The sequence below is a fragment of the Spermophilus citellus genome (genome assembly GCF_964194105.1).
Source record: "Spermophilus citellus genome assembly, chromosome: 18".
In the NCBI taxonomy this organism is placed as follows: domain Eukaryota; kingdom Metazoa; phylum Chordata; class Mammalia; order Rodentia; family Sciuridae; genus Spermophilus; species Spermophilus citellus.
Genome location: NC_138200.1, coordinates 51488217 through 51542793, shown reverse-complemented (window position 1 = coordinate 51542793; position 54577 = coordinate 51488217). Strand labels below are relative to the sequence as shown.

Genomic DNA, 54577 nt, shown 5'->3' with positions numbered 1-54577 from the left:
TTCGTGTGAGGTGGCTTGATATCCTTGAAGAAATTGAACTAAAGCTGGAACTCAAAGAAGTAGAGTATGGGAACTGGGGGGTTGACAGGATATGTGTGGGTGGCTCCTCATCTCATGTGGTGGCCCTCTCCTGCCGTACCCTTGGCAATAAGATACGTAGGTCCAAAGTTGGCTTGAATCTGGACAGTGGAATGGGGAGTCCCAGGCTGGAGCAGAGACAGCAGGAAGGACTCGGTTAAATCAGGTCTTGGACTTCTAGCTGTGTGGTCTTGGGAAAGTCACTAAGTGTTAATAACTCAGTTTTATCACCTGTAAAGTAAAGGAAATGGTTGCTTCTTACACTAGCCATGAGGATTTATTGAGATGAGGATCATCAGGTGCTTGGGACCAGGAACCTGATAAAGACTTGGATCAGGACCTGGATACCAGAACTCTTATGAGACTCACAGCTCTGAACTGCCCCCTAGGCAGCCAGGATTCAGGTACAGATATACTCACAATGATAATGTACTATTTGGTGTTCAGAGATCATGAACAAGAAGTCCATTATCTTCTGTAATTGGACTTGGAGGGTGTGGAAGTCTTCATTGTCTCCCATGTACTACTCCATCAACAGGTCATTGCATTTGGCAGGCGACATCTAGTCCAGGAGATCAGGGAGTATTAGGTTAGGCAGGCTCAAGGACAGTGAGTCAGCAGCCTCAGGGTCCAGAGATGGGGCTTGCCATGGGACTGAGAATGGAGGAGAGGGCCAAACTCTGGGAAGACTTTATCCAAAAATATGTACATAGTTTAGCCTTTGTTCCTGGAGTTCCTACATAAGCAGGAATGTAGAGGTGTTCCCTCCATTGGGGCAGGACCCCAGGAACCTCACCATCAGTGTTGAAGTACTCTGAGAAAGAGCCTACCTAGTCCCTCTGATTCAATCTGGGTATCATCAGTGCCTATGAGCTGGGAGGTGGAAGGAAAGTCTTAAATTTGGGGTAGGCTGGACGTGAGCCTTGAAATCCTGAGCTATACTTACACACACACATACACACACACACACACACACACACACACACACAATGAGATCTTCAGGATTTTAAGGACTTGGGACTGGGCCTTGCCATGTGGAAGATCCAGCCATACTCATCATTGTTGACACCAGTGATGCTAGGAATATGTAGAAAATCAGTGGAGGTCAACAGCTCCTGGGATTGCCTGGACAGGAAGATCTCATCCACCACATAACACATAACCTTGAAGGCCTAAGGGGACATTCAAGGTAAGGGAACAAATTTAGAGCTCAGACATTTTCTGATGCCCACTGAGTTACTTTTTCCCCTTCCTTATTAATCCCAGTATGCTCACATATATCCCAAACCTGACTTTGCATAACTTTGTCTACATTTCACATTCAGCTATGGAAATAAAGTAGTAAACAGGAAAGTTTCCCTGATTATTCTGTCTGAATATTACTTAAATTGTCTTTTAATCTCTTTGTCCCAAAAGATAACCCATGGCTGGGGGCCTGGGTGACCTCAAAGTGTAGTCCTTGAGTGGGTCTCCCAGGAATGAGTTGATCGAATACCCTGAACTTATGAAAGGGCTACAGTTTCTGACCCCTGAAAGCAACCAGAGCTATGTGAACCCATACACAGGGGTTAGCTGCCCACCCTGTGTAAGAGGCCTTCTTGGACTTGATAGTGAGAGACTTCTCATCAGGATCCACACTGCAATGGGCCATGGTCTGACACTTACAGGCAGGTTAGAGCCCTCATGGGTGTGGGCGGCTGTGTAGACCCTGAGATGTAGGAAGTCCTCTTATACAGCATGGGAAGCAGAGTCAGAGTTAATAGGTTCAGAGTCTCTATGACTTAAGCATTGTGCAGACATCTGGTGTTCTGATTTAGATATGAGGTGTCCCCCAAAAGCTCATGTGTAAAATAATGCAAGGAAGTTCAGAGGTGAAATGATTGGGTTATGAGAGCTTTGACCTAATTGGTTCATTAATCCACTGATATGGATTAACTGGGAGGTAACTGTAGACAGGCACAGAGTGTCTGGAAGAGGTGGGTCACTGGGGACCTGTCTTTGGGACTTACACTTTATCTTTCTCCTTCCTGATTGCCATGTCCTGAGCTGCTTTTCTTCACCATACTCTTCTGTTATGATGTTCTGCTTTAGTTCATGCCCAGGGGTATGTAGTCAGATGTCTATGGGCTGAGACCTCTGAAACTGTGAGCCAAATAAACTTTTCCTCCTGTTTTTTCCAGGTCTTTTGGTCCCAGTGACAAAACACTGACTAAAATACTTAGTAACAATGGATTAAGTTATTCCAGAAGCTGTGCAATGGTCAACACTGGACCTCTGGTCCTGATTTGCTCCCAGACACTCTCAGTCCCTGCTCCATCTGATGCTCTGCCTTTCTTTAAAGTCGTTTCCTAACAAGGTAGAGGTCAGAGGCACTGTGGAAGCTGGGATGGAGCCCAGACTTCCGGGGAGGACTAATGATTGTTGAGGGCCTAAGATCTCACTCTTCCTGAAGCTGGGAAATCGTGTCTCTAAGGGCCTGTTTTGGAACCTTTTTGGGCCTGTGTTGACATTCATCATTTATCCCTGTACCCATTCAGGCCTGAAATAGCATAGGTTGCGGTGCTTGAGTGGATAGAAGTTAGCTTCCCATAGAAGAGTAATGGGGCATCCCACAGCCCAAGTCGAGACTCTCAGGGAACATCATCCCTCCCACAGAGTCTCCAGCTATAAGCACACACACCTGTTCCTTGGCTACTGGTACCTGGCCCTGTGGATTGCCTCAGTGACTGTGGAGGGCTGAGTCCCCAAGAAGCCATCACTACTCCCCTCCTCAGGAACCTGCAGTATCTGTTGCTGGAGTCAGGGTCTTTTATAGGTTGATTGAGCCAACCTGAAGAGGATCCATCAGTGAGGCTGGGTAGATTTTCCTGTCTGTAAGGTCCTGGTGTCCTCCAAGAGCCTGATCAAGTGCAGGTAAGGAAGAAAGCCTGGCAGGGGCGGGCCATGGGGGTGAGGTGAGCATGGATTCCTCTGGGAAGATTACACTGGGAAAGTGTTGAGGATCTGGTCAGGTTCCACACTAGAAACCTTTGAGGTGAGAGAGATCAAGGGCTGCAGACACCCTGGGCATGGTACCCTCCTGGCAACTATTCCTGATAAGGGCCTGGAGCCTTCTGACATGTGCAGATCACTATCACCTTTGTCCTGAAACCCAAGCCATGTCTGTGGCCCAGCTCAAGTCCATGGGTGAGGGGAACCTACAGCCTCCCTGTTTTGCTTTGGGATGTGGTATGATGGGGGGGTCGTGTGGTGAGAAGGGCTGTTGTGTCCCACAAAGCCAGTAACCTTGCCTGGGGACATTTTAGAGGATTCCAGGTGCTTCTCTGGCCAGAGGGGACAAAATACTTAGAGCCAAACATAACTGGAAAGGTATTAGTAGTACTAGTGGTAGTAATAGTAGTAGTAGTTACCTGAAGGTCAGTAGCAGATACAGCCACAGCCACATATATTGGAGAGAAATGTCCCAATCCCTGCTTCTCTTCTGACCTGCCCCTCCAGGGCTTTCAGAGGTCTAATAGTGGACTCAATCCTTTATGTTAGGTGTCCTTAGGCAGGCCTAATCCTCTCTCTCTGATTTCAGGGGAGTCACCCTGGGATTTGGGGGTTTATGGGATGGTCACATTTCTCCTTTGTCATCTCCACCACCTCCCTACTTCCTGGCACCTTCTCTTCTGCTGCTGTGGGCACCATGCTCACCCACAGGCCACTGTGGAGCAGGACCTGTCCAGGCTCAGATAGAGTTTGGAACCAGCAGGGAAAAGTTGAGGCAATGGGTACCACTGGGAGAGGTGGGTGCTGTTGGAGAGCCACCCTGACTGGGAAGAGGTCATGGAACTAGTGGGCAGTGGGGGGAGCTGGGCCATCTCCCCTTTGCCTACCCGCTTTGTCCACCTTCCAAGGCACTGTGCCAGCCCCTCTGAGAACCCTAGGAACCCTCTCCTCACACCTGGATTCACTGATTCACTATCTTTGCAGTAGTGGCCCAAAGAAAGAAATGTGTTGAGAAAGTAGGAAGTAGGAAGTGTTGAGAAAGAAGGAAGCAGAAAGTTTGTCATTTTCACAGGCCAGTTGTGCCAGGGCAATAGGGTAAGCTGCAGTAAGGACAAAGAAAGTGCTCAGAGACAGCAAATGAGACATATGATTTCCAGGGGAAAGCTTACAGCAGATCAGTGACTGCACCAACAAGAGTTCAGTGTGGACAAGCCAAACAGATAGCACCTTTGTCCCTCTGTCCCTCAAGGTGCTTTGCCAAACAGTGCCTCCTTGACTCTCAGAGCATTTTGTCCAGTGGCAGCAGGCTGGACAAGGACATGCATCCCCTCCACAGTGCCCTCAGTTCCATGCCTATCCCCATTGAGAAAGAGGTCTTATATGTTCGACTGAAGAAGCAGTGACATCATCAGCATTAGCTTGCTTGTATGGCCAGTATCCCAAGGAGCAACAGTCCTGGTGTGCCTGCAAGAAAGTAGCTTTTTACAGGTAAAGTAACATGCTTCCAGAGTGCATAAGAGAAAACCAGTGTCCTTCAATATGTACGTGGGCTTTCCAGCCCAGGCTTGCTCTCATTGTTCCCCTAATTTGGTTAGATTTTTGGGAACAGAAAAGAGGCATTCAGGGATATGGTGTTTAATGATTCAGAACTGTAACTGGAGAAGCCAAGGAATCCTCACCTGAACAGAAATGGACCTTCCATTTGGTGAAGGGATCAGTTTAAACAAAGGCAGGGAGGTGTGGCTGAGCCATTAACCCTGAAAGCTCAACATCTTCTGGAGCAGAGTTTATTGGTTCCGCTTTCGCTGTCTGAGGGGTCTGCACGGCCCCTCCCTATTCAATCATGGCTCATCTTTTGAAATGCACACGTGAATGTGCACTTCTCATTGACCTCCCCTTCAGCGGGGCTTTCACTCTCCCTACTCCATGGAGGATCGATTTCAGTGCCCCTTATCCACCTGAGAAACTTAACATTAACGAGTGCCTGCTGGTCCCAGCTCTTGGGACCCGGCAGGTCAATCCCAAGTCTGATTCTGCGGGGGGAGGCAGGTTCATCACTGGAAGATTCTGAAACACCGAGAACACTGCCGGGATAGCGAGAGCTAGCCTGGGCACCGGAGCGCCCGCCCAGCCGGACATCCCGGAGGAAAACTGGTGCGGGGCTCAACCTCAGCTGTCAGTGCCCTCCGACAACTGGGCCGTGGCCTCCGCGTTCCAGCTCCCAACCCGCTCGCAGTGTCCAGCGTCGCCGGGTCCCTTCTCAGCCCGTTTGCGATAATTGTCAGTTATTTCCTGGTCCGAGTAACCAGTACGTCAAAGCCTAGTTCTTAGCTAGGCAGCGGCTCCTGCAATCCCGAGGCTGAGGCAGAGGATAGCAAACTTGAGGCCAGCCTGGGCAACCTAGCGATACCCTGTTTAAAAATAAAATATAAAAAGGGATGTAGCTCAGTGGTGGAGCACCCCTGGGATCAACTCCCAGAATCGAGGATAAGAGACGGCGGAGCAGCCAACAGTTCTCTGAAACCCGGGGCTGAGAACTCGCAGCGCCGCTTGTCCCTCGCGTGACCCCGTAAAGACGCCCCGCCCTCTTCCCGTTCCCAGGAAGTGCGCCAGTAGGAGCGGAAGAGCTTACTGACTCGGGTCGACAGCGGTTCCGGCATGGTGGGCGGCGGTAGCGGAGTGGGCGGTGGCCTCCTGGAGAACGCTAACCCCCTCATCTATGAGCGCTCTGGGGAGCGGCCGGTGACGGCGGGCGAGGAAGACGAGCAGGTTCCCGACAGCATCGATGCGCGGGAGATCTTTGATATCCGCCGCTGCTGGGCGCGGGGGGGTTTGGGGGTCTTGGGGCAGACGGAGAAGTGATGTCCAGCAGCTGATGGAGGAGTATTCTGGCCAGGTATTCCTGGCGGAGGGTTCTGAGTGGCCAAAAACACACAAGTCCGTTTTCCTTCACTTGACACATCTTATTCGCTCCATCAATGACCCGGAGCATCCACTGACACTAGAGGAATTGAACGTAGTAGAGCAAGTTCGGGTTCAGGTGAGTCACTTCCAGTGTCAGAGGGGAGCAACCTGTTCGGGAGAGTCAGAAAGGCTCCTCTGTATATCAGGGAATGGCTTTCAGCATAGGGACATTTAGGGGTATATTTGGGAGGAGGATTGTCTGAAGGATTGATGGAGGAGGAGGATTGATGAAACTGAAGCCCATAAAGTATAGGTGACTTGTCCAAAGCAACAAACCAAGAAGAGGGCCTCTGGACTGGGTATGGCCATGATCCTTGACATCTCCCCCCCACTGCCAGGTTAGCGACCCCGAAAGCACAGTGGCAGTGGCCTTCACGCCCACCATTCCACACTGCAGCATGGCCACCCTGATTGGCTTGTCCATCAAAGTCAAGCTTCTGCGCTCACTTCCCCAGCGTTTCAAGGTCAGTTCATTTTGAGACTTGAGGGTGAAATGTCTTGGTCTGCTACTGGGGAAAAAGAAAAGGGAGAGAATGAACTTGAAGAGAACATCAGAGTGGAGTCTGGAAGGATCCCAACTAGTTGAGAACTGAAAGGAAACTTTCTAACTTGATATGACAAAAATTAAAAATTGTGATCTGGTGCCGGGCATGGTGAAGCATGCCTATTATCCCAGTGACTTAGGAGACTGAGGCAGGGGGATTGCAAGTTCAAGGCCAGCCTCAGCAACTTAATGAGACCCTGCTCAAAAGAAAAATAACAAGGGCTGGGGATGTGCCTCATGGTTTTTCAAAAATTGTGATCTAGAAAGTGCAGAAAGTAGTGAGGAGTGTGGCAGAAGGGATATAAGGAGCTGCACATGAATTTGGATTAAGGATGGGGCACAGACATTTATTTATGTATGTATGTATGTATGTATGTAGGTATGTCCTGGGGATTGAACCTAGGAGTGCATTACCACTGAGCCACATCCCCAGTTCTTTTTAGTTTTATTTTGAGACAGGATCTCACTAAGCTGGGGAGGCTGACCTCAAACTTGGAATCATCCTGCCTCAGGCTCCCAAGTCTTTGGGATTACAGGCATATGCCATCATGCCCAGCTTAGGCAGGCCTTTAAATCAACAGTTGTTGACCAGTTCTTTGGGTAGAGTTGGAGTGGTTGTGGATTGGTTAGAGGGGTAATGGAAGGGCCAGAATCCAGGGGTGGATTGGGAGGAAGGCTCAGTTGGAGATGGTGCCTGAGGGTTTTGTTGAAGGGGCAGAAGGGGGACTGATGGGTGGTACCCACTCAGGCTCAGGTTATCTCCTTTCCAGATGGATGTGCACATCACACCAGGGACCCATGCCTCGGAGCATGCAGGTAAGTGTGGGCTGGGGGTGAGGATGGTGTGCCAGGGCTCTAAGCTGTCTGAAGCTTCTCTCACCACAAAGGTTTATAGGCCAACATTGGGGGCGGGGGACTGAGTGAGGGAAATTGCCAGATTCTTTTCAGTGAAGGTGGTGACCCAGACCAAAGCTAGCCTGACTCAAGTCTCCTGCTTACCATATACTTCCCTCCTGCACTCCTCAAGTATGTAAGATCAGTATTGGAGGTAGACATGAGCAGCCGGGTGAGAAGCGTCCTAAAGAAGGCAGGATAGGTGTCAACTCAGGTTATTGGGGTACCCTAATCAAGGGTCCTGGGAAGGATGGGACAGAAGAGCCTTATTGGTGGGGACATACTATTCTAAAGCTCAGAGGTGGACTGGCTGGTAGCCTGGTCAGAGCTTGGCTTTGTGTGTGTGAGAGAGAAACTGGGGATTGAACTCAGGACTTTGCGTATGCTAGGCAAGTGCTCTACCACTGAGTTATATCCCCAGCTCAGAGAGCATGGCTTTGATTCTGCCTTTCTCACTCCTCCCCGACCCAGTGAACAAACAGCTTGCAGATAAGGAGCGAGTTGCAGCTGCCCTAGAGAACACTCACCTGCTGGAGGTTGTGAATCAGTGCCTGTCAGCCCGCTCCTGAGCCTGACTTTGGCCCTCAGCCTGCACACCAGTGTCCTGGCCTCAGCTTCACCCAAGGCTTATGGCTTGTTTTCTTGAATCATAGATGATGAGAAACTAACATTTTGCATTTTGTAATAAACCCTTAATTTATATTCATTTCCCATCATGCCTTAGCATCTTTCATCTTGGCGGAGTCACTTGGGATTTGGGAGAGGGTAGTTATAATGGGTGCCTATGTAGGGCAGATCAAAGATTTGTGGTTCTTTACTTGTTTTAAAAATCTCTCCCAGTGTTTTGATTAGGGACTAAAGTTAAAATTATACAAAAAAAACCCTGAAAGAGTAATATGTGAATATACCTTTATATCAAACACCATCAGAAAAATCAATAAAAATAAGATAAAATAGAATAAACTGCCTTACCATAACCACATCCAGTTTTTGAAGAATGTTAGACAATGTGAAGACTGAGAGTTCTAATCTGTGTGTTAATTTCTCAATAAGTCATAGTTAATCACAAAAAAAACCCCACCATCAGTAGATCCAACAATTGTTGCCCTGTTATAACACTGGCCTTATTTATATGTGTGCATATAAATGTAAGGATATTTGAGAGTAATTTACAGAGACATGACCTTTCATTTTGACATCTATATAAGATAAACCTGTATAGTCACAGCACTTTTTTTTTTTCTTTGCAGTACTGGGAATTGAACCCAGGGGCACTTTACCAGAGCTACATCCCCAGCCCTTTTATTTTGAGACAGAGTCTCACTAAGTTGCTTATGGCCTTGCTAAGTTGCTTAGGTCCTCACTAAGCTGTTGAGGATGGCCTCAAACTTGCAATTCTCCTACCTCAGCTTCCTGAGTTGCTGAGGTGACAGGTGTGCACAACCATGCCCAGCAGTTATAGTACTTTTGTTTGGTCAAGAACTGAGCAATTGGTGCTGGGGTTGTAGCTCAGTGGTGGAGCCCTTGCCTAGCACACATGTGGCACTGGGTTCAATCCTCAGCACCACATAAAAAATAAAATATTGTGTCCATATGCTAAGGCAGAGAGGGAGGTCTTCATGTTGTTGAGGGTGTACCCTCCAGGGAGGATAGTGGACACCCCCCCTTACTCTCTTTTGCTTCCTGGCCACGAGGTGAGAGGCTTTGCTCTGTCACACAAACATAGTGTTCTGCCTCACCACGGGTCCAAAGCAACAGCCAACAAACAAGGGACTGAAATCTCCAAAACTATGAGCCAAGGTAAACCTGTCCTCTTATAAGTTTGTGATAATAGCTTGTCCAGCTGATGGTGATGCTCAGTCTTGTTTCCTCATCAAGGCAGTAACATCAGCTTTCTCTGCTGAAAGAATCCTGAGGAACCCTTTCTATCAGTCCTCCCAGAGATGTATGACACCCCAGGTGTTGGGTAAGAAGGGGAGCTCAACCCCATGAAGTGATGTTTCAGTTCTGGGGCCTCTGCCTCCACCTCCCCCTGGCTCTGGGTCCTAAGTGCACTTGGTTACTTGGAGAGACCTCAGGCCAGTTAGGAGTTCTTTCCCAGGGCTCCCTGCCTTGGGATTCTCTGGCGCAGTTTCTTTCTCTGAGGATAAATGGGAACGCACCATACCCGCTGGGGCTCAGAAGTGATTATGGGCTGAGACCTAAAGAAGCCTCAACAGGAAACCTGGGCACTTGGTAAATCTGTGGTTGAGCACCACCGACAACCTTAAGCCTGTCCTAAGAGTGGGCATTGGACCAAGGGCTTTACACTTACAGTCTAGTTGGATAGTTCTCCATCTAACCCTGTGTAATGGTTGCTTTTCTTATCCCCAATTTGCAGATAAGGAAATGGGCTTAATAAAAAATTCCTTCTAAGACTTCCAACTAGGAAATAAAGGAGAACCTGAGCAGCCTGATAGGTGCTGCTTAGATGACAGAGGACACTGTTGCCTCTAGAGAAGGGCTTAGGCCTACCTGAGACCCCCAACTCCTATCGTCATCACAGTTTTTAGGAGTACTATTGTCACCCAGTGACCAAGGAGAGGCTCTGAATGTGGCTGCCTAAGATCAGAGAGGTGAAGTCCTTAGCCATTGCTCAGTTTTGTTTGGTTTTTACCTGTGATGTAGGGACAGTCATGGCAGTGCTTAGGACTGCTCTGTGGAAATTTAAAGTGGCTCTGGGCCTATCTCAGATGATCTTCCAGACATCAGATCCCCTATTTCACAGATGAAGAAGCTGAGTGCTCTCGAGAGGCAGGGTGATATACCAGGTGATCACATTTTAGCAGTTTTCCCAAGCTGTAGGCCTTACCACATGCACACCTCTGCCCTGATACCCCCAATTGTCTGAGGTGGCCATGGTTTCTATGTGCAGCTGAAAGTGGGATTCACAGGGAAGGCAGGTGTTGCTGAGTCATTCTGCTGGCCTTCCTGACAGCCAGGCCTTGGTGGGTGAGGGATACCAAGCTGCCCATGCCATATCTGGCATTTCATATAGTCCCCTGGACAGTCTTGACTCATCTGTGCCTGGCCCCTGGCTGCCTGCAGGGTACCATCTGTGCACACTAGGCCAATGCCAAAGGAACTTTCTGGAACACCAGCTGATGCGTGAGGACCTGGGGTGTGGTGGAAGGTGGTGGAGTTTAAGGTTTTTTGATACCCTCTGCCAGGTGTATCTGGCTCTGTGTTTCTGGCCATGACCCCTCAGGCCTTGGTTACCATATTTTTTAAATGGGAATAACCAATCATAGCTAAATGAGATTGTCCCAGGGGTTAGATGACACACATGAACATATGTAGCTATATTTCCATTCATAATCCTGCCTCCCTGAACAACCGCCTGGCACACAGTAGATACTTATTGTAGGTTAATGGAATGAATGAATGGATGGAGTCTTAAAACAGAGCAGAGGCCCTGGAGCACTGGGTTGAGGAGTGAGAAAGTGGGGACACTGTAACTAAGTTCCCTTTGCAACATTTTGTTACCTGAAGAAAGGGGAGAGCATGAGACCCTATAAAGGGGAGTGCTATTTGCATTATTCCTGAGATCTCTGCCCCTTTCCTGGGCAGATCACCATCCTAGAGAGAATGGTGCAGCAGCAAGAGAGTGCCAACAGATTAACTCAACCTGCCCCATCCAACCAAGAGTAATAAAAATAGAAGTGTTCTTTCTGAGATATTACCCTGTGCCAGACTTGAGCCAGCTACCTTACCTCTGCAGTTCATGTTATTTATCTGAGAAAAATCCCCAAGAACACACTATCCTTGGTCTATACAGGAGGAAACTGAGTCTCAGCCAAGATAAATGGACAGAGGTAAACAGCAAAGGACAGAGGGCCCTAGGCCTGGCTCCAGCCTCAATTCTGAACAGGCAGGGGTGCCTCAAGGTCATGTCCTAGGGCCCCTGGCCATACCTAGGCTCGTGATGAGTGTCTCTGGCCTGTTGGGGCAGCTGCCAGAATGCCTGGGGTCTGAGTAGCCCTGTGTGGATGTGGTTCCCTTGGCAATGAAGACACACAGCTGAGGTCAAGAGCTCAGATTACCAGAGGGGAAAGCCAGCAGTGTTTCCCTGCATGGCCCCTGCTGGGAAGGGCTGTAGCTACCACCTCCTCCTCTCCCCCTCCCCCGCCCATCCCCCTTACCCATCCACTTCTGCCAGACACTTCCAGGCACCTATGGGCTCTTTCCAACCACACTGTGTATGTGTTACAGGTGGCAGGGGTGGGGGGAGGCATCACAAGCAGCTATCCAGGATTCCTGATGGGAAGTGGTGTGTAGCTCTTGAGACTTCTGTCCTCTGATGAGAGGCTGGACTCATGGCTCCCTCTTCGCACTGGACATTGTCCAGGAAGCCAAAGCCAGCATGGGACTACCCAGACCTCTGAAATTCCTTCCTATGGACAGGCCTCCCCTTAGCCCAGCTCTTACCTACTTTGGGGAACTCAAGAATAAGAGGGCCCTGCATGAACCTGCTAACCTTACTTAGCCAGGCCCTCCTCAATTCAATGCCTTCTTAAATGTTGCCAAGGAAACTGACACAGCAGCCAGAGAGCCTGGCCCAGGTCTCCATGACAACCTGCGAGAGCCCACTAGGTTTCATCCATGATGTCACCTGAGTCACAGATGGGTACTCTCCACCCCCACCACACTCAAACGTCACAATCCAACGTCAGAGTCTGATAGCAAGCTCCTGTCACAGCCTGTCTATCCCCAACCCTCATGCACCCCAGAGATGAGCAAGGTGGGGGGAATAGGTCATGATGCCCGATTTATATAGCTGAGCACCCTAAGACTAGGAGAAGGGCAAGAGTCAGTAGGCTGGAGGCAGAGCCAGGACTAGACACTCTGTCCCCCATTGCCTCTCCTTCCCTCTGTGCCCCAGCCACCACCCTAGATCTGAGGAAAGGTGTGAGCTCTGGACAATGATGGCACCAATGGGTGGTTAGGACATTCCCCATCTCTTGCCCCTATTCTGCATCTATGTCCCTCCTGGGATGGGGGGTGCTAAACAGCAGGCTCAGCCTGAGGCTATGAAACTGGCAAAACTTGAAGTCTCTAAAGTGGCTGGCCTCTGCCTGAATTTCCTCAGCTCTGGCAACTTTCAGGCCAGGAGCAGAATGACCAGGGAGGGCCAGGAGGAGGACTGATATTTTTAGCAGAGTTGCTGGCAGCTGTTTGGCAGGTGCCAGGAGGTGGGGTGGGGACTGAGTTCAACTTTTCCCTTCTCTGGGCCTGTGTTTCCTCCTCGGGATTAGAGCATCTGCATCTGCTTGGTGCTGCCAGAGGGTCCCCCTGGTCTCTCCCCCAGAAGCCCTTTAAGGGCCTCCAGGGGTTTATGAGTGATAACAACCCTCACCCTGAAGGGCAGACTTCTTAGGGCGAATCTCCAATATCCCAGAACAGAGAAGAGAATAGGACTTGGTGTTGAGGCTAGAAGCAGGGATTTAGTTTGGTATCTGGGCCTGTGGGGAGTGGGTGTCATAGGCGGAGAAGGGTGAATCTCTGTCCAGTCCACAACTAGTCTACTTGCTTGGGCAACAGGCCAGGACTAGGAGAGGGAAGGGAGAATTCACTCTTAAAGGGCCAGACCTAATTCTTCCCCAGAGGGGAGCTACTGCTTGACTGGTCCAGTTTACCGCTGCCTGCCTCCCTCTCACACCCCCCAATCGCTTCCTCTCCTTCCTCCTCCCACCTCTCACACAACCTGCCCCGCCCCTGATGAGTGGGAGTGTGTGTGTGTGTTGGGGTGGGGGTGAGGTCCCAGGGGGAGGGTGGGGGATTCCCGGGGCGGAACACGTCAGCCCCCGCAGCAGCCGTGGACAGGGGCGGAGGGGGCGGGCGGGGGCTTAAATAGGCGGCTCCGGAGCCCAGACCAGCAGGAGCTGAAGAGAGCAGAGGCAGCAGAGGCTGCGGCATCAGCAAGGGTCCGAGTGGCTGAACCCTGGTCTGCGAGTGGATTGAATCTTAGACTCAGCGGGCTGTATCTGCATTGGAGCCCCGATCCTGGTCCTGACCCTGTCTGTGTGTGAGTGGGTGAGTGCCCTGGCAGAGCGGGGTGGGCCGCACCGTCTGGGTTGGGGATGGATAGGCCAGGCCCGGCGGGATCACAGGTTAGGACTCAAGGACCCTAGTGCCTGGGAGTAGGTGGCGGCAGATCTGAGCATCTTGCCTGACTCCGCATCCCGCCTTCCCTGCGGCTTACACTGATATCCCGGTTCCCGGTCCCCCAGACCCCAGACGGCGTTGGACGCGATGACTCTGAACGGCGGTGGCAACGGAGCTGGCGGGAGCCGCGGTGGGGTCCGGGAGCGCGAGCGCCGTCGGGGCAGCACCCCCTGGGGCCCGGCGCCTCCGCTTCACCGCCGTAGCATGCCAGTGGATGAGCGAGACCTGCAGGCGGCGCTGTCTCCTGGCGCCCTGGTAGCTGCTGCGACTGGAACCGGGCCCCAGGATTGGAGGCTGGACTGGCCAGAGGGCTCTTCCAACTCGCTCAGCTCAGGGGGCAGCAGTTCAGACGACAGCGTTTACAAGGTGCTGCTGCTAGGGGCTCCAGGCGTGGGCAAGAGTGCTCTGGCGCGTATCTTCGGTGGTGTAGAGGACGGGCCTGAAGCAGAGTCTGCAGGTGAGGTGATGCTACTGTTCGGGGAGGGGAGATTCCCCCTGGTGCGGGAATGGGATGGGGCTGGGGGGCTGTGAGGCTGGAGACCTGGACTAGAAACAGTAAATACCATGGACTTCTAAAGGCAGTTTCAAAATCAGCCCTACCTATTTCAGAGTCTACTTTCCTATTTCAAGATGCAGAGACTTAAGGGAGAAAGGACTCCACCCCCATCCCCACCCCACATGTCAGACCTTGGTAGGAAAGAAATGCCCAAAATAGAAGACCCAGGGCTTGGATGTGACTACTGTGTGGGGCAGGACATCCCTCCCTGCCAAGGCTGGCAGGAACACAAGCAGAGAGAGTTCTAGGAGAAGAGCCCTGGATGGCCAAGGCTGGCCCCCAGGGGTATGACAGTCACTATTCTACAGGCACTGTGATCAGAGCTACCATGGGGCCAGACAGCAGGAGGGCAGGGAGCACTCAAGACTTTACTAGCCTAGAGGGCTGTAGATGGAGGTCAGGCACACCATGCTGTCTATCCCCCAGCTCCTAGCTCTTATTTTTGTTGCTCATAGTGGAGAGGAGGGTTAGAGGGTTCTGGGGAAGAGAGGGGAGGATGTGGCCACTACAAGAAACAAGGAAATGGGGGCTTTTGACAGCCAACAAGTAACCTGGCTACTTGTCTCCTGCCTAGGGCACACTTATGATCGCTCCATCATGGTAGATGGAGAAGAGGCATCACTCATGGTCTATGACATTTGGGAGCAGGTAAGATTTAGACTGGAACCCCGTGGCAGGAGTGGGAAGTTGAGCTGGGGGTAGGGTCCTGCTGGAAGTGACAGGTTCACGTCAGGGGCATGAAGACTGTTGGGTTGATGTGTGTGGGTGTGTGTTCTTTAGGATGGTGGCTGCTGGCTGCCTGGCCACTGCATGGCCATGGGGGATGCATATGTCATCGTGTACTCAATAACTGATAAGGGCAGCTTTGAGAAGGCCTCAGAACTTCGGGTCCAGCTGCGACGGGCACGACAGACAGACGATGTGCCCATCATCCTTGTGGGCAACAAGAGTGACCTGGTGCGCTCTCGTGAGGTCTCCGTGGATGGTAAGCAGGCAGAGGGTCAGGAAAGGGAGGGAGATCCTGGCTGGGCTGTGGTCCAGTTAATCTTGGCTCAGCTTGAATCCCTGGGGGTCATCAGTGGCTAAAAATATTCAGGAAGACAACTTAGGGGAAAGGAAGGGAGAGAGAGTTGTTGCCTCCACTGCCCTCCACAGGGCTCCCAATGGCTCAAGAGGCCTGGGAAAAGAGTCACATCTGCTAGGGGAAGTAAGGCACCATGGGGCCCTACTCTCCTGCCCCACTGACCCTGACCTGACAGGGAGTGATCAGGTAGAAGAGAGTTCAGGGAACCAGACCAGAAGGTAAGAGTCTGGTTGCAGGCTGAGACCAATCTCAGAGTAAGCTTGGCCCTTCCTTCTCAGTCTCAGCATCCTCCTCTGTGGCATCTATCACTGAGTCCCAGAGAGGAACCCAGCAGTGACTTGCACCACCCTCCAAGTCTACCACCCAAGTCTACTGGGTCATTCATCATAATATGACATCAAAGCTGTCCAAAATAGTTCTTATTTTCTTGGTTGACTGCTGCAGTACTTCCCTTTAAACATCAGACTTCAAATAAATGAATGAATGAATTTTCTTTTGTGAGCTACCATTTTGGGGGCTCCTTAAACGTAGGCACATCCTGCCTGTGGGGTAACCCTGCAGTGCCCTGGACCCTCAGAACAGGAGTTCTAAGGAAGACCCAGGCCTCCCCTTTCCCTTACCTGGGAATTCTTGTGTGGTAGCTGCCAGGGGTGGTCAGAGTTTGAATGCCGTTCCCTACCCTTTGTTTACTGGTACATGCTTATCCCCACCACCTAGAGGGCCGGGCCTGCGCTGTGGTTTTTGACTGCAAGTTCATCGAGACATCAGCAGCACTACACCACAATGTCCAGGCACTGTTTGAGGGTGTTGTGCGCCAGATACGCCTGCGCAGGGACAGCAAAGAGGCCAATGCACGACGGCAAGCTGGAACCCGGCGGCGGGAGAGCCTTGGCAAGAAGGCAAAACGCTTCCTGGGCCGCATTGTAGCACGCAACAGCCGCAAGATGGCCTTTCGTGCCAAGTCCAAGTCCTGCCATGACCTCTCAGTTCTCTGAGACCCTGAAGGCTCTCACTGAGGTGGGCAGATGGATGGGTTGGTGGGCTGGCCCAGCCAACCGCCACTGGTACCTCAGGGCTAGCTCACTTTCGACACCCTGTGGAGCTGCCAGCTGGGCATCCACCATGGGTCATGGACAGAAGGACCGTGCTGCCTCGGGAGGCAGTTCCCAGTGGCTGGTGAGGGCTGGGCCCACAGATGTGTATGTGCAGGCCCACGTATATACCAAGCAGCAACCTGAGCCCAGCCAGACCTGTGTGAGGGGACAGGACCCTGCCTTTCTTCTTTGTGCGTGCCTTGGAAGGAGGCTGTTCAGTGCAGTTGCTATTGTTTACATGGAGATTTTTGTAATAAAGACTTATTTCCTGACATGTCAGGGCTGTGAACTGTGTTTCCTCCTATCTGGGGGCTTCAGGAGCAGGAAGGTATCTGAAGTTGAGAGATAGGAACTTCTTGCCCTACTCTGGTATGTGGCCTTGATGGTTCTCATGTTTGGGCCTGCATATAGCCAGATGGACTGAGGAAGCAGGTCCGGGCAAGGCAAGGTTGGGAATGTCCAAGGAGCAGGAGGAGACACAAACCCCTCCCAGCCTCTGTTGTCCAGATCCATCTCTGCACTGGGGCCTGGCATTGCCTGGCTGATTGTGGGTCTTATCACCCCACTATATATAAAAGGAAACATTGCCTGAGAGAACACGCCTTCCCCTGGGTTTCACTGCCTGACAAGAACCCTGGGTCTGGCTCTACACCAGGTATTTCTACCCTGTTCCCTCCTGAGGTGCTGGGAATCAACTGAGCTGCAGATGGAGGGAGGGAAACTTCAGTGACTTGGGTGGCAGAAGGGTGGATGGTTTGTAAGAGTAGGAATGAGGAACGTGTACCTGAGCATTCTTGGCTCCAGGTGGCTCCTTCATCTCCTATGCTGAGGTTGGGTTACTGAGGGGGCTCACATAATTCTTTCTTAAAATTCTTTCTGGCTGGGCATTGGCTAATTTGATTTTGGTAAAAACAGCTCCCTGGAGCCCTGGCTGCCTGGAATGCAAGAGCATGCTCCCTGCCCACCCACAGTACTGGGGACTGAACACAGGTCCTTGTACATGCTGGGAAAGTAAGTGCTCTCCCACTGAGCTACATCCCCAGATCATACATTCTTGGAAGAATGTGAGACTGTGACTCCCTCATCCTCAACACAGGCGCTTGTGCAGGAGTTTGACTATAATCATCCCCCATTATCTATAGTTTCACTTTCTGTAGTTTTAGTCACCCTTCATTGACTACAGTCTGAAAATATTAAATGGAAAATTCCAGAAATAAACAGCTCCTACGTTTTAAATTGCTTGATATTCTAAGTAGCATGATGAAATCTTAAGCCATGCAGTTCTGTACAACTCAGGATATGAAACATTCTTTGTCCAGAGGATACACACTGTGTGTGCTACCCACCTGTTAGTCTCTTAGGGCATCTCGGTTATCATATCAATTATCTTGGTATATCACAGTGCTAGTCATAAAGTAATCTTTAGTTGACTTATTTATGGCCCCTAAAACACAAGAGTAGTGATACTGGTAATTCAGACATGCCAAAGAAAGGCTGTAAAGTGCTTCCTTTAAGAAAAGGAGAAAGTTTATTATAGGTTTATATAGGCAAAAATGTAGTGTTCGTGACTAAATATGTGTGTGTGTGTGTGTATACACACACACACATATCTCATATCCATATATATGTATATGTATACATCATATATATTCACATATATGGGAGGAGAATGTGTGTGTGGGAAGGATACTGTCCTGTCTCAGGCATCCACTAGAGGGTCTTGGAATATATCCCCCATGGACAGAAGACTACTGGGCATGGTTTCAGGAATGAGCATTTGCATTTGATAATGGATATAAAGTGACTAAATGGGGACTGGTATACAAATCTCCTCATCTCCAAAACCTGGAGACAGTCTGGGACAAGGTGAGGGACACCTTCTAAGAAGGGTCTGGGACATGATCCATGTATTTCCCATTTCTACATTAGTTCCATTTATTCATTTCACTGACCCATGGAAGCTCCCAAGACCTGGTTAGAACCCCAATTACAACTTGTTCCATGGTAAAAGGAGGTTTGAAGCTGGTCCAGTGTGTGTGTGGTGTGTTCGTGTGTGTGTGTGGGGGGGGGGTCTCCACTGAGTCTCACCCACATGCCCCTAAGACAATATTCAACTATTCAAAACTGCTGCTGGTGTCTGTGCCTGCTGCCAATATACTTTGAGGTATGGGAAGGGCATGGTTTTCTCAGAGCAGATGAGGGTCCCCAGCCCTGAAGAGGAATCCTGGCTCTGCTATTTATTGGCTGTGTGACCCAGAGTACTAAGAACCACTTCGCTTCTCTGTGCCCCAGTGTGTGGTTTGAAGACAGTGTCCCCTTCAGAATGGAGTGGGTAGAATAGTGTGTGCTCAGAGAGGTGCTGGGCATAGTGGGAGCTCAACATCTGTGAGACCCTTTCAACATTCCCACACATCACTGACCCAGACTGGGTGCCCAAGTGACTGAGAGGCAGGCACTCAGCTTGTGGCAAGACTGGGGGCAGCTGACAGGCCCTAGCCTAGCTGCCAGCCTAAGAGAGTCTAACCAGATATGCAGTGAGAAGGCCTCAGGGGAAACCATGGGAAACTCCAAGGACAGGGAGAGACAGGAGACCAGGATATCCCCCCCTTCCCCCTCATCTCAGACTCCCAGGCCCCAGAAGCTTCTCCTGGATCTGCTTGGCAGCACTCACTTGGGGAAGGGCTCTGGTCAGCCTTGAAGTTTCTCAGGGTCACCTGAGTTGGCTCAGTCTTCTCTTTCCTTCTCAGAGGCATAAGACAGTTCATTGTCCCAACTCTATCAGCAATCAGGGGCCAATTCGAGGATATGGGGACACTCAAGGGAGCTCACAGCTGTTGTCTCACCCATTAGTCCTACCGGTGAACCACCTAGAATCCTTAATGCCCACTTCAGGTCATGCATTGCTCATCGGCCCTCAGGTCCAGTCCTTGTCTTAGTTTCACAAACCAGTTGGGAGCTGCCAGGCATAGTGAGGGTCAGGTTGTGACTGGAAATTTGAACCCTGCTTTGGGGGGGCTCCGAGTCTAATGAATGGACGACAAGCTGGTGTCCTCTACACGTTGATAGAGAAAGTTTATGGTGTGGGGTGGGGTCATTCCCAGAGGAGGCTCCTGAACCAGCCTCTGAGCACTGGGGGCTTTCCTGGTAAAGGGACCATTTGCCCTGAGAACTGAAGCATGGTACTTACCACATAGATGAAGCAGTGGGAAGAGCATTCCAAGGAAAATGAACAGAGTGTGCAAAGGTGCAGCTGCAGGTGCCGGCACACAGGGGAGAAGTGGGACCCAGTCTGAAGCCATGGAAAAAGTAGTGTCCAAGCCCAGAAGGCCAAGGAGTGTCTACTGAGCTGTGTCGGAGAAGGGGAGGGCCAGGCCATGGTTTGCCCACCTCCTGGGGCTGGCAGTCACGGATGCTGAGCAGCAACCAGCTTTCCAATGTCAATGAGTAACTTGGGGGCTAGGCCAGGCCAGGCCAGCTGCTATGGGCCTTGTGGCATTTTCCACTCCTGAGCAAGCAAGGCTGGCCCGCCTACCTGTTCAAGTGCCCGCCTTGTCCTACTGGACCCAGCCCAGCCTGCCCAGAGCTCCCTGCAGAAGGAGCCCTCTTACCTGGCAGCTGGACCAAGGGTAAGGGAATGGTTGTGGGAGGGAGTGGGAAAGTGGGGTCTGGGGGCACCACCCTTTCTTTCTGTTGTCCTTTGGGGAAGAATTTCCAGGGATCCATCTTGGAGTGGTTGTGGATGCTCTATGTGCTTAGCTATAGGCCAAGTGTTGGAAAATGCCCAGATGAGGGCAGAGCTCTTACCCTGGGGGTACTCCATGTCTGGAGTGTGGCAGTGGGAAGCAGGACAGTCCCTGAGACCCCAAGCCATGAATCCTTGTTCCAGGAGGAATGTTCTTGTGGTCAAGTCCTCTATGACCTTGGCCAGGCCCTGACCTTCAGACCTTGCCTGCAACATGAGGCAACTACAGGAAGTGACCTCACACAGTCTTTCCATCTAAAACTTTTGTGATTTGTTGTGTGTCTGGGGATGCGGGGCTGCTGGAAAAATCACTGCATTGGGATCTACCAGCTGGGGAGGTGAGGGCTTGAGAGAGACAAAGGTCTGGAGGGATCCTTGTGGGAACAAGAGCCAAGAGGGTCTGGGGTCTTGCCAGGGCTTGCTGGGGAGCTAGACACCTCCCTGCAGGCAACAGTGAGCCACAGGGAAGGAAGAGGAGGCTAGTCCATAGTGAGGTTCCTCTAGTCGTGTGAATGGGATAGAACCTCCCTTCCCACTCATCTGGGCCAGATTCTCACTGCCATGTCCCTCAGGCCCATCCTGACCATGGTCCCTGCCTGGCTGTGGCTCCTTTGCCTCTGCGTCACCCAGGTGAGTTGGGTCCTGCCCGCTCCTTCAGGCCCTGGTCTTGGGGGTTGGCACCCTTTTCCCTCAACTCCATCTGGACCAATTTACTCACCATAGGGGGGGCTCAGAGCTGGGAGTGTGAGGCTGATGTGGGGTCCGGAGGTCAAAAGCCAGAAGGTAGATGGGCTGAGGTAAAGCCAGGTCCAGAGAAGGGGCAGAAATTCCTCTTCCCATCACATCCCAGCACCTTTGTAGGAAGATAGACCATGGGTCAAGGTGAGCATTCACTCACAGGTTTTCCCTGAGGCCCAGCCTGCAGAACTGCATGTGGAAGTCCCTGAAAACTATGGTGGAAATTTCCCTTTGTACCTTATCAAGGTGAGCTTGAGAGCTGGTAAGTGCCAGCTCAGTGTCCCCACATGTAAAGTAAGTGAAGGGGTACTCTTCAGGGGCCTGGCCTCCACTTCCTTTGGTTCCATTCTTACCAGCTGCCACTGCCCCGTGAGAAGGCTGAAGGTCGGGTTGTACTGTCAGGGGACTTAGACATGGCAGCTGAGGACCCCTTTGCTGTGGACCCAGATTCTGGCTTCCTGATGGTGACCAGGGCCCTGGACAGAGAAGAACAGGCAGAATATCAGCTTCAGGTATGGTTGGCAAGGAGGTATAGGGGAGAGTAGGCAGGGCGAGGCCAGGTACTCACTACTTTTCTTTGCCAGGTCACCCTGGAGACTGAGGATGGACATGTCTTGTGGGGTCCGCAGCATGTGATTGTGCATGTGAAGGATGAGAATGACCAGGTGCCCCAATTCTCCCAGGCCGTCTACAGAACTCAACTGAGTCAGGGTACCAGGCCTGGTGAGTGATGAAGGAAGACAAGTTGTAGCAGTCAGGTGAACACTTAACGGACCAGCCAAGAGTAAAAAGACGATCAGTATAGGGACCAGGACAGCCAGGGTCTAAGCTTCTCCCCCATCTCTGTCCCATCCTGCACCCTTCCCACCTTACTGTGGGTCATGTCTATTCTTGGCTTCAGTTTTCTCATCTGTGAAGTGGGATGAAAAGCTATGTCTCACCCCCACAATCCTGATAGAAGGATGGATATAGAAGGAAGAACCAGGGAGAGAGAGGGGAGGCACAGGAGACTCCCCACCCCCACCATCTCTTACAGTGTATCTTCTCCCCACCCACCAGGTGTCCCCTTCCTCTTCCTTGAGGCTTCAGATGGGGATGCACCAGGAACAGCGAACTCAGATCTTCGATTCCGGATCCTGAACCAGGCTCCAGCCCAGCCTTCGCCAGACATGTTCCAGTTGGAGCCTCAACTAGGGGCTCTGGCTCTCAGTCCTGAGGGTGAGCCTGAGGAGAGTCAGGGAAACTGAAGAAGAGGGGCTCTGAGCTGCAAATGAGTTGGAGCTGGAGATGAAGGGGGAGAAAAGGATGGAGAGCAAGGCAGGGGTCATGCCTGGCTGTGCATGGAGAGCTAGGAAACAGGGTGGTGTGCCTCTACCCCACGCCCAGGAAACCAGGTAGAAATGGCTCAAAGGGGCTGTGGTCTAGGAACCTCCGAGCTGAAGGCAGAAGAGACCTTGACAGGGAGTTCAGACTAGAAGCACTGCTTGAGGATGAAAAAAAAGTGAATCATACCTCAACCCAGCCAGTCACCCCTTCACACATTTACCCTGACACCACCCATAGAGCCCTCTGTCCAACGCTCACATATCCACATACTCTTCCATGCACTCACCCAAATCCCTATCTACCACATCTCCATCTTGGCTATCCATCTACCCCTCACATCACTGTGTGAGTAGATATGGAAATGACATTGCAAACTATCAAATCTTAGTTGGAATCTCATGATGGTGTTAAACACTCCTCTCATCCTTTGGGCAAGAGAGTGTTCTGAACCTCTGCCACTGGATTGGCTTTGTGTTTGGTATCTGCTGAGAAGGTTACTCTGGTTCTTGCTCCCTGGCCTCATGCTTGGATAACCATCCTATCCCTTCTAGGGAACACCAGTCTAGACCATGCCCTGGAGGGGCCCTACCAGCTGTTGGTACAGGTCAAGGACATGGGTGACCAAGCCTCAGGCCACCAGGCCACAGCCACCATAGAGATCTCCATAGTAGAGAACACCTGGGTGCCCCTAGGACCTATATACCTGGCAGAGAATCTTGAAGTCCTATACCCACACTACATTGCCCAGGTAAGTAAGTGGTTTTCAGTGGCCAAAGCAATCCTAGATGGTGCGGTTGAACCTGAGGCTCATGAACTGTTGGAAGGTATGTCTGGGAACCAACTTGACCCCCACTCCTCCTTCCACTCTTCCCATTACTTCTCACTGTAGAGGAGGGTATATAAGGCTTTGGGACCAATCCCATAGTCCCTAACCTGCCATCCTCTGGCAGGTGTAGCTCTGTGTTCTGACCTCTCCAGCTTGCCCAAGGCTTTCTTGTGGAGAACAGCTGCTACCTCTTGCTGCCATGGGGATTGTCACCCAGGACAGGAATGTCTCAGGCCTTCTCTAGGAATGTCCTTGGGTCAGGCCCAGCTTGAAAGGACAGAAAAGAAAGTAACCTGGTTATTAGGGCACTGTGGGACAGGGCCAGGCTTGAATCAAGGCAAAGTCACAATGACAAGTGCCCCCTACAGGGGAATCTACCTGGCCTCAAGACTTAGGGAGGAGAGAAATTTGCCTAAAGTCACATGGTAATTGGGTCAGGTCCCTTGCTTGGGTATCTCTGTGGGACACAAGTGCTGACACTGAACATTCCTGTGCTTGGCATGGGTGTCTTCACTCTGTACCCTCCTCTCAGGCACGTTGGAGTGGAGGGGATGTGCGCTATCACCTGGAGAGCCAGCCCCCTGGGCCCTTCAAAGTGGACACAGAGGGGAAACTCTACGTGACCAGGGAGCTGGACCGAGAGGCCCAGGCTGAGGTGAGGTGAGAGGGAAGCCAGGGAGGTAGGCGGGAGGGTGCTTAGTCACTGGTTGGCTTTTGGGGATGTCACATCCCCCACAGAGGGAGTGGAGGAGAGCCCAGGAGAGCTGGAGCTGGCCACCAGAAGGGATTGGAACCATCCTTGGCCCTGACCTGAAGCCTCCCACTGCCCACTGCAGTTTGTGCTCCAGGTGCGGGCTCAGAATTCCCGTGGTGAGGACTACACGGCGCCTCTGGAGTTACACGTGGTGGTGATGGATGAAAACGACAACGGACCTGTCTGCCTCCCACATGGGCCCTCAGTCAGCATCCCCGAACTCAGCCCCCCAGGTGTGCTGTGGGTCTGGGCAGGGGTGAGGGAAAGGTGCAGTCTCTGAGAACCATCCCCTTGTGCTTCTCTGGGGTAAGGGACTCTAGCTTCAGGCCCCTATATTAATGTCCCTCTCCAATACTCCTCCGCACACAAGCTCAAGTTAAGTTCAGCACAAAAAAGAAGCATGGAGTGGGAGGCTTAGGGCCTCCAGTCTGGGCCGTGGTCCCACCCAGGTGTGGCCTGTCTTGTAGGCACTGAAGTGACTAGGTTGTCGGCAGAGGACGCAGATGCCCCTGGCTCTCCCAATTCCTACGTTGTGTATCAGCTGCTCAGTCCTGAAGCTGTGGAGGGGGCTGAGGGGAGACTCTTTGAGCTGGATCCTACTTCAGGCTCTGTGACTCTGGGAACTGCTCCACTCCAAGCCGGCCAGAACATTCTGCTTCAGGTGCTAGCCACTGACCTAGCAGGAACAGAGGGTGGTAAGTGCCCTGATGGTGACCTGGGTCTCCTACCCACTCTGTTCCTACTGGAGTCTCACCAACACGAAGCTCGTTCCTGCCTCAGGCCTCAGCAGCACGTGTGAGATTGCAGTTACAATCACAGACATCAATGACCACGCCCCTGAGTTTACCGCCTCCCAGGTAAGTAAAAGCAGGAAGGAGACCTTGGGAAGGGTGCTGGTAGGGCTCACCACCCCTCGCCCTCTCTCCAGATTGGGCCTATAAGCCTCCCTGAGGATGTCGAGCCTGGGACTTTGGTAGCCACTCTCATGGCCACTGATGCTGACCTTGAGCCTGCCTTCCGCCTCATGGACTTTGCCATTGAAGCAGGAAACGTGGAAGGGATATTCGGCCTGGATTGGGAGCCAGACTCTGGTCATGTGCAACTCAGACTCCGAAAGGTAAGGGTCTGAGTAGATGTAAAAGGAGCGCATGTGCACATACACACAGGCACATGCACACACGCACAGGTGTGCCACGCTCCAGCCCACACAGCGACCTGGGCCTCTCTGGTTCCAGAACCTCAGCTATGAGGCAGCTCCCCATCACAAGGTAGTGGTGGTAGTGCGGAACGTGGAAGAACTGGTGGGCCCAGGCCCAGGCCCTGGATCCACAGCCACAGTGACGGTGCTGGTGGAGAGAGTGATACCACCCCCCAAGTTGGACCAGGAAAGCTACGAGGCCAGGATCCCAGTCAGCACCCCAGCTGGCTCGCTGCTGCTGACCATCCAGCCCTCAGACCCTAGGAGCAGAGCCCTCAGGTGAGCCAAAAACCCAGCCCTTACCTGGGCTGGATCTATCTTGCTCCCCAGGATGACTCCAGGGCCTCAGACGAGATTCACATTATCTATGGCCTAGAATAGTGATTGTGATTCCTGGGGGAATCAAGTCTGGATGGATTGGGCAGGGTATGGAGGCAGTGTTCAGACCCCATAGAAGCTCACCTGGAGGGGCTTCCTCCACGTTGCATCCAGGTAGAAGCACAGACAAAGCTTTCCCCAGGCTCTGATCCCATCCAGACCCCTATTGCAGTGTGCCCTGGACCTAGCTGAATTAGGTCCCCGGTTACTGTGGTAGACTTCCCCTACCCACAGTATCCATTGTTCAATTCCCTCAGCACCAGCAGGTCCTGAGCTGGGGAGAGAGCCTACTGTCTCCCTTGAATCACAGAGAGAATGTGAACTTGAGCACGTCACACTGTCCTGGGGATTTCTGGGCAAGACCTCATACATAGTCCCAGTGCCTCCTTACCTCTACCCTCTTCTCTGGGCCTCAGGTTCTCCCTGGTCAATGACTCAGAGGGCTGGCTATCCATCAAGGAATTCTCTGGGGAAGTGCACACGGCCAAGTCCCTGCATGGCGCCGGGCCTGGGGACTCATACACAGTGCTTGTGGAGGCCCAGGATGCAGGTATGGCCAGGCAATATGGGGGCCTCTGGGAGGTAGGCACTGGGACTACATATTGAAGTAACTCCATATGCAAATCTTACTAGCTCCATATGCAAACCTCAGACAGATAGACAGACAGGCAGGACTGAGCTTCCTCCTTGGGACCTTTATGGACAGCCACCAAGCCCCAGGCAGGAGAGAGGGACAAGGAGCTAAGTCCAGTGTCTCTTTCTGAGAATGGACCTACCCCCAGGTAGTAAGAGGGAGCCAGGTAGACCTGGTCTCTGCCTCCCCTCTTCCACCACCCTCTCGCTTCCCATTTGAGATCCCCCAACCCAGTCCCTTAACTTCTGGATGGCCTCTTAGGGTGTTGGCTTCAGGAACAAGCTCAGAACAGAGGTACTAGATTGGAGAGGTGGAAGGAGGTCCAGGGGCTGCCTTTAGAACAGAGGTGTTGGGAGATGAGCCAAATGGGACACTGCTGAGGCCAGGTGTGGAGGACTGTGAATGGAGCTTTTACAGGATGAACAGCTGGCCCTGGGGAGGGTAAGTCATAAGGCTCAGGGAAGACCAACAGGGGTGGGCTTTTCTATGGTGAGGGTGCTGCCATGTGGCTGGGTGCTGGCATCAGTAGCAGGGGTGGCAATGGGGGCAGGTTTGGCATTCAGAAAGGCACAGGTGGACAAATAGCTGCTCAGATAGTGAAGCAGTGAAGCTCATTGTGAGGAAGAGACTGCCATGGGGATGATGGTGGGAGGGAGAGAAGGAGTGGATGGAGTGGAGGCAGAGTGGCAGGGAAGCAGCAGGATGAAACTGATGGGTTATGTGGGGAGAGAGCAGCCCAGGGACTCTGGAGCTCAATCCTACCCCCAACCATGCAGATGAGCCAGGACTGAGTACCTCTGCCACCCTCGTGGTCCACTTCCTAAAGGCCCCTCCTGCCCCCACCCCGGCTCTGGCCCTTGTACCTGCTCAGCACCTCTGCACACCACGCCAGGACTATGGTGTACTCATCACCAGTGAGGACCCTGACCTGGCCAGTGGGCATGGTCCCTACAGCTTTGCCCTTGGTCCCAATCCCACGGTGCAGCGAGATTGGCGCCTCCAGCCTCTCAATGGTATGTGATGGGGGAAGACAGGGAGGGTCACTTGGAAGTGAGATGGGGGTGGCATCAGACCTAGGGGAAGTAGCCCCCAGTGAACCTGTCAAACTAATGACCCTGGTCACTTCCTGCAACCTGACAGGTTCCCATGCCTACCTCACCCTGGCCCTGCATTGGGTAGAGCCACGAGAACACATAGTCCCTGTGGTTGTCAGCTACAATGCCCGGATGTGGCAGCTCCTGGTTCGAGGTAAGGCTGGGGCTTAAGTTAGGGAGCCTGAGGGAGCATCAGGATGCAGGGGGAAGGGCTGGTACCCATCATGCGGGCTCACAAGGACAGCGTACACCTGTGCTCACTCGCATATTTGTGATTGAGCCCACATACCTGCATGCACCCAGGCACACACATTCACATACCCATGCATATGTGTGTGTGACAGGAACACAAGTCAGCCAGCTGACCATGCAGGAGTCTCTAAGCAGCCAAGAGAGCCCTCCTGCATTGCTCTCACCTTCCTCTACTCTGTCCCCCAGTGATTGTGTGTCGCTGCAATGTGGAGGGAGAGTGCATGCGCAAGGTGGGCCGCATGAAGGGCATGCCCACGAAGCTGTCGGCAGTTGGCATCCTTGTGGGCACCCTAGTAGCAATAGGTAATGGAGGATGGGCTCCTGCATGGGGGAGAGTGACGGTTGGTTGGGGCCACAACTTTCATATAAACAGTGCCCCTTGTCCCTATAATGACACTGGAAAAAAGAACCCCCAACACCCCTGCTCATTGTACTCATGCCCCTGGCATCATAGTCATCATAATCATTACTTATAACAGCATTTTCTATTATGTGATTTGTACACTGTGTCAGGCCCTATGATAAACACTTTACATGGATTGTCACATGGAATCCTCTCTTCACTCTGCGAGGTAGATCCTGGTATCTTCCTATTTTGCACATGAGGTCCCTGCAGATCAGAGAGATGAATAACTTGGCTGAAGTTACACGGCAGAGCCCAGGTCTTCCCAGACTAGTTCCTGCAGTTCAAACCATCCTCTCCATTCCCTGTATTTATTTAGCTCCTTAAAATTTTTTCCTTGCTGGCTTTCTTTGCTGGTTCTGGCAGAATGCTATGATGTGCCTTTCTCCTGGAGGAACACAGGAGCAACTTACTGACTCTCAGATGAACTCCAACCAAACTGTCCCCCAGAGAAGGGGACTTTGGTGGCTTGAGTGTTCCAGGGCTGCCTCAGTGCAGCAAGGGCCTGGTGAGGTACAAGGAGACCAAGTGGTCTGAATTGTCAGGCACTCAGGTCATACCAGTCCATCTTCTGGGATACTGTCTAGGAAACTTCTTCTCTATTAAAACCAATGCCAATAGCAATGGGTCCCTAGTAATGGAAAAGTCCCACAGCCCCTCCTGAGAGTTGATCCATCCCTCTTGGGCCCCTCAGGCTTCTTCCTCATCCTCATCTTCACCCACCTGGCCCTGGCGAGGAAGAAGGACCTGGATCAGCCAGCAGACAGTGTGCCCCTGAAGCCAGCCGTCTGAGGGACCCAGGAAGCTCCAGCTGGAAGTGTTGGCCTCTGACTCCATCTGAACCCACTGGGAAAGGTTCCAGTACCCAAGGTCCAGTGGAGATGAGGACAGAGTAAAAGCCCTTACACCCACCTGCGCCGAGGCACTGTTACCTGAGGCACAGTGTCCCCAGAGCCCGGACACTGACTTTAATGGGTTATCCATGGGAGTACTCCAAATGGCAGCTTGTTGTCCAATAATAAAGCCTCAGCGAGCGGGGCTGGGCTCTAAAGGATGGCCATGCCGTGTCTGAGTGTCCATAGGCATGTGTGCATGCACGTGTGGGTGTGAACACACCTATCCCTTCATGCCTTCCCCATCTCCTGCTGCACAGAATGGGTCTGGGGGCTTGAGGGACAAGACTGGGGTCCCTTGTAAGGAAGAAAATGGGGCATCATATGGGCTATTGGTGAAAATGGGGCCAAAGCAAGAAGGGTCACTAACCCTGGATGGGCTAACTGTGCAGGTGATGGTGAAGAGGACAGTGCTGGAGTGTGTCATTCTTGTATTTTCAGGACATCATTTTGGCTATGGCAGGACATGACCTTGGAGTCTGTGTCCTATGCTCGATATTCGAGAATACTTCTATCCCTGTGCATGAGTCACCTGCACCCAGAGGTGGGCAGAGGTCTCTCAGTCTCAGAAGGAGCTTATTAAGGAATCTCAATCTCTCTCTCTCTCTCTCTCGTAGATGGGCACTATAGCTGTATTTTATTTTATTTTTATATGGTGCTGAGGATCGAACCCAGTGCCTCACATGTGCTAGGTGAGTGCTCTGCCACTGAGCCACAGCCACAGCTCCTGTTCAGGAATCTTGAGGGCCCTGTAAGCAGGAACCAAAGAGGTGAGGTGATGGGTGCCCTTCTGCCCCAGTGCAGGCTCCAAGGCACTTCAGGTTTTTTCTAAGCAGACTGGTGAGCACACGGGGCCTCTGCAGAAACTCAGGGAAGGGGAGTCACTCAGATGGACGCCATTGCATTGGACAGGAACCCCTGTGGATCACCCTGGAGTTGCTACTGCCCCAGGTGAACTCTGCCTCTGGCCCAAGTTAAGCCATGGCCCTGGTGCTCTGCTAAACCCACACCTGCAGAGTGCCCTCTAATCCCTGCCCCTTGATCTACCCAGACACAAGCTGATTCCACATGTCCCCTTCCTGATAGTCTCTGGGGAGCCAGGGTGGGACTTGCCATCCCAGGCACCCTGAGCTGATGATGGTAAATCACGGGGAAGGAAGAAAAACAACCTTGGTGGGGCCCAGCCCTATTTTTAGGAGATAATCTCTCCATGGCTGGCAGATTCTGTGGGATGGGGGCCAAGGCTAGCCAAGAGAAATAGAGCAGCATTCTGGCTGGCCTGCAGGAGCCTGAAGATGTATGAAGAGACCACTCTATACTCAGGGACCATGCCACCCCACCATTGGAGGTTACACTGCCCACCCCAGCCCAAGCAAGGCTTTCCTGCTGCTCTCAGAGGATTGTCTGTTTGGCTCAGAAGTCTTCAGGGAAAAAAGTTCCTTGGAGGTTGCAGCTTATCTAATCTTCTCATCAACTTGCTAGGGTAGATTATTGTTCCCATTTGCAGTGGAGGATCTTGAAGGTCAAGGAGGTTAAGGGTTGTAGTCAGAGTCTTGGAACCAGATCACAATGCAAAACTGTGTGGCCAAGGTCCATATTACCTCTCTAGAAGTATCCACAGCCTTCAGCTGGTCTCTGCTTCCACAGATCCCCTAGAAGACCCTTATAGAACACCCTGGCAGCTTCTTCAGGTAAAGGTAGAAATTTGGATCACAAAAAGATGGAAGGACCATCCCAGTTTCATCCAACCAGTGAGATTTGGCACCTGAGCTAGAACCTCCCTGCTCTCTGGGTCTTTGTTCTGGATGCATGGGTAGGTGGCTGGATGAGTGAGTCAGGTGGGTGGGTGAGTAATAGTTGCATGGGTAGGTAGCTGGGTGGGTGGATAGGTTAGTGGGGAGGTGGGTTGATGAGGAGGTGGATGGAGAGCCAACAAAGGAAAGGGTAGATAACCGGATGCCAGGGCAAATTGAAGCGTCTGCCCCAGTTTGAAGGTTTCTTCCTTTAGCCTGCAGACCCTAGGCCACTCCCTGTTTGCATCAGTGCTAGGGCCAAGGCTCAATTTCCCTGAGCACCTGTGGGCATACATTTCTCAGCCTCATTCTAAAGAGGAAGGTGAGGGTCAACAAGAGAGAGAAACACTTTAGCAACAGAGCAGTATGTGTTTGTAGGGATTCACACTAGTGAGGTGGGCCTCACGCTGTAGGCAGAACTTAAATCCTAACAGAGCAAGGTGGAGTACCAAGAGGCACCCTCTGGGTAGAACAGCGTGCAAATCTGTGCCCCATTTCATCCTTGCTTGTGTTCCTAGGTAAATCACTTTAGTTCTCCAAGTCTCAGTTTACCTCTTGGTAAAATGGGCCTCAATTCATGGGGCTGTTTTGAGAACTGCATGATAAAAATTCTTGCAAAATGTGTTTAGCAGAGTCCAGGAACGCTGCAGGAGCTTAACAAATGTGGCTTTCTCTAGTTCAAAATTCCTGCATCTCCACACTCCCTAGAGGCCCCATAAGGTCCAGGCTTTGGGGAGGGAATATGGAGAAGGGTCCCTGCTCCAGCCCCAGCTGGCCTTGCTGGGCGACCCAAGACACTGCTTCCTGCCTGGGCTCCTTTCCAGACCCTAGGCTTTCTCTGGCTCTGTTGCTAAGGGGTCTCACGCATCTCTGACTGGGCTGGAGCTGGAGGGGTGGAGGGATCAGCCCCAGAGTGGGGCTCATGCTCTCCTTCTCCCAGGCCCCTTCCAGAAGCACAAGGCCAGATCAAAGAGACCCAGCACTGAGGACCAGGAGGCGTACTGGGAAAGAATGTAAACATGAGGATATTTTTAAACTTTTTCCAGCCCCAGTGATAGAGCTCTTGAAGCAAGAGGCCTGGAGGTCAGTCCAGCCCTCACCTCCAAAGAATGAAACAGTCTGGGGACCCCAAAGACCCCCCCACCCACACCTATATCCACCAAAGGATTCTAGTTTGGGCCTCAGGGCAGAAATTCTTCCTGAGATCTCACCTCCAGGTGTCCTGCTGCTGTAGGATAACATGTTTCCTACTGAGAAGACCTCAGAGGTGTGGAAGGATTCAAGGGTGCAGGCATGGTGGGAGCCCACCTGGAAAGCTAGTTGGGGGACTCAATTTGGGAGACTCCCTCGGCAGCCTTTCACTCTATCAGGCATGAGTGTGCACATGTGTGTTCCCGTGAGTGTGTAAGTGTGCGCAGCAGTTTCGCCTGTGTGCTGTTGGAACATGAGCTTGCATCCCTCCACCTCTTTCCCTAGCAACCCTGACCTCCTTCCCAGGGCCCTGTAGGTGGAGAGAAAAGAGGCAGCAGTGAGGGCCAAGGGAAAGAGTCACCTGAGATCAGGGGCAGATGGGGAGGGCAAGGGGGCTGGGGCGAGGGCAGGGAGGGGGCCTGGGTCCCCTGTTCATGATGTGAGTCAGTCTGTGAGAACTGCAGGGGCCACTGATGTGGGGACCAGGGAACTTGACTCCCTGAATCATGCCCAGGTGTTTGCAGTGACTCAGGAACATGAAGAGAAGGCTCCCTGGATCTCTCCACTTCCGGTGTCACAGTGATGCTCACCAGGGGTTCCATGACAACAACCTCTTCCCTGAGTGACGTGGCAACCCTCTCACAGTCACAGCTGTGTCACAAAGAGACTGGTGCAGGGAAATCAGCCATGATATGACCCTTTCCACTGTGCTCATATCATGGAGACCCCTACGCATGGGACATGGGGGCCCTCACCCTATCCATATGCCCACTGACCAGCCCTCTCAGGGCCATGAAGAAGCCAGGCAAGGGTGCTGTTGCCAGAAGAGTGAGAGCCCCATCTCCCGGAGAGCCTTAGCTGGCTCTTTCCCTTGCTTCAGTGAGCTGCTTCCCCTGCTTAGGGGCTCAGAGGGGGACTGCACCGAGCTCCAGGTCACACAGCTCCTCAGTGGAGGTCAGGGTGCAGTCCCCTGGCCAAGATCCAGAAGGCTACAGCGTTGTCTACCCCAGATCCCCTGCTGCCCTGCAGGGCTGAGGCTTGCCCTTGACCATACAGTGTGGGAGCACTTCCAGCCCAGGAGGACAATGGGAGCTCGGCAGGACTGGGCAGGGAGACCCAGAGACCTGTCCTCCATCTGAGGGCCAAAACTGCCCTCCTGAAGGCATTGTTGTGTTGTCCCAAATTGTGGTGTCCCTGTGTGTGCCCCGCCCCAGAGCTGTTGCTATTCTTACTCACTTGGTGGTGGCAGTAGGGTCAGAGATAGTGGCAGGGTGGGAAGGAGTCATGAGCACCAGCTCCTTATCTGACACATTCCCTGGAAACTTGGCAGGGGCTGCCAGCCTCTGGGGGCCTGGGCAGGGTGGGGGTGAGGTGGTCACAGGGCTGGGGTGAGGGCTGGGCTCACTGCAGTTGAGGCCCTGCTCCAGCTGTCTCTGCTACAGCCCGGCGAGGTCTGGTCAGAACTGGTCTGGGGATTCTAATGGGATTCCTTCCCATGCGTCCTTCTCAGTGCTACCCAGTCCAACCAGAATGTACCACCATTGTTCCCGTCTCTGAGCCTCTGACACTCCAGAGGACAATGCATTGCCTGTCGACAGTGAACAGCACTGGACTGGGGGCCACAGAAGCCCAGATTGGCCATGGTCCTCCCCATTTCTTAGCCGTGTGACCTTGGGCAAGTCACCTTTTTTCTCTGAGCTTGTTTCTTCATCCCTTTCCCAGGCTATTGTAGGGATCCCAGGGTCCAACATTCAGAAAGGTGGGCTAAGGGATGGAACTTGTATCTATGTGTGTGTACTCACTCATGTGTGCATGTGCGCACACACAAGCATACTCATTGGTGAGGGGCCAGAATGGGAAGAGGGAGGCACACAGGTCCCCCACCTCGGAGACTCCCGCCCCATGAATTTTCCATTGGCACGTCGGCACTCTCTCCCTCAAAATAGGCCCTACCAGCCGTGCGCGACAGAGCCCAGACTGAGGGGCCTTTATTTAGCTGCCCTTTGATTGTCAGCTCTTGAGCCACTGCTATTTCAAGCCCCAACGCCTAGAGGAGTAGGGCCAAATGGGGGGTTAAGTCAGTGGGTCTGGCTGGCTCCCTGAAGGCATCCCCAAGGGGGTCAGCCCTGCCCTCTCTCTCCTAGCACGGCTGGCAGGGAGAGCGCAGCATCCCTGAGGCTCAACCATCCACCTCCAGGGAAGCTGCAGACCTGGCAAAACCAACCATGGGCCACTCTCTACCCTCTCACCCAGAGAAGAGCAGGCTGTGGAGATTAACTGAGATAATACAAACAAAGCCCTGTCTTAACACAGGGGCTAGCACATAATTGGCCTTCAAAAAATGGAATAGGGGCGGGCTGGGGATGTGGCTCAAGCGGTAGCATGCTTGCCTGGCATGCGCACAGCACTGGGTTTGATCCTCAGCACCACATACAAATAAAAATAAAGATGTTGTGTCCACTGAAAAACTAAAAAATAAATATTAAAAAAAATCTCTAAAAAATGGAAAAGGAGGCTTGGGTGTAGCTCAGTGGCAGAGCACTTGCCTGGCATGCATGAGGCCTGAGTTCCATTTCTAGTACCAAAGAAAGAAGAAGAAAAACAAGAGCTACAACTCTTATTGTCATGACTCTTATTGCCACAGTCAGTCTTGGTTTGTTGTTTTAGCAACTTTTTTTTTTTTAAATTAGATTTCCTTCCAGTCTTTTTTTCTGAGCATTTGTCTCATGCTGCTGGGCTCAGGACATGACCTTCTCCCACACTCCCATATACACATACACAACAGTTTTCAGCAGGGAGGAACCCAAACCTGCTGGAGTGTCCCTCCACAGATCTGCGGGCTGCTCCCTCAAGGATCACCCACTCTATAAATTTGGGGTCCATAATTCCTGAGATTATACTTGACCTTTAGAGTATCTGTGGTTGTACCCATAATTTATGTCATCTTCTCAAACGTTCCTACCCACACAGGATTTCAAAGCCACAGATTCTGAAAGTCAATTTCTAGATGTTGTAGCTCCAAATGGCCCCTGCACCTGGATTCTAGAATGGACGCTCCAATTAGAACCCAAAGAAATGGGCTCATTCAACAGCTGACATGAGAAGGAATTTTCTGGTTGTTCAGGTGCATAAGATTCAATGATGGATCGTAAGGACAAAAGCAGATGCTCTGGGCTTCCTGGTCAGAGTGTGCATGTGTATAGAGGTGTGGGCTGCCAGAGAGGACCATATGTGGGAACAAGATTCTAGGAAGTGGCTAGGAAGAGAACAGGAGTATGGCTGAGCCAGGCCTTCCCCTTCTCAGTCAGGGTCATTTCCCAGCAGGGCAGCAATGTCAGTTGGGGTTAGGGGGGTCACATGTTTTACTCTTCCACCAAATGGTTACTGGACAAGGTGAGACTTCCTTGTTACCCAAAGAACAAAAATAGGTCCCAGGTGATGATTTGCAATCCATGCCCAGAACTACCAGGGTTATTCTGAGAGTGACAGGCACAGGGCCAGGTCAGGTGGGACAGCTGGAAGTGGCATCCTTGGCCTGTGGGTGGACACCCTGCCCTCTTGGGGATGCTGAATGGGGGTGGGGGACTGAAACTACATACCAGCTCACCCTCAATAGTCCAATCCTGACTCAGCCATGTGACCTCAGACGAGCCACTTGGCATGTCTGAGTGTCAGATTCCTGCACAAATGCTGGAACCTGGGTCCCTACTTTTCAATGAGGCTGAGAATTTGGAGAATTTGAGAGATGGCTCAATAGATGGATGAATCCCCACTTTAGCTGTCTCAGAGCCAGGCCTACATATCCAGAGAGGGCAAGAACCTTATCACCCAGAAGAAGAAAAATCCTTTCTCCTCCAATTCTGAAGGAGCCAGAGTCTGACACTAGAGCACACTTCTGGCAGGGTTTGTGGGGATTTTCCAAGAACAACTCTATCTGATTTCTATTCCTAGCCCTGCTGCCCAGAGCTTAGGCTAAGAAAGAGACACTGGCTTATTCCAGTTCTGTCCAGCTCCTGTCATTGGCCTACTAAGCCTAAGCCAAGGTGCCCACACCATGTTTTCTGGCTGAGTGCTAGGGTGTCTGAAGCGCTTGGGTTTCCTAGCTACCCCTGGTGGTCCTGTCACAGAGCAGTGCTGAGCGCACAGTTGGTCCTCTCCTGACCCCCTATCCCTTCTAGGGGCCTGCCTTTTCCTTCATCTAACAGGTCCAGGAATTTTCCCTGGATCCAACCCCTGACCTCAGATGAACATGGACAAGCTGGCAGGATGAACACTGACTTGGGGACAGATGGCATCTGACTCAGCTCAGGGTAGGAGTTTTGATAAAGGCAGCTGGAGAGGGGAAGGGTAGCTGGGCTGGGACAAGCGCCTGGGCAAAGGTTCAGAGATGTGACTAGGCTCAAGGATTGGGACACACTGCAGTTTCCTTGAGGCTGGAGCTCAGGTTTAGGGTAGGCTAATCGACATTGAAGCTGCAGACACAGGGTCCAGGGAGACTGAACTGAACTTCATCTACCAGTCAGAAATTAGATCCCGATTCCTTTCCCAACTCTCTTTCCCTCACAACTACCCCCAGCAGGGTTTTGGCCAGAAATTGGTGGCTGGGTTGGGCAGGTCTCCAGGGAAGGCCAGACTGGCTGATTGGAATCCCAAGACCCACCAGGTGTTAGAGGCAGGTGTTAAGTACAGGCCACCAGCTCTGCACTTCACAAGGTGGCTGACGTCTGGGATAGTCTTATACCCAAAAAATGCACTTTCTGTCCATCTTGGTCTCTGGGGAGTGACACGACACCCAGATCCTTTGGGAACAAAGTTCATACCGAAACCCAGTTGAGACCTGGAGATGCCCCCTCTCCCCCACTTTACCACTCTGAACTTCAGCCCTGTCTGGTGGCCAAAAAAGCTTTAGCCACTGTCGAGAGCCATCCATGAACTACGTGTGGACCAAATCATCATGGAGCCCATTGAATAGGAAAATCTGGTATTTGGGAACTTCCAGTGGCAATCCTGCTGGTAAGTCGCTTAGGTACATGTGAGTCCTGTTCAGCTCTGCCAGGTCCTACTCAGCACCAGAGATGGGGTGACCTGCTGTAGCCACATAGCCTCTCAGAGATGGGTGTGACCTACCAAGATGCCAATCAATCAGTTGACTGCAAGATATCATGAAGCAAAACTCCACCCCTGAAACCTTATCCCTGACTTTGGTGTCCTCCCTTAAATAAAACCACCAGAGCCATTTTCTAACTGTACTGTTTTAGCTCCTACAGGACTGGAAGAATCTATCGGGTCCTCCCTTAAAATTATAATTCTGACTTTGTCTTTTATTTCTTTGCTAACTATTTCAGACTTTATTTTCTCAGGTGGCTTATCCCCTCCTGTGCAGGAAAAATTACCCTGGCGAGGTGCTGGCCCCCTTGCAATAGGCCACCATCTTCATGCTGGGGAGGGGACACATGGCTCCACTCCTTCCTGAGACTGGCGCCAAGGTTTATGAGCCAGTGCAGAAGTCTCTGAGAGCCATATGGGTGGAAAAAGTTACCCTGTTCTAAATCAGCCAGCCTTCTGGTGATCTCATCCCCTTCCCAAGATAGTTCCACTCCCCTCCCCCACCCGCCTGCCCTGGCCAATGGGGTAAGTCACCAGGGGGGAGCCAGTGAAGGAGTGTATGTGCAGGCTGGGGGGAAGTGTTTCAACTTGGGGTCACACTGTATATTCTGTTGATTTCCCACCCCCCATTTATAATATTTACAAATAGCAGTTTCCTGTCAAATAAACAAAAAAGGTCTTCCGCCATGTTTTCTTTTCACATGTCACTTTTTAAAGTGTGCCAGGATGGATGTAACAGAATCTCTGTGTCCAATCTTGGAGGAGGACGTGTCAACGGTGTACAGTTCCTCTTTCTTACAAACACCAGTGCCATGACCATCTTTGTTCAAATCCCCACCTGACACCCTCAACCTCCAATGAGTACTCACAGGTGTTGGGTGGGAGGGTAGGCTTCGTTGTGGGCCTGAGGAGTTGTGGGCCCTTCCCCAAACTGCCAGGCCCAAGGTAGGGTAGGACCAGCAGACCTCCCTCCTGCATGTTCCAGACCCGCATTCCCCAACTTCTGCTTACTGTTGCCCTCCCAGCCACAGAGGCCAGGCTGACAGGGGACACAGGGAAAAAGGCATACACAGGGTCTCCTCTAGCCTAAGCTGGAGGCTGTGTCCACACAATCCCCACCCCCGACACAGACAGGTACCAATCTCAAGGGGGACCCCTCCTAATCCATCCCCTTCACATCTTGCCAGGCACTTACTCCTCCAGTTTTTGCTAGAACATTCCTATGGATTGATAGCTTACTCCTTCCTAGTTGCTGCCAAGCCAGTGGGGAGTAAGTGGAACTTTTCTTTTAATCAAATGAATAAATATTCAAAAGAATTACATGGGTGCTAAGAGGAAGCTTTGGAGTCAGACACCAAGATTTGAAACTCAGCTCTGCATTTACTGGTTTTGTAGCCTAAGGCACAGCATTTTACTTCTCTGGGCTCAGTTTCTTCATTTGTAAAGTGGGTTAGTAATACTTACATGATTGTGTGAGGATTAAATAAGATAAAGTCCTCCAGCACAGCACTTGGCCAGAATATGTGCTCACTCAATGTGGCCTAGTTTATTATCTTAAATTATCATAAACCAAGTCCCTGATATGGCTCCTCCCTGGCCGAAAGGAGATCAGAGTGGCCAAGAACAGAACTGAAGAGGTAGGAAGTGAGGTGGGCAGGGCCAGATCACACTTGACCTTGCATGATGTATAAGAAAGGGACTGAGGTATTTTGGACTCTTTGGAAGCCAGAGAGGGTGAAAGGGCCAGGGTTGGGAGGATGTCACTGAAGTTTTTTTTTATTTTTTTCCCTAATAAAAAAATTTCTAGGAGCTCTAGGGAATGCATGAGAAAGACCCTGGGTTGATCCCCAACACCAAAACAATAAATAAACTTCCAACATCAAAAATAGAGTGGATAGGGGCTGGGGATGTGGCTCAAGCGGTAGCGCGCTCGCCTGGCATGCATGCGGCCCGGGTTCGATCCTCAGCACCACATACCAACAAAGATGTTGTGTCCGCCGAGAACTAAAAAATAAATATTAAAAATTCTCTCTCTCTCTCTCCCCTCTCTCTTTTAAAAAAAATAGAGTGGATAGTATAATAAAGCTATGTAAGTCATGTATCAGAGTCACCAATTATCAAGACTTTGCCATACTTTAAGATTACCAACCCCAGTGTCACTTTTACTATATTCTCTTGGTTGTAAGCAAGTGGCTAAGGTCAGCCCGGATTAAAGGGGAGGGAAATTTGACCCCACTGCTTGATGGAAGAAATGTCAAAGAATTTGAGATATCCTTTAACCCATAACTGAAGAAACAAAAGGAAGAGGATTCCAAACTCCACCCTGGAATACTAAAAGGCTGGCCCAACTGTTGGAAGAGGAAACTCCAATTTGTGGGGGAAAATCAAGACCTTTTTCTTTTCTCACTCTTCCTTCTCTAACATTTTTTTAAAAATTCTTTTGCAACCAAAAAAACAAATAACCCAATCAATAAGTGGGCCAAGGAACTGAACAGACGCTTCTTAGAAGATAATATACAATCGGTCAATAAATATATGAAAAAAATATTAAATATCTTTAGCAATTAGAGAAATGCAAATCAAAACTACTCCAAGATTTCATCTCACTCCAGTCAGAATGCCAGCTATTAAGAATACAAACAACAATAAGAGTTGTCGAGGATGTGGGTGGGGAAAAGAAGACACTCTTATATTGCTGGTGGGACTGTAAATTGGTACAACCAATCTGGAAAGCAGTATGAAGATTCCTTGGAAAACTGGGAATAGAACCACCATGATCCAGCTATTCCACTCCTTGATTTATACCCAAAGGACTTGAAAACAGCCACATCAATGTTTATAGCAGCACAATTCACAATAGCTAAATTGTGAAACCAACATAGATACCCTTCAGTAGATTAATGGATACAGAAAATGTGGTATATATTCACAATGGATATTACTGATCATTAAAAGAGAATAAAATCATGGCATTTGCAGGTAAATGGATGGAGTTGGAGAATATCATACTAAGCGAAGTAAGCCAATCCCAAAAAACCAAATGCCGAATGTTTTCACTGATATAAGGATGCTGATTCATAATTGGGATGGGGGAGAGCATGAGAGGAATAGATAAACTTTAGATAGGGCAAGGGAGAGGGAAAGGAAGGGAGGGAGAATGGGGGTAAGAAAGATGGTGGAATGAGATGAGCACCCTAAGTATGAAAACACGAATGCTGTGACTCTATTTTGTGTACAACCAGAGACATGAAAAACTGTGCTCTATTTGTGTAATATGAAGTGAACTGCATTCTGCCATCATATATAACAAATTAGAATAAATTTTTAAAAATTATTTTGCAATGTTGGGAATCGAACCCAGGGCCTCCTGCATGCTAGGCAAATGCTCCACCACTGAGTTATACTCCCAGGCCCCACCCTAACATTTTAAATGCACTTATTGAGTGCCTACTGCATGCCAGGCACTGGGCTGATTCCTGGGGATCCAGAGGAGGGTCAGACCAGGTCCCTGCTGCCAAGAGGGTCAATAGACATAAAGACAGGAAACACCCAAGGAGATATGATGGAGGGTCAGTACATGGGAGCCAGAGGAGGCCTAGAAAGTCAGGAACGTCGCCTGACTATTGAATCCGACTCAATAAGTAGGCGTAAGCCAAGATTTGGTGAAGGATGGTGCAGGTGTTTTGGCCAGAGAAAACAGCAGGACAAAGTCCTGGTACATTCTAGGAACATAGTGCTCTGTGTGACAGTTGGGCCCATACAACTGGGGAGGACGGAGAGAGGTCAAGGAGGCCAGTAAGAATCTGAGCTCTTACCTGGGTTCTGAACACAGGAGTGACATAGTTGACTGCAGTGTGATGGGTGGAAATGACTAGAGGAGCAGTTGTCATTTGGGGGCAGGGGAGGATAAAGGTGGTTCAAATTTTTCTTGAAATTGGGACAGGATGTTGGCAGGAAGGGTTGCTGGAAAAGTGGCTGTGGGAACTGGCTGTACGGAGTGGAGTAGGGAGGATGGGATCAGAGGTGTAAGGTAGTCTACAGAGGAAACGCCACACTGTCACCATAGCAGCCACTCTCTGATCACATGTGATCTACCACTTTCTTTGCTGCATCTGGGACCCTAGCAGCCCCATTCCCATAAATCTGAGCTGGGTGACCACAAATCAGAGTCCTTCTCCCATCCCACACTTGTTTCTTGCCCCAAAGACTTCTGAGACTTTCCAAACTTGTTTCAGCTTGCAGTCACAGAGAAAGCTTGCTCAGGCTGGGGCTAGGCCTCAGGAACACACTCCTCCCACCCTGGCTGCATCTGGTGTCAGCATGGCTGGATGGTGACATCTAGAGGCAACCTCTGGATCTCACATGGCCTCGGGCTTTCTGCTGATGTTCCACCCATCACGCTACTTGCAGGATTTAGTGATCAAGCCACTGGGCAGAGGTGAGAAAAACCCCATCTCCTCCATCCTTAGTGCCAAAACTCTGTTCAGAGTCAGCAGATTCCCTGGGACCCCAAGTGCACATGGACACTCTCCCCTCCCACAAACCAAGGAGCACACTGGTTTGTTGATAACATTCCCTGTCCTCCCACCCTCTGTACCACTTTGTTTCTGAGGTAGGGTCCTCCCGGCAACTCAGCCAAGCCTTTTCTCAGAAAGTCAACACCCTGTCCTTACCTCCATCTCTCCATCCAGGCCCATCCTCTGTCTTCATCCCCAAGTGGGATTACAGAATGGTCTGCCCCTCTCCTGCAGCAAATCTTTCTTAGCTAATTATTCATTTCCATCCAGCCACATCCGTGGCATTTCTGGATCTGGACCCTCTTTGCCAACTCCCCTTGCTTCTTTCTGCTTCCAGGCCACCACTCACTCTTCTCCTCCTACTTCTCTGAGCCTCCTGTATGCTAGTTCCTCTTCATTTACTCCTCCCTTATCATCTATCCATCCATCTGTCCTTCCATCCTTCTTCACTCATTCCACATTCATTCTGAGCATGCCTGAAGCAGGACAGGGCCAGGCCTGAGGCTAAAGGGGTGGGGGTGGGAGGAGAGTAATAAGAGTGACAGCCCTGGAAGTAACACCACAGGATATTGGGGAGTTAAGGCAGGATTCCCAGCTCTCCTCCCTACCTCAGGCTGATGCCAGAGCAAGCCATGCCCATAGCCCTTCCTGAGGCCACTACACCACTTTTCTCATTTTCCCATCCTAGAGGTCCCCTGAGGGGCTCATCCTTGCCCAGCCAGCCACATTTAGCTAGCTTCCCCTCCCCCTTCACTGCAACAATGCTCCAGGAGCCCTGTCCCCAGACACTGGGCTGGACCAGATCCTGGGCTTCAATCCATGTGCTCTCTTCCCTGGACTGGCCCTTCCTGTTCCCCACTGTGGCTGTGTCATAGGCCTCTCAGCCCCTAGCTGGATTGGGCCATTCCTGGACAGCTCCACATGACCGGCTCTGGGGCATGCAAGGCTCAAACAGAAGCAGGCAGACATTCCTTCTCTTTATCTGCTATAGGGAGAACAAGGTTGGGCAGATGAGGGTTTTCCAGAATCCTGGGAAGGCAGGAAGAATTGAGATAGGAAATGAGTAGATTCTGGAGTGTCCCTCCCCAGACCGTTTATCCACAAGTCTAGGCTGCTTATTCCCTTGGCAGTAAAAGCTGGCACTGGAACCCTGGCCTCCTCAGCCCTGAAGTCCCGGCCCGGCCATTTCTCAGACCAAGACATGCTTGGAGAAGACAATAAAGCCAATGAGACAAAGACACTCTGACCCACGGAAGTCAGTAAAGGCTTACCCATCCTCCTAAGGGAGCCACCCAAAGTGCAGACTCCACAATTCAGAGGTTCTCCAGACTGAGGACCATTTAAGGGCACTTAATAGCATCAAGTAAAATAGAAACAAAAACACTAAGGGTGAAAACTGAAACTTAAATTTGTAAATTTAATTTCCTTCTCTCTAGGAAAATTGAGCCCAAACAGTTCAATTTTAAAAATGTAGTTCTTCTGTGTTCCTTCTATTTTTATTGTCTTTCAAAATGATCAGATATTGGAATGTCTAAGATAAGTATATGAAGCCTAATAGCCAAAGCAGTATCAAGAGTTAACAAACCTATCTCTCTATTTTATTCTCGGCAATGACCCTAAAAAGTCTTCTGGCTCCCTTTCAGCACCAGTGACCTCTTCTCCTGGCCCCTCTACGCTGGTCCAAAACTGTGCAAAAAGAGGTTTTCAATGAAGTATTATCCCTTTCTGAAAGTTCAGTACAGGGACAATATTTAGAACTTGGTTCAAATCTTGGCCCTACTATGGTATCATGGGAAGTTTTCTAACTTGAGCCTTTTATCAAAGAAAAAAGGGGGATAATATATCATTATTCTCCACTTTCACCTTCCATCTTTCCCTCACCAAAATCTGCTAAAAAATGATAAAATGTTAAAGTGATGATATACTAATTACCCTGATTGGATCAATACACAATGTACACATGAGCTAAAATATCAGATTGTAACCCATAAATATGTACAATACTTCTATGTCAATCAAAAATCTGTTCCTTGCTGGGTGTGGTTGCGCAGGCCTATAATCCCTGTGGCTCAGGAGGCTGAGGCAGGAGGATCATGAGTTCAAAGCCAGTCTCAGCAACAGTGAGGTGCAAAGCAACTCAATGAGACCCTGTCTCTAAATAAAATACAAAATAGGGCTGGGGATATGGTTCAGTGGTTGAGTGCCCCTGAGTTCAATCCCTAGTGCCCTCCCAAAAAATCTGCTCCTTCTAAAAGCCCAACACACACACACACACACACACACACACACACACACACATACACAAACACAGACAAAATCAATATCTATCTAAAATCCCAGTAGGCCTTGGCCCTAAATGTATGGAGACCCTCACAGCAGAAGTCTATTCCCTTTTCCACATATGGTTAACATAAATGAGGAGTTCCTGGGTACTCAACAGCCACCAAAAATTTGTAGAACACCATGCTTGTCTTTTGGGTGGACTAAACTCTTTTGGGTGGCCTAAACTCTTCCTTGGTCAGATAAAGGTGGTGAAACAAAACATAGTATCCTAAGGGCTAGAAAAATTAGTGTTCATACCAAAGGAAGCCAAATTTCATTTTGCTTCTTTTATTTACAAGTTTTGATTAAATAGCACTAATGGTTGGAGAAAATCAGTGTCAGATATGAACATTGGTTACAATGCCAAAATACAAATGCCAGTAATTATTAAAGAATATGGTTAATAATTATTCCAAGAGAATGTTTAATAAATATTTTCTGGGAGACAAGTTAGACATCAGATGCCCTAGAAGGAAGGGACGGAGCCTGGGTCGGCTCAGGAGATGGTTAAACAGCAACCAAACATACCTTCCCTTCAGGTCATGCACATGGCAGCTCTATCACAAGCTTACTGAGGTGTCATAAGTCTGGGTCCCCCAGCTCCAAGGCTATACCAGGGCTTTTTCTGTCATGGGGATCACATTTCAGAGACAAGTGAAGAATCATTTTCTGATGAAACCAAGTTGACTCAGTTCCAGGATGTTATGGTTTGACCTGGGAATTTAAGACTTCCCAAAACTTGTCAAATAAACATGGGCCATTATGGGCTGATGGACTAAAGAGTCCAGCCAGACTCATTCTTAAAACCTTTTTTTTTTATTATTCCACATAATTATACTCTTTTTTAACTAATTTGAGTTCAAGTTGTTTATGTTTCATTTATGTTTAAAAAGTGTCAATTTGATTGTGTCTCAAACTGAACCTTCAAGACCTATAACATTTTAGGACAAATGTACTTCAGGGAAAAATATGTTCATACATTAATATACCCCAAAGTTTATATTTTCATTATAATAAATTAGCTTTAATAAACAAATAACATCTCAGAAAGCTGAATCTCAGTAACGATCTAGCATACCAATTTGAATTGAGAATACCATCTTCTCTATCCATTTTGACCCAGAATCAACAGAGCTATATTATTTATATATAAATAATATCTAAATTACGCCAATATTATCAGTTTCATACCTAAAATAATAAATAATTTTAAGCACCAAAGCATATTTCCTTCACAGTTACATCTAAAATATTACATGGCCAATCTCATTTAAAAAAAAAATATTTAAAAAGCCTCAAAATTGAAATCTCTATATAAAAGGAATGACAGGTGCTTTGCAAAATTTGACAAAGACCTCTAACCTCCTTTCCAACTGCAGTGTCCCAAAGCAGTAGACCATGTGCTTTAGGAAGGCTGCTAACAAGAACTAAAGTCTGGAGACAGACACACTGGAGTTTAACCAGAAGGTTAGACTCCCTGGAGCACTCATAGTAAGAACTGACAGTTCACAGCAGAAAAAAGACATAAATGGACCATTCTTCCCTTTCAATATGCCAACTAGATAGCAGGGAAATCTAATAGGCAAAGGAAAAAAAACAGGCTTGGAGACACAGGTGGGAAATCTGTGTTCTATCAGCTGCTACTCAAGCTACTGAATCAGACACATTTATGAACCATGCATCCAAAGTAGGATTCAGACGCTCTAGGCCAGTTAAGGTTCCAGGGTATAGCTGGCATGGAAAACAAAGGACAAAGAAAAACATTAGGCAAGCAGAGTCCTCACCTCAGTTTGAACAAGGAACCTTCATGCTAACAGAATGGTAGTGATTCACATTTTATTTCTGAGTTAAGGTCTAAGAGATCAAAGAGAATAATAATGGTTCAGGAAAAAAAGGACCAAGACTCTGCAATCTGCATTTGGGGTAAAATTGGGAGTTCATAACCCACTTTAATCTAATGTATGAAATATGATATGTCAAGAGCTTTGTAATGTTGTGAACAACCAATAAAAAAAAAAAAAAAGGACCAAGACTTAAGCCAAGACTTAAGTACCTAAAAGAGAATTTCTTAGATGAAGCCATGTCACTAAACAGGTGTCCTGGATGATATACAAAGAAATGTCCCCATATTAGACATATCCCAACTGTTGATTGAATGTCAGCTGGGACACAAATAAGAGGAAAACACTCAGGTTATTAGCTTTTCTTTTCAAGGGGATGGCAGGGTGAGTAGAGAGGGATCAACTAATGCAATTTGACTACGCTGAAGAATTCTGCCTGATGCAGTACAGGAAAACCAAAATGGTCAATTTTGTGGAATTATATTTGTGTTTCTATTTAGGGACACATTTCCTGTTTAAATGCCACAGCTGCACATGACAAGAGGAAATTCATCCCCAAAAAGGATCCATGTGGGTTAATTTTTAAGTAAACAGTCTCTGTGGCCCATGGAAACCATGACAAGTTAAATTTTTATTTTTGCCTTAACTCCTATACTAAACATGGTCTAATTTCTGAGAAGTAACAATGGTGATTGATCGCATTCTAGGGTAGATGTCCCATCTAATAAGTCTCACTCCTCCCTCCTCCTCACTGCCCTTCAGGATGCAGAGTTTCGAACAATACCTGTTCTCTTTAGACCCTTCATGTTTTCACCTCTCCAGATTCAGACTAAATCTTAAGTCCACTAAATAATTCTGTCTTCTGCCTAAATGTCCATCACAACTATCACACATGCTCACATAGCCTCCTTTCCTGAAACCCATTTGAATAGAAAACAGGTGAAAGACTTTCTAAGATACTCTTGTGTAGTCAGCAGCTGCAGGGCAAGCCTGGGCAGAGGTAGAAGGACTGTGTCAGATGGAATTAACAGAAGAGTGTTTGAGAGATATAATCAAAAAGGCTAAATGCTGTGAATAATCCCCTCAGGAAGTGAAGGGGGTTATTAAATAAGCCTAGAAGGACATTTTCTAACACAAGAAAAAGGCCAGGAGTTAAGGATTAGACATAAATTACCCCCTAGTATGGCTCAAAGGTTCTGGAGTGAGACTCATTGGAGGAGACCAAATGCTGTACAAGTAAATTTAGCTGGTCCAGAGGCCTAGACCCTCTTACTCTCAGCTAAAAAACAAAACATGCTTACAGTAGGCCTGCTTGTAAGTTTGAGGATTAATTTGTAAATAAGCTAAAACAGAACTAGAATGTAGTATTACAGAAGGTCTTCACAAGAATATTCACAAAAAAGTTAGAATATTGCATAGAAAAGTGTACCGTAGTATGCTTTGTAACCCTAGGCTTTATTAATTAAACAAAACAAAACAAACAACAAACAAAAAAAAACTCTTCATAAGCCTAGAGTGCGTGATTGTGAATTCAGAATGATCAAATCTGCAGATTTTGCAGTTGAATCTCAGAAGATCCTGAAGTTCTTTATGCTTAGAACCATGATTAAATTTGCCCTTTGAAAGTTCAGGATGACACAATTTAACAGTGTCTTTATAAGGATTTGGGCTATATGAGCCCAGGGCCAATTCTATGGTCCTCTGCCCTCTCTGCATAGAAGAGTTGACCAGTACATTCAGACATATGAAATCACTGCTACTGTTTTTAAACCTTAGCTGTTTTCCTCCTCTTCTCATGTTAGTCAAATATTCAGCAAGCTAATATCTGCCTGTCCTTTCAACAGTGATATTTGCATAGCTCATTTAAAAGTAAAAGAAAATGTTTTAAAGAGCATTTATGTTAACTGGGCAATAGGATGGGAAACTCTTAATCCCCCTTGTAATACGCATCAATTGAGTCTGAGTTAAAATACACCACAGTGACAGTGATATCATCCCTGTACATCCTTGCCAGGTCATCTGGCAAGGTCAGCATTGCTGTCAGTCGCTCTGGCTCCATCTCCCCATACTCATTGCTCCCAATGGCATGCCTGATCAGGTGTGTGGCTGCATTTTGGTCAGCTGCATGGAGCCCACTAACTTTCCTCTGCAGCAGCAGACTCTGCATGAGCCCCAGGTTGGCGGGTCTTTGGGCCAGGTCTGGCTTGTGGCAACCTGCCTTGGACAGGTGCCCCACCACCAGTCTTACCACATCCTCATTGTCCAGCATGTCCCACAGGCCATCGGAGGCCAGCACGAGGAACTTATCCTGGGGCCTCAGCCTGTGGTACGTAACCTCAGGTTTGGCAGTCAGGTAGGGTGGAGTATAGTAGTGTGGGGGGGTGAACTGGTAAATGTTGAGGGCCTCAGTATCAAAGCCCCTTTCTAGGACGTTGCGCTGCAGCTCTTTACTCCATTTCAGCTGAACATCCCCAAAGGCCCTGCAGGGCATGAGGACACCCAGCAATCTGTCATCTATGATGACTGTCTTGTCCTCTGACTCAGGGTGTTCCCTTTTAAGCCGGGATAGCTCAGCTGGATTCCAGGCATTGTGGTCGTGGGTAAGGGGTAGACAAGACCACATACCATTGTCCTCCTGAACACCAAGGATGGCCCGGCAGTCACCAGCATTTGCTACATGCAAGTGAACTCCGTTGACATGGGCCATGCAAGCTGTTGCCCCAGAGAAGGCAACCTGGAGTGATAAGTTCTTTATCACTTCATCTTCCAGGGGAGCCTGGATTTCCAGTGAGATATCAGAATCCAGTCTCTGGAACGAGTACATTAATGCTTCCTCAATGCTCAGTCCCAATTCCATGTGTAGGTCAAGTAGCTCCTGCCAATAGACACGGAGGTGGTCAAGATGCACTGAAGTGATATCTTTATAGATACTGTCCCCAGGATGTTTGAGCCACTGCAGGATGGGCAGCAGGGGCTTCATGTTCTCCATTGCTCCCTCCATCTGCTCTAAGGTTTGGTGGGACATCAGGGACACTGCCACATAATAGAAGAGCCTCTCGCTCACTGCTTGTGCACACGCATGGCCACCATGTCCATCAAAGATGCCAAACATCAGTCCACTGGTCTGCAAGCAAGAGGCTATACCTCTCCGGTCCTCCACTGGGGAATTGGCAGCTAGCTGATTGCTCTCAAACCGCAACACTGAATTTGGGACTCCACTGTTGAAGTCAAGGATCTTGTGGGCTGATTCACCAGCACGAAGCACTTCGTTTACCTGCTCAGGACTGAGCTGCAAGTGGAAATCCTCTTCCTCCGTTGATGTGTGTCTGTAAGCTTTCTGTAGAGCAAAGCTACCACAAGGGGAACTGTTTTTCAGCATTGGTGGCACCCAGGAAAAGAGCTTCCATTTCGATTGATTCCTATTTGAAATACACCTTGAGTATAAGCGTCTTCCCCCTTGGAATGTGGCAATGTGGTTCCTTGCAGAATTTAAGATCCAGTAGGACACAGTACTTGACATTCTGAATATAAACTAGCAAACGGGAATTTTTTTTAAGCCTGAAAATTAAAGAGTTTAAGAAAGTTTCAAAATTTCTTAAAAATATCAACTTCTGAAACATTTAATTTGCTAGTATCCTAAACAAAAATGATTTAAGCAATTTAGAAGAGTTGATTAAATTCAAAAGGCTAAGTAGGTGTCCCTATTCCTCATTATAACACATAATCACATTCTACAAATTTGGGAAACAGGTTTTATATATTTTCTGCTTTTACAGGGTCACTGAAGGCCTCCCTTCTCCCTACTAGCCAACTCAGGGTCTCTTTTTCCTCTCCTTCCCAAATTCTTTCTCTTGCTAGACCCTATTGTCTAGCTCCCATGTACACAACCTCCCCAGCACTCAAAATGTTCATTTAGATATCTGTTTCCTCACTAGTCTATAAGCTCCATGTGTTTAAAAACTATTAACTATCTTACCATTAGTTCTTCAGTGTCTAGCCCTGTACCTGGCACACAATAAGTTCTTAAATATTGGCTAAATGTGACATTTTCAGAGGCCCAGTAATTATCTGTCTAGCATTGGATATACTGCATAATCTGAACTCCAGTTATCCACGGGTGGGATGGTAATAATGCCAGTCTAACAGAGTTTCGTGAAGATTTAATAAAATATGATCCTTTTGCTCAGAAAAAGGCAGTTATTTTTGTCATTAAGTATATATTCCTCCATGCTGTTCTTATAACTTTGAATCTGGCTTTCCTGTTATGAGCATTTTGTGTGTGTGTGCGTGTGTGTGTTCTAATCCACTGAATGAATATGTAATATGCCTCAATTGACTTATCTAATGCTAAGGACTTAGAGGTTGTTTCCACTAACCTGTTATTTGTAAAACACCTAACCACATGGCCTTATGCAGCAACCTTTTTCTTACTTAGGTTTTAATCTACTTATTCCCAAATGAGGATTCAGTAGATCAAAGAGCTTGGACTCATTGCCAACACTGATTTCTGAAAAGCTTCACATCTGCCTCCAGAGAGGCATGAAAGAAACAGTTTCATAGTGCCTTTTCCAGCCTTGGTGGTATTTTTCCTTGGGCAACGAGAAAAAAAAAAACTGCTCCAGCCATTATAATTAGCTTCTCTCAGATGACCCGGGAGGGAGGAAGGGCATTTCCCACGTGTTTTCAGATTTCATTATGAAATCTGCCCTCTCTGAGTTTGTCCGGATTTCGAGAGCCCTAGCACTGAGGACAGTACCCACCCCGCTAAACTTCGGGACAGGAGAGGTCAGTCAGGAGCACAGAGGGCTTCGGACACAGAGCCGGCAGGCAGCAGCTGGGACCCAATTTCACGTCTCTAAAAAAAAAAAAAAAAAAAAAAGACAGGTCTGGAGTTCAAGTCTATGATCCCTGCCTTCTAGCCCGGGCTCCAGAATCTACTAAGCCCGATGCCCCTCAAACCCGGGCGCGGCCACGTCCCAGCTAGATGCTCCCAGCCACCCCACCGACTTGGTGCCTCTGAGTCTCCACTTCCCAGGTTGTACAAGTTGGGAACTCGGTCAGGACGCCAAGCTCAAAGGGTGCTCCGGGCATAAAACTGCTAGTGTGGGTGTCGCGGTCCACAGCCGAGTCCTCGGCCAGCCCGCAGGCCCACGTGGCGCGTGCGTGCGAGTGGGGTGACCGTGACCACGGGCCCAGCTTGTCCCTCCCGGCTACGGGCCCGCCCTCTAACCTCCCCTCACCCCATTTGGCTCTCCGCCCCAACACCTAAGGCCGCGCGGAGCGCAGGAGAGAGCCAGGCGCCGGCGAGGGCTGGCAGGAAAGGAGGCGTCCACATCTCGGGTCATCCCCTTCCTTACCTCGAACCTCCAGCCCTTTTCTCACCAGCTTGCTCGCTGCCGCTTTCTCAGTCACCTCAGCTGCGCGCTTGCGCACAGTGCAGCGGCAGCCGCCTCTCTGGTCCCACTTCCCGAGAACCGGCCCTAGAAGGGAACAAGCTCCAGAAGAAAGCCCCGCCCGAAATTCCTGATTGGTTTATCTTCGGAGGCGGGTCCTTGACGAACAGTAATATTGCCCAATGACTGAAGAGGACAAGAAGCCGGCAGAGAGGCGTGACTGGGAGGGGCTAACACCGCCCTCCACCTTATCCGCCCGGATTCTGACAGTACCTGAGAGCTGGGCTACCTGACCGGCAGTCACGAGACTGAGTCCCGCCACTACGTAACGGCTGCGCTTTGCACACCCCGAACCTAGCGGCCAATCCGGTTCCTTACTGTTAATATCCCCTGGCTTCCTATTCCTGTGTCGACCCCTCTCCTAAGTATCGCACCTGTAAAATATTCAACAACTTGGACACCTGCTCCATGGGTGCCTTAAGCAAAACTTGCCCTGAACTTAACTTCCTACCAAACCCTCTCCTCTCCTAACCCAATAATGGCCTCACCATCTGCCCAAAGATCCAAGTCAAAAACCCTGGGGGTAACCTCGAAGCCTCCTTCTTCCTCCCCACAATCAGTTACGAATTTTGTCAAGCCCACTTTCTAAATACCTGTCCACCCATCCATTTACCTCCAGCTCCTCCATCCTATTCCAAGTCCTACCAACTTAGTGATTTTTCTTTTTTCTTTTTCTTTTTTTTTTTTTTTTTTTTTTTTTTGGACTGGGGATTGAACCCAAAGATGTTCTACCACTGAGCTACATTCCCAGGCTTTTTTATTTTTTATTTTACCCAGGCTGGCCTTGATCTTGCAATCCTGCCTCCGCCTCCTGAGTCGCTGGGATTCCAGGAGTGTTCTATCCCTAGAACACTACTACAAATTTTGACTACTCATTCTTTACAGAGCAGCCAAAATAACCCTTCTTAAAAAAACAAAACACAAACAAACAAACAAAAAAACACCTGCTCCAAAATCTTCGTTGGCTCCCCACCAACCACTGCCTTGAACTCACAATTACACTGACCTGTCACTGACAAGTATAACAGCAAGATTAGTGGTTGGCATGTTAAGAAAGGCAGAGAACATCAGATATTCCCCTCAGGCCCTTCTGGTACTAACATTGTGAGATTCCTGTCATTATCTGCTTCCTTACAAATTATTTTAATAAAACTCTACTAACTGTGGAAAGTCAAATGGAGTCCTTCCTTGCAGGCAGAGAAAAAGTTACTTAGAATTCTGAGAATGGGATCTTCAGGAAGGAAGTCACAATGGTTTACCTGAGGAGCCTGGCCAGCCTACCTGGACCCAAGGATATGCCTGCAGGAAAACTTGTCCTGGATGATATTGCCACTTAGGCTTTTCTGGAAATACTAAGTAGGGATTTACAATATCTATCCTCTTGGGGGTGGGGACTGCTTTTCAGACTTGTACTAAAATAACTCTAACTCTAAAAATGGGTGTGAGGCAACCAAGAAGCACACTTTTGTTGTTGTTGTTTTTTGTACAAATAGTTCATTTGAGGTTACAGAGGGTTATCCTTCAGGACAGATGCAGCAGAGTATAATTGCTCAAACTGCAGGCCCTGGACTGAGTCCTAGAGCCACACAGATGGTCCCCCACCACTTTCCTGAGAAATATCACATCACTCTACTAAGCCCCAAACAACAGAGTTTTTCTAAGTTACCACATACCCCACTTCCAAATAAAAATGTACCCTTGAGGATATTATATTGTCTTAGCTTCTTTGCTGCTGCAAATAAAAGGACCCAAGCAGAACAACTGTAGAGGAGAAGTTTATTTGAGGGCTCATGATTTCAGGGGTGTTAGTCCATGGAAGGGGCTCCATTCCTCAGGGCTAGAAGTGAGGCAGAACATTAGGGTGAAAGAGTGTGGTAGAGGGAAGCCACTCACATGGTGATCAGAAAGCAGGGAGAGAACTCTACTTACCAGATACAAATATATACCCCAAAGCCATGCCCAATTCCTGTTTCTTCCAGCCACACACTACAACTTCAGTTACCAATCAGTTAATCTCTATCAGGGGATTAATTCACTGATTGGGTTAAGACTCTTATAACCCAATCATTTCTCCTCTGAACCTTCTTGCATTGTCTCACACATGAGTTTTGAGGGACACCTCACATTCAAACCATAATATTCTGCCCCTGGTCCCCCAAACTCACAACCACCTCACAATGCAAAATACATTTAGTCCATTCCCAAGAGTCCCCATAATCTCAACTGTTCCGAGATTGCTCAAAATTCAAGTCCAAAGTCTTCTCTGAGGCTCAAGGCAATCTCCATGTGAACTCTTGTAAAATTAAAAGCAATTTACGAGTATCCAATATATAAAGGTTCAGAGTACAAACAAGTCCTGTAGCTCCACCTCGGCATCTAGGGCACATAGCCTTGTGAGGTTCTCTCCACAGGGCTTGTGTAGCTCTGCCCCTGTTTCCCTGTGGCCTTGTTTGTTGCAGCCCAAGTGGTCTTTCCGTTGGCTTGTGTTTGCTCAATTTCTGTAGCTTTCCTAGGACAATATCCCACATTACTGGCATTTCTTAATCTTGGGTGTCTCCACTGCAGCTTTGGCTTCCTCCTCACTTCTCCACACTTGGACTTCTCAGGAGGTTCCTGCAGGGACTGTAACCCTCCTGCACTTTGTCTGGCCTCCCAAACCTTCCTTTGAAATCTTGGTGGAAGCCTCTTTGAATCCCTAACTCCAGTATCCAGCATTCCTGTAGAGCCAGAACCACGTGGTTGACACCAAGATCTGCTGCCATCTCAAGCAGTAGACAAGCCTGTTGGGATCCTTGCAGCCTCTGAGTGTCTGGATAGCTGGACAAAGTCTTTAGCATTTCTTTAGTGGCAATAAGGTCTTTAACAACTGCAACTTCCTTAGCCCCAGTTTTACATCTGCCTTTCAAGTCTACTTTTTTCCAAATCTTTCTGCTCCTGATTATCACATAGTGCCCCCTTGTCTTCAAAGAGAATGGCTACCTATGCCTGCAGAGCAGCAAACTCAAGGAGTACTGAGCAAACTTTGAGGTTGTGTTAGTAACAAACACTTGGGAATTTTTGAAAAATATAAGTCCTGCCTCAGTCCCTTTCTTAATTATGCTTTGAACCAACACTACTAACAGGTTTACCAAGGTGTTAGGAAGCCTTAAAATGATTGTGTTAAGCTCCTAGAGCTTAGAGTCAACACTTGCTCTTCCCTAGAGGAGAATGGGCAGACTCTTTTGGAAAAGATGATCTGACTTTCTCAGGCTACCACACACACACACACACACACACACCCCTACCTTTTCCCTCTACAGTTCTGGGATTTTTCTTTCTTTCTTTCTTTCTTTCTTTCTTTCTTTCTTTCTTTCTTTCTTTCTTTCTTTCTTTCTTTTTTTAAGTTATAGATGGACACAATGCCTTTATTTTGTTTATTTATTTATATGTGGTGCTGAGGATTGAACCCAGTGCCTCACATGTGTGAGGCAAGTGCTCTACCACTGAAGCACAACCCCAGCCCCCTGTTCTGGGGATTGAATCCATTAACTCACACATACTAGGCAGAATATATCTCTACCACTGAGAAATATTCCCAGCCCCTACTACTTTTTACTTTGAGACAGGGTCTCAGTTGCTGAGGCTGGCCTTGAACTTGAGATCCTCCTGCCTCAGCCTCCCCAGTTGTTGAGACTACAGGCATGTGCCACTGCACCCTGCTCTCAGTC

The 54577-nt window shown here is 49.5% G+C and overlaps 4 protein-coding genes across 7 annotated transcripts; 3 read left to right on the top strand and 1 right to left on the bottom strand.

Moving 5' to 3' along the window:
- Nucleotides 1-5673: 5673 nt before the first annotated feature.
- On the top strand, nt 5674-8179 carry CIAO2B (cytosolic iron-sulfur assembly component 2B). The gene is made up of 5 exons (XM_081274694.1): nt 5674-5874; nt 6032-6109; nt 6372-6497; nt 7348-7393; nt 7943-8179. Exons 1-5 carry the CDS (start codon nt 5728-5730, stop codon nt 8038-8040), a joined length of 495 nt encoding a protein of 164 aa, XP_081130820.1. The 5' UTR covers nt 5674-5727; the 3' UTR covers nt 8041-8179.
- Nucleotides 8180-13310: 5131 nt separating this feature from the next.
- On the top strand, nt 13311-16688 carry RRAD (RRAD, Ras related glycolysis inhibitor and calcium channel regulator). 2 transcript variants are annotated; one of them, XM_081275302.1, is made up of 5 exons: nt 13311-13535; nt 13741-14132; nt 14806-14879; nt 15012-15216; nt 16033-16688. In XM_081275302.1, exons 2-5 carry the CDS (start codon nt 13763-13765, stop codon nt 16308-16310), a joined length of 927 nt encoding a protein of 308 aa, XP_081131428.1. In that variant the 5' UTR covers nt 13311-13535; nt 13741-13762; the 3' UTR covers nt 16311-16688. The 2 variants fall into 2 exon arrangements, with proteins under 2 accessions (XP_081131428.1, XP_081131427.1); XM_081275301.1 differs by having other exon boundaries at nt 13381-13543.
- A 4036-nt stretch (nt 16689-20724) lies between these two features.
- Nucleotides 20725-28707, top strand: CDH16 (cadherin 16; the record flags this gene model as incomplete). Of its 2 annotated transcripts, none has more annotated exons than XM_081274236.1 (17): nt 20725-20781; nt 21052-21135; nt 21246-21401; nt 21474-21612; nt 21949-22107; nt 22767-22963; nt 23574-23696; nt 23878-24028; nt 24263-24490; nt 24576-24652; nt 24724-24912; nt 25031-25272; nt 25788-25921; nt 26782-27018; nt 27146-27253; nt 27538-27654; nt 28449-28707. In XM_081274236.1, the coding sequence occupies 17 exons, from the start codon at nt 20737-20739 to the stop codon at nt 28544-28546; spliced, it is 2484 nt and encodes an 827-aa protein (XP_081130362.1). In that variant the 3' UTR covers nt 28547-28707. The 2 variants fall into 2 exon arrangements, with proteins under 2 accessions (XP_081130362.1, XP_081130361.1); XM_081274235.1 differs by having other exon boundaries at nt 20737-20781; nt 25788-25920; nt 26898-27018.
- A 15141-nt stretch (nt 28708-43848) lies between these two features.
- Nucleotides 43849-50912, bottom strand: PDP2 (pyruvate dehydrogenase phosphatase catalytic subunit 2). 2 transcript variants are annotated; one of them, XM_081275511.1, is made up of 3 exons: nt 50775-50912; nt 50178-50272; nt 43849-48975 (listed from the first exon to the last, which is right to left on the bottom strand). In XM_081275511.1, exon 3 carries the CDS (start codon nt 48935-48937, stop codon nt 47345-47347), a length of 1593 nt encoding a protein of 530 aa, XP_081131637.1. In that variant the 5' UTR covers nt 48938-48975; nt 50178-50272; nt 50775-50912; the 3' UTR covers nt 43849-47344. The 2 variants fall into 2 exon arrangements, with proteins under 2 accessions (XP_081131637.1, XP_081131638.1); XM_081275512.1 differs by lacking the exon at nt 50178-50272.
- Between the last annotated feature and the right edge of the window lie 3665 nt (nt 50913-54577).

Excerpts from the sequence above, each read along its gene's own strand:
- CIAO2B (XM_081274694.1), top strand. The coding sequence starts at position 5,728 with ATGGTGGGCGGCGGTAGCGGAGTGGGCGGTGGCCTCCTGGAGAACGCT. Across the intron at positions 5,875-6,031 it reads ATGCGCGGGAGATCTTTGAT|CTTATTCGCTCCATCAATGA; the intron begins ATCCGCCGCTGC and ends CACTTGACACAT. Across the intron at positions 6,498-7,347 it reads CACTTCCCCAGCGTTTCAAG|ATGGATGTGCACATCACACC; the intron begins GTCAGTTCATTT and ends TCTCCTTTCCAG.
- RRAD (XM_081275302.1), top strand. The coding sequence starts at position 13,763 with ATGACTCTGAACGGCGGTGGCAACGGAGCTGGCGGGAGCCGCGGTGGG. Across the intron at positions 14,880-15,011 it reads TCTATGACATTTGGGAGCAG|GATGGTGGCTGCTGGCTGCC; the intron begins GTAAGATTTAGA and ends TGTGTTCTTTAG. Across the intron at positions 15,217-16,032 it reads TCGTGAGGTCTCCGTGGATG|AGGGCCGGGCCTGCGCTGTG; the intron begins GTAAGCAGGCAG and ends CCCACCACCTAG.
- PDP2 (XM_081275511.1), bottom strand. The coding sequence starts at position 48,937 with ATGTCAAGTACTGTGTCCTACTGGATCTTAAATTCTGCAAGGAACCAC.